A 68,187-nucleotide genomic window follows, 5' to 3' on the forward strand; every position below is an offset into this window, starting at 1 on the left:
CAAGTTAAGTTTGAGTTTGTACTAAAGTTTATTCAGAAAAAATTAAGTTTTAACTATTTAATATCACTTTATGAATTTCGTGTTCTAAACAATATTATATTATAAATAATAAAATAAAATATATAACACACTGATAGGTTTAAATAGATCTTGTAAAGTAATCTAATTTGTTTTTGATAAGTTTTACCTAAAAAAAAAGATTTGCAGCTCTTAAAAAATTTTTATTCCGACAGTTTAAATCTAACATCTCAAATACTAACAAATTAAATACCAACCATTTAAATTACACAATTCTAGTAATTAAAATGTAAACTCTTAGATTTTTTTCATACAGTTCAATTCTGATCTATTAAATTTTGATGATTAAAACAACTACCGACTAGTCTAATACGAACTTTTCTAATTTTTTAGTAAAAGTTCAATAGTTTGATCTTCGACAAATAATACTAAGACATCTGAAGCTTCAAAAACACAAATGCGACAACTTAATACCACGTTTAAAATTTTAATAGCTTTGATTTCTACATATTTGATTATAAACGATTTACAGCACTTTAGTTTATTTAAATATAGATGCCATTATCCGTTTAATATTAATCTTGTTAAAACTATTTTTTTTATAAAAAAGGGTTATTATAAAGGGTTATTTTAATAATAAATTTATTTACAGAAATGACTGGTGTTTTAAACTTTTAAAAGAGTTTATCAAAAATGGTTGCTTTATATGGTGAGATTTTTTATTATGCTGCTTTTTTACGGAATTAAACTTTAAACGGCAGAACAATTATTTCAATAAATTTCGTTCATTCAACAGCTGTTTCTACTTTTTACTGTTTTCATAGAAATTTATAGAAAAGTTAAAAGATAGTAAAAAAAAAACTACATTAAAATAAAATGTTTAACTTGTTTAAAAAGTATAGTAAATTAAAGTGAGACTTTTTATTTTATGTAAGAGTTTAAACAGTTTAATTTATTAAACGATAAAAAACAGTTAAAATATTTGCCTTAGAACCTTTTGCACGAAGAACCTTACGGATATCGAATCGCACACCACGGATTAATATCTGGTCCAGGACGTACAATACCTACGAATTTTGTTGAAGTAATTTCAATTATACTTAAAAGCTGTTTATTAGTTATTGGTTTTGTAAATTATAATATTTATATGGGATCTTAAATTTAATTGTTTTATCGATTACATAAAAGAACTTTGTTTATACAAAAAATATTTTTTATAGTCTTTAAAAGTTGAATGTTTTATTACAGGGATAATTCCGTCATTAAAATGGTCTTGTATTTTAAAAGCGTTTATTAGATATTTCGTTGTAAATATTTTTTTTTCTTAACTAACTACGAAAAGTTTCTTGTGAACATTAATAAATTGCATAACTTTATCAGAAAATAAAAAAAATGTTTATTTTAAATGTTTATTAACTTAATATCTAATAAGCTAAGATGTTTTAACAAGGTATTAAAGTATTTTAATAAATCTTGAATTTGTTTATTTATGCAAATGTGTTTTGAGGTTTGGTTGCAAATGAATTTGAAAAGTACATATTTTCCGATTCGCCTCAATGCCATTGTTTTTATGAAACACCTTAACCAAGAAAGCATTTATTTACTTAACAATAAGCAAAGCTATCCCTAGCTGGAAAAAGTTAAGTGTTCTTAGCCTTTTGTTTTACATGCCAAGTAACATCTTAGCATTGAGTTGTGTTTTATTGTTTTAGTTTTGTTAAGGTTTTCTTTAAGTTAAAAAAAAAGTCTGATGATGGTTTTGAATTTGCTGTTTTTTACAATATATGTTGTGAATTTAACAGCTGTGCACTTCTGTATTTTTTCACTTTTGTAAGAGGTTTTTATAAAAATACAGACGTGTTCAAAATAAAGTGTATAAAAATTTTGAATGTGCTTAAAGACTTAACAAATTTATTTTAGTAAATAAATATTAAAATAGAAGATAATAAATATAAATGATATGATAACTCTAGTATTTATTAGAAGTCCACAGCCTCAAAAAAAAAAACTTAAGTAGTTTATAAGCTTCATTCTAAGGATAAATTAAATTTATGATTTTATTTCTGCTAAATTCGAAATAAGTTTATTTCATTGCTTTATATAATTTTTAGAGTTTCTTTACAAGCTACTAATTGAGTTTTACCATTAAATTTTTTTTTAAAAGGGCCAGTTTAAATTTAAGAAGCAACTTAAATAAGTTATAATGATTAAGCTGATAACCAAAGTTGTGTAGGGCTCTAATGTCAGCTTTAAAATTTATCTGAGTTGAGCATTGCAAGATTGAAACCAGTAGTCATAAAATATACAAAAAAATATTGTTTATCAGGTTTTACTACTTAAAATAACACAGGCTATTTAAAAAAACTTTGAAGAACTGAAGTCAACACAGGCTTGTTTGAAATTTTTCAAAGAACTCAGGTTGTCTCAGCTTAGTTGGACTTTTATAAAAGTATTAGTTACCTTTTAAAATATTAATTATCTGTTTTTACTTGGTCTTAATGTTATAATTTTGATATTTTTATTTATTTGTAGTTTTGATGGTGTAGTAGCTTTAATGATGGCATAAAACTGTTTTTTTTTTGTTAATTGTTTTTATAAAATTTTTATTTTTAAACTTTTTAAAGTTTTGTTTAGACAGATTTTTAATATTGCTAGGAACATTTTCTGCAAGTTTGAGGTCGTTATCTCAAAAAACCTAGAAGAAGATAGATTTTTAGTGAAATAGTCTTTTTTTTGCTGTTTTAGTTTGCGCCCCTACACTATTGTTTGTTATTGTTGCCTCTAACTTTGACCTGCTATATATCAAAAATTATTTTGAACTTTTAAAATCTGTAAAAAGCATCTTGTAGCTTGGTTAAAACTCTATAACAGGGGTCAGCAAACTGCGGCCCACGGGCCACTTTAAAAATTTTATTTAACTAGTTTAATATACTAATATACTCAAAAACACAAATAAAATTTTAGTGTTATATTTAAAGGATATTCTATAGCCTAATTTTTTTTGTTCAAAATAATTGTCTTTAAATATGTTTTTTAAAGCACATAAAAAAACGTTTCTTTTTGACCTGTCAACCCCTGCTCTATAAGATAACATCAAACTGTGAATAAAAGTAATTTAACCACCCCATGCCCTTAAAAGCACTCTGAGTTGAAATTTAAAATATTGAAACCCAGTAGTTGACACATATACAAAGAAAAAACTAAGCTTGATGAAAAGTAGTTTCAGCTTTATGCTTATACTACTTTTATCTGTTTTTTCATAACACAGACTGACTCAGGCTAGTTTAATGTAACTCATGCTTGCTTTTTAAACTTTAAAGAGTGGTAAGGCAACCCTGTACATGGTGATAAATTTTATATAATTCATGGACATATACAATTGATATAGTCTATAAAAACTCTGCTATTATTGGTAATGAAATATTTTATTGCTTCATTTGAGAAAAGTTCAAGGTCAAGCTAGTTGAGTCAGTATAAAACCTATATTATAGACATTTGATTATTTTGAAAGTACTTGGTGGTCTTTGAAAATATTTTTTCGATATTTTGATTTTTTAGATAAAATTATACTTTAATGTATTTAAAAATAGTTACACTATTTTGACCACGGGTGGGATTTTTTTTGTGCCAGATTTGCTAAATTTTTTTTGCAGGCTGGACTTGTTAAAAAAATGTACTAAGGAACCATTTTGTTCAGAAAATTGTACTAAAAGTATAAAAAAAACTGTTTAAAAAATAAATTACTTTTTAAGCACTGCTAGGTATTAAAAATAAAACAAAGACTGTTTTTTAAATTAGTTCTACAAAAAAGCCTAAGTTTTTAAGTTGTATTCCACAATTTTTTTAACTGATAGAATACTTAACATGCAAGAGATTTCTGCTGGGGCCAGTTAGTTGCCCACTCCTAATGTAGACTATATATATGTTGTTGTATAAAGAAGAAAATTCTTAAACATAAGTAATTATTAAGAAAAAATTAATCATTTTTGAGTGGTACGTTTCACTAACAATAAAATATTTATTAATGTTCAAAATACTATTTAACTAATTAAACTTTGTTTGTTATAAAGTTTTATATAGTAAAAAAACTTAAAAAAAACTAACAAATAATTTCCAATGCTTATGTGTTTTTGCAATACATTTCAAATTTGTTATACAAAATAAAAAATTGCATCTTTTTCTGAAACTAAATTATTTTGCTCTAAGAATTGACAAATACTTGTCTTAGATTCAAAATTTAAATTATTAAAGTTAAATAATTAAATGTACTTTTGAATTATTTTGCAATTAATGTAAAATTATTAACATAACGTACATATACATATAAGGTACATAACGTACTTATTAACATAACATAGTTTATACCTTTTTTTAAGACTTTTAGACAAAAATTAACAGTAGATATTTTCAGATTAGAATTTTTAAGCTTGAGTTCCACTGTTTAATTAAAAACTTTTTCTGTTATTAATATGCATAAAAATTGTTGGACACTAACGTGACATTCACTTGTAAAAAAACTGAATAAAGAAAATGGCATTGAGAAGCGTTGTTTGGGTCCTATTCTGGGTTGTCAGCCCCATTGTACTTCTGCTAAGTTAGTTGTCTTTAATTTGCAATTCAATAACTGAGAAAAAATTGACAAGTTTAAACATAAATTTTTAACTGGCACATATTTAAAGACAAAGTTTGTTAATTACTTTTAATTTAAACACATAAAGAGTTAAAAAAGTTACTACAAAACTATGTTATTGTGAATTTAGGAAAGGTATAAATATTGTAAAAAATATTATACTGTTAAACTTAAAAAACATGTAATTAAATTTTGAATCAGATACATATTTTTAAAAATAATTAAAATATCAACAAAAGCTTAAGTAGTTTGAAAGAGTTTTAATCTTTTTGATAAAAAAAATATATTATAATTTTTCTCTTAAGTATGATGTGTATTTTCATTTTTTTTACAAATTTAAACAACAATTCTAATTTTTCAGGTTGCTTATTCAGGTTTTAGTAAAAAGTATTATACTGTTAAGCTTAAAAAATATGTAATTGAATGTGGAATTAGATAACTTTTTTTTCAAAAATTATATTTATTTTTTGTATTAAAATCAAATTGTTATTTTCTCTTGTATGATACTTATCTCATTTACTTAAGAAAACTGTAACAACAATTCTAATTTTTCAGGTTGCTTATTCAGGTTCAATTTGTTCTCTGGAATTTATGCTTTGTTACTTGTAACTTTCCCTTATTCTCCCAAATTGAAAGGCTTTCATATTGGTAAGTTTAATAAAAAAATACTCAAGTAGTGTTAAGTTATGTTTTTAAATTAAAGGTGATTTAGAATTTAGATGTTAAAATATTTTTTTGTGCCTTTTGCATGATTCGTAAAAACTTAGCATATATATTTTATTTAAACTATTGTGAAGCTTTAAACAATCTTAAATTTAAACATCACTAAAGTATGTGTACATTTTTAGTTTTATTTTTTTTTGATTTTGCATTATATTACACTAGTTAACAGTTTGTTTTTTACTAGCATAAATGATGTCTTATATCTACCTAAATTTTAATTAAGAACTGTAATTTAAATGACAGTAATAAGTTTTGAAGAAGAAACACTATTTTTCTATTTCATGCTTAAATATAAGTTTTATATACTACTTGCAAAACAAACTTTTTGTACCTTATTATACAGCAACTAAAATTACACTTAAATTTCAATTATCCTGTGTATACTTTGTATATATATGCTTTCTATTTTATAACAATTAAATTACCCTTTTATTCTCATCTCTTTGTTACTACTAGCTAAACAAAACTTTTGTACACTTAAATTAGAAAAGTAGACTTTGATTATATTATACATATTTTTCAGTATCATGGCTCCGTTATACCAGAACAGTGGTTCTTCTGTCTGGGCTGTTTCTAATCGCGCAAATTGCGTTTCAAATATACCTGGCTTCCAATTTGACTTACGGCAGCTCTCTGGGAGACCCTTGTTAGTGTGAAGAGTTTATTTGGTTTTTTGTTTGAAGTAATGATTTTAAAACACCAATATTGAAAAAATATTATTTTAAACCGGCTTTATAATTGTTATAATCAAAGACGGTTGTTGATAGAATTAAAAACTGTTTTATATTTTAAAGCTGATTGCTGTATTTGTAAAAGTTTTAAATTTTCACAAAAATGTCTACAAATACTCAAATTTTAAAATTAAACATTTTAATAGAAACATTAAAAACTTATGTAAAATGTACTTATTATGTGATAACAAATTTTATTTGTTATAAATCATACTATTTTTAATAAACAAAATAATAAAATTATACTCCTTTCATTTAGTAGTTGGTAAGATCTGTAAGTACATTTGGATTTTTTTAAATCAAACATTTTTTAAAGATGTTGTTTTTTAGTTTTATCTACCTAAAAAAATGCCACAGGTTCTGATTTGGAACTGAAGCTGAGCTACATTGGACTCCATAGGTAAGTTTTATTAACAAACTAATTAAAATAGATAATACCTGCATAATTAGTATGATGCTTTTTGGAATCGGCGTTACTGAAAAAAATATTATTTTATTTTGTTATATTATAGTTTATTATTTTTTTCTAATAAACTAGTAATTTGTATTGAAATGAAACATCATATATATAGTTAAATACTTTTTGTTTATAAAGATACAACAGCATGAAAAAACAATTAATTTAAAACCACGTTTTATAAAAATACTATAATATGAAGTGAGACTGATTATTCTAATGTAATCTTACTTTTTTTTTTAATTTAAAGGTACAACAATATGAAAGGTAGTGATGTAGTGAGACTGATTATTTGGGAGCCAATCATCTTCATAATGTCTTGCATCATTTACAAGATGACCAGCAAAGTTGGAGGTTGTTTGTTTTAAAATTAGTTAAAACATTACTAATGTGCAGTAATGCAGTACAATTATAAGTGGGAGGTAAAAAATATTGTTACTACTTATAAAGTTTTTATAGTTTTTGTTTGTTTGTAAATGCTCAAGTTTTTGTTGTACTATCTTGATATACTTCTATTAAAAGATTATTTCTCTAGTTTTGGAGATAATTAGGATAATATTTCTAAAACAATATCATTATCTAAATAAGCATTCAACTTCAGACCAACTAGTGTTTGGTCATTCGATTTTAACAAATAATTAAAAATTATAAGTACAGAATAACTGAATCTTACTGAATATTGTATTAAAATGTTTAAATTTAAACATAAAAATATTATTTCATTAAAAATCATTTAAATAAGCTTTATTTAAATAAATACAATATTTTGTTCACCAGACCAACTGAACGACGAAGCTCGTCAGTCCAAAGTGATCGAGAGGGAAGAACAATTCGCAGCAGACGAAGAAGCAGTAAAGAGGAAAAGTTTGAGGGAAAGAGTCAAAAATAAATTGATATTGTTCCTTTCAATCGTGATGTTTGCACTTGCAGGTAACAAATATTTTGTTTTATTTTATTTAATATGAATCAAGAATAAATTGATTTTAATTTTATTAATTTTAATGTATGACTTGCAGATGATAAGTATTTTATTTATATATTACGATTGAAGAATAAGTTGATTTTGTTCTTCTTAATTTTTGTCATGAGTCAAGAATAAATTATTATTATTTTTCCTTAATAGTCAATTTTGCATTTGCAGGTAACAAATGTTCTATTTATTTATATTATTTGTTATGATGGAAAAATATTAACCACTCAAAACTAATAAATAAATTTGAATTTTTAAACAGGCATTGTGAATCCAAATGTGATCAATGCAGTATACTTGATTGCTTTTTTCGTTTTCACATTGTCATATGGATTCAATATTTCAATTCTCTCCCCCAAGTTTACTGTTGCAAGGTATGTTTTATCAAAACACTATAAGTTTTGTTTAAAATTGATATGGATTTTAGTTTTACAGTTATTGTTTTTATAATATTTATTCCTATGTTTAAAAAAAAAGTTAATCACTTACTACACTAAATAAAACTTTTATATTTGCTAACTAGAATTAAAATAATAATTGGTTTATTATTGCTAATACTTTCTTTTTGAGTTTTTAAACTTTGAAGTGATAATTTATTTGCAAATAATATTACAAATTTAAATCTTGATAAACAAATTATAAAACTTTATTTTATTTACAAACTTTATAATTTTCAGAGCTGTTATATCTGGTGTAAGTGCAATTAACCTTCTTTACTTTTATATTTGCCAAATCGGATATTTTCAAAAAACTGAAGCTCTCAAACCGGACTCCTTGGCTAGCAGGTTATTTTAAATTAAAGTTGAATTATAAACATGTTTCTTACTACAGTTATCTTTAAATAAGTCATATAAAAAAAAATAACAAAAGTAATATATTGACGCAAGGTGACTTTTGCTTATAATAGCAAAGTTTTTCTCTTATTTAAAAAAAATTGAGAACACTTTATATTTAAAATATCAGATATAAAGTTTTCAAAAACTTATAATTATTTATAACTTATTAAAGTTCACTTCAATACTTTTTTTTTTCTTCAACAGGTTAATTAAAATATGTACTTCTCTAGTTTATATTAATATATAATGGTATTAACAGTTAAATAAATAAAAAATCAGACTAACAGGTATAGATGTACTTTTATAGTTATCAAATATATTGATATTTGACAATATTCGCAATTGACTGTTTACTATTTTGTATACAGACTGATAGTATTAGCAGTTATGTATGAAAATTTTCAACAGACTCACTGGTGTGGAAGTTCTTGCAACTTTCACGTGTCAATCTACCAGTGGTGACAAGTTTCCATTTATTTGGAACAGGTCTGTCGACAGCAAGTTGTATTTGTCGCTGATCTTCACTTTTGTCATGCACTGGTCGCTTGCCGTGGGCGTCAGAATTTTCTTCAGAGACTACTTGGTGGGTTTTTGTACGTTTACAATTGACTTGAGTTAACATTTAAGTGGTTTCATCAATTTATCCAATGACATTTACTTCTTAAGTAAAACTGTAACATTCAGACACTACTTGATTGTAACATTCAGACATTTTACAATAAGTGTTTTTGGTTTTTTTTAAGTGATTAAAAGTGTTTCATTAATTTAATCAATGATACGATATTTACTGTGTAAATATGAATTTTGAATTCAGTACTTGAGTAAAAATTTGACATTCCAAGATCTTTTAGTTTTCTTTTATTATTTTTTAGGGATTTTTTTTACTTTATCCTATATCCAACAGTTAATTGAAATTATATACTGTGTAAGTATGCATTGAGGATTTAATAACAGTCATAACTTTTACTTGAAGTTTAAAACTGTTTAAAAATCAACACTTTGTATTATTGATTTTTTATTCTGTATATATGGTGAAAAATAATAAAAAGATTGTGATAAAAAATAATAGAAATAAGTATATAAGTGTGACCTACATGAGTTTAATGATTAATGATTCTTTAGAACTAAATCTTAATATATAATAATTTTAATGATTTTTTCAGAACTTTCTAACAAAACACGGATTGTCACTGAGTTCTTTTCAAACAAATGAAGAAAATGATGAAAATGTTTGATTTGTTTATTTTTAATAATTTTCTCATACATTCATTTTTAACTTTTAATTAAATATAAATCAAGCTATTTATTTGATTAGTTTAATAAAGTTAATTTTATAATTTAGATGCATTAGTTAAAACATTGAATTTAAAAAATAATATGTTTTATTTTGTGTTGTTATTAAGTTGTTATTAAGTTTGTGTTGTTATTATTAATTATTTTGATCAATTTTACTTTATGACTTTAAATACTTTGTTTTCTTGAATAATAATCAACTGGGAGGTAATAAACCTGGAATCCTGGAAAAATCTGAAAAACCTGAAATTTCAAACAATACTTACATGTTAAGTAGTGAAATTTTGAGATGACACAAAAAACTTATCTTGAAGATAATTTTTTTTGTTATCCTTAAAAACACACGTATAGTAACATCACAAAATCTTTTCAATGTTTGTTATACTATGGCACAGTTTTTTACTATAAACTTCATTTTAAACTAAAATTAGATCCTAAAACGTGTAATGCTAAAAACCTTTCAGAAAATTTTAAAAACTAGTGGCTACCCTGAATCAACATCTAAACTAAAGTTTTGTTTGATTTTAAACAAACTATAAAAAAAAATATAAAATAAAGTTGTTTTATTACTTTGTTAAGAGTTAATTCAAATTTTAAGCATTAATAAGAAAAAAAGCTCAAACCAAAATATATTTTTTATGTACAAAGCTTTTGTCATGAAAACGCAAACAATTTGTTTATTTTTTAAATTTCTAGCATTGTTATTTGTTTACCTACTAAGGTAAAACTTAACAAATATAAATAGTTTGCAAACTTGATTTAGTTTTTTTAAATAAATAATCAAAATTGTGGTAAAAACGTTATATGATTCATGACTTAAAAAAAACAAACAACAAAATTATTTTGTTAGTTTTAAAAGTTGTAAAAATTCAATTTGGTTTTAAGGATAAAACTGAATTAAAGTTCAGAAAAATATTAATGATTTGCTCAATAGTATTTAATCAATTAATGTTTTAATATAATAAGTAAACTGAATAAAATCAAAGCTTGATAGTTTTCACAAGAGTTGTTAATTTTATTTAAAGTATAAACAATAATGTTTATTGTTTTTTTTTTAAAGTTAATTTGAAAACTTCAATTATTTAATTTTTAATGACTGTAATACTTTTTTGAATATTTTAAAGACACTGATTAAAAGCTCAATAACAATAAATAAATCCACAGGAAACTTCGTTTGTAATTAAAGTTACTAAAGTATGTTTTTAGCAAGTTTAAACAGCTTATTAAACTTTTTGATTGCTTGTTAGAACATATTGCTTATTAGAATGCACTTGATTCATTCTTGCATTGTATGTGAATGTTTATCCTTTTCAAATACTTATGTTCTTTTTTACATAACTTTTTTACTACAAAATAGATAAATTAAACAAAGATGGTAGTAATTTTTAACATTAAAACAAGTTTCATATTAATACTTGGAATTCAGTTTTTGTTTGATTACAAATTTGATTAAATTCTTAAAGAATGAATAAACATTACTTTTAAATAACGAATTGTTTAAAAAAATATTTTACTGTTGTTGTAAATTAAGGCACATATTTTTGTTGAACGTCATATTTTGAAATACATTTATGATAACTTTTAAATAATTTTTGAACTATATGTTTAAGTTTTTTACTTTATCTATGGAACATTTTTTAAACTAATGAGCTACTAAACAAATATTTTACCTAATAAAAAACTTCTAAACTAAAAATCTATAAGTAATTCTTTTAACCGAAGATAAATTCATATTGATTTATATTTTTTATTTCATTATTTATATTTGTACTTTTATAACACTTTTGGTAGCTCTTTTCATTTATTTTAAAGTCGTATGAGTTTCTACAGTTTTAAATAACCTTTAAAAATTATTTTTATTATTTAAGTAAACTTAAATGTATTAATGAATTTTTGATATTTTGTGAAGCTTATTACAGTTTAGAAAATGTGTTAAAATTAATAAACAGCATTTTGGCTATATATTTTATATGATTTAACAGTAACATGTTAAAATGTAAGTTGTTTAAGTTTATTAAGTTAGACCACCGTTTTTTTTACTAAGTTTAAGTCTGATGGTGTTAAAAAATCAACCTACGCAAAAAGGAGTTATAATTTTCTAATGCTTATTTGTTTTTGTCTTTCTTAATCTATTGCCTTAAATATTTTGAAATTCATTATTTCAAAAAAGAAAGAAAATAATCATTTGACTATAAGTATATAAATAAGTAGTTTACAGTATAGTGTCACATTTTTAAAAGTTAAAACTTTATTGTCTTTTTTAAAAACTGAACTTCAACTTTTTTTTTTCATTCAAATTATAAATTGTCTATATTTTACAAAAACAATATTTAAAGAATTAAACGTTTAAAAAATAAAAACATACTTAAATTTTTGGTACTTACTATGTTTTATCAAGTTTTTATAAAAGTAGTCTTCTTTTAAATTTTACAAGGTTTTGTTTTCAAAACAATTATTCTTAGAAACATTTCATTCCTTTTATTTTCAAACTAACAAACTTTGTATAGAGTTTTTCTAACAAAAATTAACCTTATTGTAGCTTATTGATGCGACAAGTTTTTGTTACTTTACGTAATATATAACATGGTATGTTGTTATATTTTAGTTTAAGATATTGTATATTTGTTAATTAACTCAAAGTACAACAAAGTAAGCTAAAAGACAAATACTTATTATGAAGCATTGTTTAACATTGTTCTAATAGATTGAATGCAACTAAAAGTGTTTTGTTGCTGTATTTCGATAAATATTAAAATATATTTTTTATCTATTCTATTGAAATATTGACTAAAATTAAAAAAATAAAAGGATGGGAAATGTTTCTTGTGCATGATAGTAAATAATAAAATATTGTTTTAAATAAAAATACCTAACAAACGAAACTCAAAACAAAAGTATTTTATTATTTATAGAGTTTATATTATAAAAAACTTTGGTACACCATATATCCAATAATATTTCATGTATTTTAGTAATTTTAAATTATTTATTATTTTATTTTTCAATCGTCATTGTTTGTTTAATAACATTTATTTATTATTATTTTAGCCACTAATAGATGATAGAACAAGTTTGGAAGACACAGAAGAAATCGACGCTAACAAAGGATGGTCTAGTGAGTTACTTTAAAATAATTCACTTAAATATATTTGTAATTAATAATACTTAAGGTATAGATGCTAATAAAGGATGGTCTAGTAAGTTACTTTAAAATAATTCACTTAAATATATTTGTAATTAATAATACTTAAGATATAGAAAGGTGGTCTAGTAAGTTACTTTAAGATAATTCACTTAAATATATTTGTAATTAATAATACTTAAGGTATAGATGCTAACAAAGGATGGTCTAGTAAGTTACTTTAAAAAATTTCACTTAAATATATTTGTGATTAATAATACTTAAGATATAGAAAGGTGGTCTAGTAAGTTACTTTAAGATAATTCACTTAAATATATTTGTAATTAATAAAACTTGAGATATAGATGCTAACAAAGGATGGTCTAGTAAGTTACTTTAAAATAATTCACTTAAATATATTTGTAATTAATAATACTTAAGAAATCGATGCTAACAAAGGATGGTCTAGTAAGTTACTTTAAAATAATTCACTTAAATATATTTGTAATTAATAATACTTAAGATATAGATGCTAACAAAGGGTGGCCTGGTAAGTTACTTTAAAAACAGATTCAATTTAATGAATAGTTTAGTGAATTTATGAATATTTGTAGTTATAAAATACAGAAGGTATATATGCTAATAAAAGGTGGTCTAGATAGTTAATAATAAAAAATATATATTTAAAGTTGTTAAATACAGAAGATTTATACCTTCATAAAGGGTGGTTTGGTAGGTGGTTAAATTATATGTTTGTAACTTATAAGGATGTTGATATAATCCACAAAGTGTGGTTAGTAATAAAAAGTGTTTGTAGTTATAAAACAGAAAAAATTTGGTTTTTCCTTCAAGGTTTGTTCAATATTTTTATGAATTTATAAGTTCAAAACAGTTATTATGTTAGTTTTGTACCTAAGTTATTTCTTCCCTAAAAATCCATTAAAAACATGTACTGCACCCATTCATAATTTATTATAATGTTTTTATTATAAATGATCACAAGTTATTATAATTTATACTAATGATAATAACTTGTGATCTTAATTTTTTAACTCACAGAAAAACAAAGAAAGTTTTTTTAAATCTTGCTAAAATAAGTATTTTTGTGAATTTGTTTTTTATTTAAACACTTATTATGTTAGTTTTGTATCTAAGTGATTATTTTCCTAAAAATTTGTACTGTAATCTCATGATTTTTCATAATTTTTCATTTAGCTATTAACATTAAATTGTTTTTTTCAACTCACAGAAAAACAAAGAAAGTTTTTTAACATTCTTCCAAAATGGTTAAATGAATTGAAGTCGAGATACATCTACATATTTGGATTAATAACAATGATGGTTTGTTTATCATTATTATTATTTTTACTTTTTATAGATTAATGTTGAGTGAATATTCTAAAATTATTTAAGTAGAGATACTTTAACAAAAAGTATTTAGAATTGAACGAAAATTATACCGTTTAGAAAACTTAAAAAGTTAATATAGTATAAACTCTTTGTTAAGAAAATAAATATTAAAAAATCAAAAAATCTTCTTTTATTTAATTTATATTTTCCAGTTTGAAATAAAAAATCTTATGCTTTCAATTGTAATTAATTATAATTCTATAATATAAGACACAAGTATAAAATTAGTATTTAACTTTAGTTGTGGAGCTTTATATTTCCAGTTTTGAATATTTTTTTTCTTATGTTTTCAATTGTAATTAATTATAAATCTATATTGAAACATGCACTTATAAATTTATAATTTAATTTTAGTTGTGGAGCGTTATATTTCCAAGTTTTGAATATATATTTCTTATGTTTTCAATTGTAATTAATTATAAATCTATATTGTAACATGCACTTGTAAATTTGTAATTTAATTTTAGCTGTGGAGCGTAATATTTCCCAGTTTTGAAGGAATTGTTTTCCTTATTTTTTCAATTGTAATTAATTATAAATCTATATTGTAACATGCCCTTATAAATTTATAATTTAATTTTAGTTGTGGAGCGTCATATTTCCAAGTTTTGAAGGAATTGTTTTCCTTATTTTTTCAATTGTAATTAATTATAAATCTATATTGTAACATGCCCTTATAAATTTATAATTTAATTTTAGTTGTGGAGCGTCATATTTCCAAGTTTTGAAGGAATTGTTTTCCTTATTTTTTCACTTTTTCTCTGGTGGATGGACTCTAAATGGACCCTGAAGTTATCACCTTTATACACCTTCTACGGACTCCTATTCATACTGAGAACTGTAAGATGTGTTAAATTAATTTAGTAAGAAAATAAAACTTTTGTACACCTTTACGGGCTCCTATTCATACTGAGAATTGTAAGATATATTGTTTAATAGGAAAATAATTTTTTTTAAACCTTTATAAACTTCTATTCATACTGAAAACTGTAAGATATATTGTTTAGTAGGAAAATAATTTTTTTAAAACCTTTATAAACTTCTATTCATATTGAGAACTGTGAGATATATTATTTAGTAGGAAAGTAGTATTTTATTTAAACCTTTATACACCTTCTACGGACTCCTATTCATACTGAGAACTGTAAGATGTGTTAAATTAATTTAGTAAGAAAATAAAACTTTTGTACACCTTTACGGGCTCCTATTCATACTGAGAATTGTAAGATATATTGTTTAATAGGAAAATAATTTTTTTTAAACCTTTATAAACTTCTATTCATACTGAAAACTGTAAGATATATTGTTTAGTAGGAAAATAATTTTTTTAAAACCTTTATAAACTTCTATTCATATTGAGAACTGTGAGATATATTATATTATTTAGTAAGAAAATAATATTTTTTAAACCTTCATAAACTCCTATTCATATTAAGAACTGTTAGATATTTTTTATTATTTCACTAGAAACAAATACTCTGTTTAAAACTTTTAACTACGCATATTTTTTAAAAAACTTTTATTTATACTAAGAACTGTATGAAGCGATTCTATAAATTTCTTTTGGACTTCTTTTAGTGGTTATACTTGTGAAATATTCTTGAGTTTAACAAACTGTACTGTTAAACACTATTAGTAATAATTTTGAAAAAAAATTAATACCAATAAGTTTTTGATTTATTAGTACCAACATATCAAAGCTTAATTTAATGTTTTCTGTATACCGTTGTAAATTAATACTTAATATCTAATGTAAAGTTTTTTTTATCAATGTAGTTTATAATCAAAATTTAAAATTTTCACTACATATATGAGATATTACTTCATAACTACTATTTAAATTTTCAGTATATATGGAGATTGAATCTAACAAATTCAGAGTTGCCGCAACAAATAACATTTCCGAATGGTTTCGTTTATAATATAAGCAAGTTGGGTATTGGTGATAATAATAACAGTACAGATCTATCAGCTCTTGGATTACAAGTAATTAGTAATTTATTAAAGTTTACGAGTAGTTTCTTTTTTAATTAGTTCAGTTGGTTTATATAGCTACAACTTGTACTGTAGATGCTTGGATTTTTTTGAGTAAATTTTATATACCTCTAATCATGTGGTTTTAGTTTTAACTAGTTTAAGCATTTTATTAAAACTAACAAAAGTTATTTTTTCTCAGTTATTTATTTATAAATAAATCACACATCCCCATACGCTATATAAAATATAAACTTAAAATAACTAAATTTTTTTAAAGTATTCATATTTTTTTAGTTATTCTTCTACTCAATATTTGTTGGAGTTTTGAGTCAAAAGAAGGAAACTTTGGAAAGAATTATGCGTTAGTTTAGTTTGAATCAGTATTTATTTTTAAAATATGAGTAATTAAAAAAAATTAGTACTATAGTACGTTTTAAATTACGTAATTGGTATTCACTGGTGATTTATCAATATTTGTTTTTTTTTTGTTTACTAAATTTTTAACTAATAATTTTTCGTATTTAACAAGCTGATATATTTTTTGAAAAACAATACTTACTGCGTTTTAAGAATAGATAACGTTTTAAAGCGTTTTTAACACTTTAAAAAGGTTTACACTAATGAGTGTTTTTAGTATGATTGTTTTTAAATTCTATAAATACTAAAACTTAAATAGTTAAAAATTTTAACAGTTGATAAAAAGATCCTAGCTAAGTTCACTGGTGAATATAACAATAACAAATTTAAACAGTACTCTTTCTTTATTAACAAACTAACAAGTGTGTTAACAAGTTATCATTTCATTAATTGTAAGTCATTAATTTCTATGAATACTTAAACTTAAATAGTTGTTAATTTTTAGACCGCCGAAGTAGCCAGTTGAGCACTATAGAGAAAAGCACTGTATTGAACAGAATATATCTATTTCTATGCAGGTATATTTTTTTGTTTTATTTGAAAACTATACTTTATCTATACTTTTAGAATACGTATTTCTGAGTTTTACTTTCTTTGAAAAAAAGTAAATATAAATTAAGAAAAGGTGGAAAAAAAAAGTTTAAATAACTAATAGCTCATTAATATTTCAGCAAAAATTAAAATTTTAAAGCTATATTGATAAAATAAGGATTTTTTTGGAATTACTTAGTTTAAAGCCAAATAGCATTTAAAGAAATACTAACCAACACATAAAAACTAATTAATATATAATACTACAACAATTTTCTACTCACAACGATACAGGTAATATTTTTGATGAATATGCTGTACTTGTTATTTTGATACTTTTACAGGTATTAATAATAATAAAAATGATTAATATTGAACTTGTAAAGTATACTTTGTTATTATGAAATAATTTTAGATACTGGATAATAATAATGATAGCGTACCATTGCGGAATAACTTTTGCTGGCCGACCCAATGCTATTAGAATCGGATACATGTTCTTATTATCAGTTTTTACAATTACATTCGTTGTAAGTATATATGGTTTTATTATCATTTAACAATTAGTTGTATAGTTTGTTAGTTTATATGTATTTGTTACCAGTCTTCACAATTACGTTTGTTATTAGTTTGTATGTTTCTTATTGTTATTATTTACTATTACTTTTTATGTAAATTTAACATTTCTTACTATCTGTATTAACTATTTGCTTTGTTTTAAGTTTATTTGCTCTTATTGTCACTTTTTGCACTTGAGTTAAAGTGTATTTTATTTACCAAATATGACACATTGATTGGTAAAAGTGTTTCCAAGAATTTCTCAAAGTTAAATACTTGTTACAAAGATTTAAAATAAACAGATGTCATACAAGTCATGGAGGATGATACTGAAGTTGTACTTGATAGTGTTGGAACTGTACACCACACTGGAACTATTACTGATATACACTTACCAAATGGAACCCGTTCCGTCGTTGTGGAGAAACTTAACTGGATTTACTTATGAACAGTTAGTTGTGACAATGGTTTGTGAAAATAAAAACTTAATGTGTATTTGGTTTTATTAGTTTATATATGTTTATATAGATATACAAGATACATATAATTTTTGCACATTTTTTCTACAAGCTTAAGATAATTTTAAAATATGTCATAGAAATAAATTAATAAAATATAAAATATTTCTTTATAAAATAAAAGCTTTTAAAAGTTTCAGGTTCAATAAATAACTTTTGGTATCAAATTCTCATACGTTTGTTAAATGTCCCCTTTATTACTTCAATTGAATAATATTACAAACTTTATTGTATAATTTTAATACACTTTACCATGAAAATTCTCGTTTCAGACTGCAAGATTTGGGGTTGGAAATAAACAAAGACAAGTTATTGTTTTACATGTTGATACCAGCTATATTCCTGAATATAGTTAAATTGCAACTTCATTATTTCTACAATCCACTTATGAACGTGAGTTTCCTTGATATAATTAACCAATTATATTGTAAAGGCCTGAAGATCCCTGTTAGGTAAAACGACGTTGCCTTTGTCTAAATAAAATTAATACTAGTATTGTCTCCGAAATAATTTTTGTCGAGACCTTTTGTTTTAAAGGAACACTCTTTACATATACTTGATAACAATTACATTATTTGTATGTTGTAAACTGAACTTTTTATACTTTACTAAATTTAAGAAGGCAATTTAAGAAAAGTAAATCTGTGTTTAACTTGTTGAGTTTGCTTGTAAGCATTTGTATTTCTAGTTTTAATTATTTTTTATCAAGGTATTTTTGTTACAGCAATTTAAACAAGCATGAAATTTAAAACCATTCGGTGCATATACGGTAGATTTTTTTTTACTGATTTTTTTTATAGTGTAGATTTTTTCTATTAATATAACTACGTAAAGTTTAACAACTTTGAAACTACATAAATCTTTATTTCAATCACTTTTTTTTATATTAAATTTTTACTTAAGTTAATGGAGATGCACCAACATCCAGACCGACTATTATTAATATTTGTTTTAATTATGTTAGTTAATGGAAGTCCATTAGCAACCTGCCAACTAACAGGGCTGCCACTTAACCTGGAATCCTGAAAAAACCTGGAATTTGAGAAATTTTGAAAAAAACCTAGAAAAACCTGGAATTTTTTATTAATTTTAACATTTTCAATAGTAAAATTTCGATTTGACACAAAAATCTATCATATAAATAAGATTTTTTTGTCATCATCAAAAATTTTTTTATTTAAAAATACATTTAAAGTAACTTTACAGTATGTTTTCAATGTTTTTATAGTATTCAACACATTTTCTTATATAGAAATTAATTTAAAACTAAAAATAGACCCAAAAATGTGTACTTTTAAAAACCTGGAAGAAATTTGGAAAACCTGGAAAAAATTAGGAAAAAACGAGTGGCAACCCTGCCAACTAATTAATTATTTATATTTAAATTCATTCCTTTATTTTAATACTTTTTTAGTTAATGGAGATACACCAACAACCGGACCAGCCTCCCGAAGATTTCGTGGTTAACATGGAAGAAGAAAAAAATAAAATAAATGAAAACAAAAAACAAGCACGTCTGATAGCGCTACATAGAAGAAACAGAACTGGTTCGTATTATTATTTAGTTTTAATATTAGTTGTTAGATGTTATATTTTATTGCGAGTTTATAAACACTTAATACAGTTTGTAATGAGATAACTACTAAAGCATTAAGTAGAACTTGTTACAATTACCAAGACTTATGGGTTTCAAAGCAAATCCAAACTTTAATTATTTTTTGTAAGTTCATACATATTTATCAAAATTATTTAAATGACAAGTCATTGTCATTAATTACTAAATTGTCACACACTTCTTTAGTACTTTGAAAGAATATTTTTAGTCTTGACAGTTATATTTAGTTGTTTGAAATTTTTGTTCGCAAATCTGAAATTTGATTGATAAATAAAAACAACCAAAAATAATTTAGATTAAAATTTTCAGTTTACATTTCATTATATTATAATTATATTTCATTTTCATACAGAGGAACCGTTTACGACTTGGTTCTTAAGAAATTGCGTGGAATTGTTTCCGAAAATAAAAAGAAATATATTTTTGTACTCAATACGTTTGATGGAATTCCACATGGACAAAATTGTCGCTATTGTAGTTATATGGGCATGCAAAAATAATGTTAGTGTGATTAGATTTCAACGTTTGGATATTTCTGCTTAACTGTTTAAGATTTAATTTTTTTTTTAATCCGTTGTAAAATGTTACTGCTCTTGAAAAAATCACACTTGTTTTTCAATGTATCTGTTTTTATATTATGAAGTGTCTGGAAAATATTGCAATAAAAAAGTTATTATTTCTTACCAGCTTGACGTATTACTTATCTGTATTATGATATGTCTTGGAAAGATTGCACTATTAATGTTATTAAGATAAACTTTATGTTAAATATAGTTTAGCATAAAAAGTTATTATTTGCTACCAGCTTGACATAAAAAGATAAATGTATTAAAGATGATAATAAAACATAAATTGCAATTAGTTAAAAATACCAACTTTTCACAAAGTAATATAAGGTGCATTATCATTAAAAAGAATATAATTATACATACAAAACTCTCTTTAAATTGACAAACTTTATTCAGGTATCATTCACAAATATTTTCCTAGTTTTTTCATGGTGTTTCATCTTACACTAACCACTGAAATTATGAAAATAAGCATAGAAAAATCATAGGTTTACTGAAGACGGATTTTTATCTGAAAACGTTTTGAACTTTTGTGTTATGCATTAATTTTTCAAAACTAACTTTTGATTTTTTCTAATTGTTGATGCAGAAGAAAAATCACAAAATAAAAACTGACTGTGTCCTTGACTGATTTAAGAATTTTTACATAAATCTTGTCTATAAATAAGTATAGAAAACTTTCAATAAAATCAACCATTTTATTTACAGGTATCAGTCACCAATCTAATACTGGTTATTTCAATCTTAACATACCCATCTAAATGATAAAAAATTGTAGTAATATAAACAAAACACTATTTCTTACAGGTATCAGTCACCAACCTAATACTGGTTGTTTCATGGTGCCTAATCCTGCCTTACCCATCGAGATGGCAACAAATGATGATACTAACGGAGGTGTGGGCTTCTTTGGTCATCATTTCGCAAATGTTCTTCCAACTCAACTTCCAGCAGAAAGAAATTTCGAACGCCACGACCGGCACCTGCACCGTTGACAGATGGGTTGGTGATTTAAAAATATTATTAAATAAGATAGTGGTTTTTATCATAAAAAGATTGACATAAGGTAGGTGAACCAACATGGATAGATGAAATAATTTTAAACAAATTAGCAAAAAAAATCTTTATTTTGTTTTTTAACATTTAATTCATATAAATAACTGTTGCTGTACCTTAAAATATTTATGCAAAAAGTTAAGGTAAAACGACCAAAATATAATTTTATAATATAATAATTTTATAATAACTCATTTATTCATCTGAACGTTTTGTTGATAAATATTTATGCGTCTATTTAATTTTTCATCTCGACAAGTAACTTTTCGCATTTTATTTTCACAAATTTATACAAAAACAGTGGAAAAACGGCACGAAACTACCCGAACCAAATCAAACAGTCGATACTCTGAAATACGTTGGAATCGGCAAGATGCCGCCGAACATAACTGACTTCTACTACCACGCTCAAGTTAGTTGAAATGTCATTACTATCACGCCCAAGTTAGTTGAAATGTCATTACTATTGCTGACAAGTTAGTTAAAATGTCATTACTGTTTTGCTCAAGTTAGTTGAAATGTCATAACTATCATGCTTGAGTAAGTTAAAATTTCATTACTATTGTATAAAAGTTAGTTGAAATGTCATCACTATCACGCATATGTCAGTTGAACTATCATTACTATCACGCTTAAGCTAGTTGAAATGTCATTAGTTTTACGCTCAATTTAGTTGAAATGTCATTACTATCACGCACAAGTTAGTTGAAATGTTTTTACTATTGTGCACAAATTAGTTGAACTGTCATTGCTACCACGCTCAAGTCAGTAAAAGTGTCATTACTATAATCCTTAACTAAATTAAAGTGTCATTATTATTTAGCACACGCCTTAATATCAAATACGAGTTAATTAAAATGTCATTACTATCACACTCAAGTTAGTTTCAATGACATCACCATCTTCATACAGTAGTTGGTTGGAATGTCATTTATAACTAGAATAAAAATTTAATTACAGTGAACATTCAACAACTTTTAAAATATTATTGTATGACATTTTATATAGTTGATCCAAAATTAATCCTGACAACTTGATATACTATTTATTCTAATATGTTAAAAAAATGTTATGCATTGTATGTTATGCATATTATTTTAATTTGATTGTATATATTTTCAAAACAAGCTTGTCATGATCTCTAACCAAAATACTTTCAATGCAGGGAATAATATCAGTGTTTCTGGTGATATGCTTCTCGAGGTTGGTACACCTAAGATACAGAGCATTGGTGTTACAGAATGAAATACCAACGCTTTCGTATACAACACTGTTCCCTGGTATCACCCATAAAAACTCTAACAGGTTTGTTTGTATAGGTGGTTATTTGAAAAATTTATATTTTATGTAGGACTTTGGTTTTTTTAATTTTTGTTTTTTTAATGTTTTTAAAGATTTACCGACTTTCAAGTGTTTTCAGAAATATACTTAAAAAATATAATTCTGTTGTTTTTGTGTTCAAAGCATAAAATTTTTTAAAAGCTAAAATTCGTTAACATAATCAGACAATAAAAAAGCAAGCAAAAGTACAACCAAATTGTTGTAACTTTTTATAGGTTTTAATGTATCTTATTTGAAACAGGAATGTGCTAGCAAAACTAATGTACATGTGCAATTATTTCTTCTATCTGTACGGAAAAGAAGTTAGTTTTATTAGCAATTACAAAATAGAGATTCCTTACACATTCAAGTACTGAAATTAAAATAAGCTTTGTGTTCAACAAGGTCTTTTTGTTTTTGAATATATATATATATACATGTTTTAAGTAATTGCTTTTTTTAAAAGTTTTTTTATACAACTTTCACAATCTTAGACTTGTCTTTGAATGTTATAAAAATATGTTGAACTAATTAACAAAATTTGAACTTTTAAACAAGCTTATCTATCAACTAGCTAAATAAACTCTTAAACTTAATGGTAATAGAAGTATTTACTTATTAAAAAACCTGGTATAAATTCAAACAGATATGTTACTGTGCAAGCATGTTTACAATTTGGTACACCCAAGATGTATTGGCGATTTTATACGGAATTATGTTCATTATTTCCTTCTATATATCAAACAGAACAATTCTTAGAAAGTTAGAGTTTATGCACTTAATTGATACTATTTCAATTGATAGTTTCGATTTTTGTAATTATTTTTTACGGATTTATTTGAATTCTTTTTTTCTACATGTCTAACAAAGCCATACTAAAGAGAAATACTTTTTAGAAAATAAATTTTGTTTTTGATTTTTTAATTTAGCAATAAAGTTTGTACTATTTAGGGATTGATTAAATTCTAAAGTATTTTTGCGGAAAACCGCATATTTACTTAATGCTTTAATAAAAACCAACACTGATCAGTTATAGGCTTTGAAGATTAAGTAAACAATTTTTTGTAATTTAGCGCAATAGCTTAAATTTTTCAGATACAAAAAAAAATAGTAAAATGCAATTAGTATAATATTACAGGTTTTGGAGAGTTCATGTAGCAGTTCTAACATTGAGTTTTATTTACAAATATGTTGTAAATCTTGGATTACCACCTTTACTTTGTGGATGTTAGTTTTATTTTTATAATATTTATTGAGTTTTGTTTACAAATACGTTGTAAATCCTGGACTACCGCCATTACTTTGTGGATGTTAGTTTTTATTTTTTAAATTTATTAAGTTTTATTTACAAATACGTTGTAAATCTTGGACTACCGCCATTACTTTGTGGATGTTAGTTATTTTTTGTTATATAGTATGTGTTAAGTGCATAAAAAAGTATAACTAGCGTTTTATTTAAGTTTTTTAATGTTTTTTATTCTTGTAATATTATAGGTACAAAAATATTTACTGAAATTAGTTTGATTTTATTCAATTTACAATATATTATTTGAGGTCAGTTGACAACTGATTTTAAGAAATGTAAAAACGCCAGTTGAGACCTTCTTATTCAAATTCCATAAAATTTTACAGAGATGTTTTTAATTCCACAGTTTATTTAAAATAATATAAGTAAACAAAAACATAAGCCTTTATGTTTATACTTACTAGGTTTCAATACTAATTTTTCAACATAAATTTACAATAGAATAATTATATTTTTTCCTTTGTAATTGTTTAATATTAATAATTTATAATCTTTAACATTGAAAATGGTTAACAGACTTTTCATACCCATGGTCTAACTTGGGAGAAGATTATTATGTTCACCAAAGACTGATGACGTATTTACAACTACCTGATACATTATTTCCACTAAGACCTGTACAAATTGCTGGTATTTATTGTTGTTTATTTATTTTAAAATATTATTTACAATTACCTAATACATTATTTCCATTAAGACCCATACAAATTGCTGGTTTGTATTAAATTATTTATTTATTTACAACTAAAAGTTAATTTACAACAAGCATTATTTTTATTGACACTTGTACAAATTATTTGTAATTACTTTACTATCTAGATTACAAAGTTAAATTAAACTAAACTTAATCGTATTTAGAAAATATCTTTTAGTTAGTAAAATAAGTACATTTATAGTAAAAATTACTTATTGAAATACTAACTGCATAATTTTGTAACTGTACAAAGTTTAACTCAGTTTATGTTTATTTACTAAAATTTTTATATGTCATAGTAAAACTACGTTAACTAAATAATTAAAAAAATAATTTGAATATATAAATTGTTAATAAAATATAGTTCTTTAAAAGTAAACTTTTTAATAACATTTTCTAATAAAAGATCCAATCAAAACTGTTTCGTTCGAGTATAACAACAGCATTTTATAAACGTTTAATTTATTCAATGTTTTCAAAGGAGTACTTTTGTTATTTAGCAAACTTAACTTATTAAAACTTGAGTTCAAACTGAAATGTTTTACTAACTGCTAGATACGCTTGACCTGGAATGAACTAGTTAATAAAACAAACATTGTAGTTAATAATTTTATGAACAAAAATGTGTCCCATGTTTAATTAAACCGCATAACCAATGAACAAATACAAAAGATATTGTTCAAATGGAAAACATATGTTCAAATATAAATATTTGAAAAAACAAGACTAAATTAATTTCGATAAAATTAATTGTATTCAAATTTGTAAATAATGATAAATATTTATTTTACTCTTAGCTAACTATTTAATTTACATCACACAGTTTTTGACAAGTATATGTATTTTCCGTTTTATGTTTTTATATTCTGCGAAGTAAAATTCATAATTATAATAATAATAATAATAAGTGGTAGGACAAAGTATTGTATAACCTATAAACGGCTGTATAATAATATTTAAAATATAAAAGCATATCTTGTTGAGGAAAAATATTTTACTAATCGCTTGTAACGCTTGGTTTGAAATATTTGGAAATAGTTAATAAAACAAACAGTACTGTAGTTAATAATTTTCCATGAACCGAAGTTATCTCATGTTTAATTAAACCGCAAAACCTCAATACAAATACGAAATATTCGAACAAATACTTTAAGTTTGGACAAATACGAAATATTTAAACAAATACAAAATATTTGAACAAATACAAAATATTTGAACAAATGCAATGATAATGTTAACAATAGTGATGTTTGAAAGAACGAGATTAAGTTTGTTGGCGGCAAATTTAATTGAAATAAAAATAGTTTGAAATAATTGTATAGCATGTAAAATTCATTTTTTTATTTATGCAATATTTTAAATAAATAAGAAAAGTATCACACTTTGCTACAACTTAGTCTAGCTAGTTTTTTATGTGTTTGTTATAAGTGCCTGTGTATTACAGAATTATGTAATTAATTATAACCTTGTATATACTTTTAATCATCTTTTTAGTTTAAATCAGTATATTTAAAATTTACCTGTGTATCTTTATTTTTTATATTTATTGTAATAAAAATAAGTTTCACCTAGTTTTATTTACCTGTATCAGTTTTAGATGCTTACAAAACTACTTTGATGCTTTTTTTAACTTCAATGTTATGTTTATTAATCAAAAATAAGCTATTATTCATAACTGAAGACTCTAAAACTAGGTACACACTTGCTAGGTACGAACTACCAGAACTTTTGTTTAAAAAGCGTATACGGTTGGCAGGTTACTGTACTTTACTAAATATATACATCTATTGATTATTTTTATTAACAAAAATACTTGGATTATTAAGAATACATAACAAAAAACTATCAATAACATAGTATTATAAACTTAGTACACAAATATTGTTTTCATGTTTTTCGTTCTAATACTGAAAAACGTTTACTTTACACTTGGTTTTGATTTTTACAGTAATTATCAATCAATTATGTTATTATTTTTACAATACTAAACTTTACTTTAATACAAAAAATTACAAAACTCTTTACTTAATAAAGTAACTTAATTATATAAATAATATAAAAAAGTCTAAACTACAGACTATTTTATATTTTAACCAAGTATCAATAGCGCTCTCCAGCGTTTGAAAACTTAGCTTTCATATAGGATAAAATAGACAGTTTTTTTTGTTAACTAAAAATAAAGTAGTCAATACATTTAATTAGTATTAATATTTTAGTTAAACATTGTTATTTTATTTCTTTGTTATTCAGATTAGTTGTTAATGTTCTCTAAAGTTAATACAAATATTCTTTTTTTACTTTACTCTTGTATTCTTGCATACTATCGTAGAACTAATATGAGTTAGTTAAAAATCATTCAAAATATTTATGTCACTTTACAAAGTTTGTACATATACTTATGTTTTTATACTTTTTACGTTTGTTAAAGTTAAAATACGAACCTAATTGTTTATTTTCATAGAATTCATCAATTATTTTATTTCTTAATATTTTTTCATACACTAATTACAGAATTCATTCAAAGCTTGACATTTATTTTCAAAGAATTCATTCAAATCTTGTTTTTTTTAAACAGAAACCATTCAAATCTTTTTTATTTTTTCACAGAATTCATTCAAATCTTTATATTTAATTTTTACAGAGTTCATTCAAATATTTTTATATTTTCACAGAATTCAATCAAATCTTATTGTTTTTTCTCAGAAATCATTCAAATCTTTATAATTTTTCACAGAATTCATTCAAATCTTTTTATTTTTCCACAGAATTCATTCAAATCTTGTTATTTAGTTTTTCACAGAATTCATTCAAATCTTGTTGTTATGCCAACAACTGCAGATATTCAAACTTGAGGAAGGGAAGGTTGGTAGGGAATTTGGCGGGGACAACTCTCAACTCACAGGGGAATTTCTCGACACAATCACCCCTGCAACCAACCCCACAAAAAACTTTCTCACTTCCAAGTTTGTTCATTTTTTAATATGATTTGACGGTTTTTTTTTTCTTAGTTTCAGATTTTCTTTAATATCTGTAATTTTTTTACTGCTTGTTTTTGTATTTGTGTTATATTTTGTGTCAGCTTTTGTTTAACTTTTTTGTAGTAATTTGCCAAAGTGTTATTGATATAAAAAGAATTCGCTTCCTATTTTTTAAAGATATTCAAATGAAAACTTTTATATTTGCAAGCTTTAAAAGTTCTTAGCCAACTTAACTTCTAATAAATCGCAACCTGATTAATACAACAGAAAGAGATCGAACTTGGACAACGGAAAGGCGTTCTTCTACGCTTATTTCGACTGGATAACAATAGCGGTCGTGTGCATATCAGGAACTTACCAGATATCCCTGTTCTGTATCGGTTACCTGATATGCTTCTTCTACCTGTTGAAGAACAAAACTGCGCTTGTCGTGGGACCCGTCAAGAAGTTGTTGAGAGTCTACAAAATTGTGTTGAGTTAGTCGGTTTAACTTCCTTTTTTTCGGGTAGGTAACCATCTTTATAACCTAAACCAACTTTTCCATAAATATGACGTAATCTAGTTTAGGTAGGGAAAATTTAAATAAAATATCTTACCAAATTAAATTAAATTCTAAGTGCATACATAATGTTTTAATTTTGTTCAATTTTTTACCTAAAATTTCATATATGTTAAAGTTTTAGTGTTTGCTCTTAGAAAATATCAAATATTTTTAAAAAGTTTTATTTTATCTACTCATTATTTTCTTTTACGAAAAATAGTTTGTTTGAAGTTAAGATAGTGTAATTATAGTAGTTTCACTTTGCAACAGAGTACACACAATATTCAGTTATGATCAATACAGTGATTTAAACTGCTCATTACTTTACAACAGAGTACACACAATATAGTATTATGCTCAAGATGGTGATTTAAACTACTAATTACTTTTTTGTTTTCATAACAGAATACACGCAATACTCAATAATGATCAAGACAGTGATTTAAACTGATTATTTTCTACAGAATACACACAATATAGTATTATGATCAAGACGGTGATGCAGTTCGCGGCGTGCGTTTACCCCAACAAATTGGCCGAAAACTCGGATGACACCACCAACCAGGTCGGATGCTGGTTCACTCAACTGTTCCTCATAGTTTGCGAGTTCGATCAGTATTATCAGTATGGACCTGGTTTGTTTAATTTGTGTGTTATTAGTTGTTTCTAAAAACATATTTTTGCATTACGGGACTGGTTTGTTAAATTTGTGTACTGTAATATATTTGTAAATAGGTGTTGCTTCTACAATATGAACAAGACATTAAACAAATTTATTATCGTACAATATGTTTAAAGCTTATTTACCTGGTTTGTAGATCTTATAAATTAAAATTTATGGCTAAGTAGATCCAGAATTTTTTAACTAAAATTTCTAATAGTTGTTTTAATGTTCAAACAATAGTTTAAAATGTTCTTTACTGAATAACTTTTACGTTGCTTATACTTCAGGTTTGTGTTAGTACTATTTTTTCTTTATATTAATAATTGTATTGCTGAGAAGCTAATGACACTACAAAAATAATGATGTCTATACTGTTTAAGAATAACTTATTGTATCTGAAGCAATAGTAACCTTTAGTATTTTTTCCTTTTTTGAAATATCTGCTATCAATTTTGTATGTTTAAACTTTACAAATAATAATTCAAATAGGAATATATATTTTCAGATGAAAAAACTTGCGTGTTCAATAATCCAGCCCAAGCTGGTTTCGGATGGGAAGTTTTATGTTTCTGCGTACTGATGATACAATACAAAATATATTCAAGGTTTGTTAATTTGCAATTATCAAAATGATATGTTTCTGTGTGTTGATGATACGATATAAATATACTCAAGGTTTATTTTATTAATACAATAATTTTATTTCCTTGTGTATTGATGATTCAATATAAAATATATTCGTAGTTTTTTAATTAATAAATTTAAAAGTTTTATGTTTCTACGTTAATTAATAAATTTTAAAGGTATATTTCAGTATATGATGGTTCAATACAAAATATAATCAACGTTTTTATATTTAATAATAATGTTTTATTTTTTGGTCTTCTCATGACTCAACATAAAACATTTAATGAGTTTATAAAACTGTACAAGTTTGAGAACACTAGTACTCACATAAAAAGGCACAACATTTATCCTTTTTTTATCATAACCAAAAAAACTTTCAAAGTTAGTAAAAAAACATTGATAGTTAGTAAATTACTTAAGTTACTAATAAGTTTGGTTAGTTTTTCAATTGTCAATGTAGTTATTAAAAGTAATATAAAAATAAAGGTTGATACTTGATTTACTTTCCAGCTATTATTTCCTGCACGTTCGAGAAGACGCGATAAATTCGCAGAAGATGGGATCCAGAGGTGCCGAGTTATTCCTGAAAATTTTGTCTGAAGCTTCCAAGGAAAGAGACTTGAAAGAATCGCAAATCGTTCAGAGAATCAAGCAAAAGTAATTGGTTCATTTGTTTTTTGAGTTGGCTGTTTTTGCCTCTTTTGCATTTTAATTCTAAATTTACCCATTTAGTTTTCAGTTTTTGTTAAAAATTCGAATTATAAATTTGAAAATAAAAGTTTGAATTGTTAATCTTCTAATTGCAGTTGTAGACTAGTTTCTTCATAAAGTTTTAATCTAGTTATGTTTAATGTTTTTAAATAGCATGTTGCGATTGAAGGAAAATTACATAAACTTACATGGAAAATCAAATTACGAAATGGACCATTACGAAGGTATATTATGAAGTTTTAACGTAAATTAAGTCTTAATTTATTTTGAAAGTTTCTTATCAGTTTTTTTTTGAAACGTTTAAAAGCACTGCTTAGTATTTTTATGCATTTATAAGTTTTAGAAAATATATGTTTTAGCTTTACTATCTAACTGTTATTATTAAATTATATGTTACTAATTAAGAGTTATTGAACTTTAGTATTTTTATTTTATAACATTGTTAATCACTCTCTCAAAAAGCAACTTAAATTGTATTTTAATAAATTTTTGCAGCTATCCGGTCGGGAGATATATTTTATCGCGGAGATATTGACATGTACTTAGATGATGGTTCTTCTGTTAGTGATTTATTTATCTTAAATTATAAATGATACTTCTTGTATCAACTTTTTCCTGTCAGACTCAGAAAATAGTTGTTATCAAAAAAAAAACACTATCTACTTTGTTTTGACTCCAAATCATCATAGAGCTTCTATTTTTTATTACGTGCATTTTAAACAATATAGTAATACTAGTTCAAAGTTCTACCATACCAGGAGTACTTAATACAGGGTGATATTCAGATAAATTAACAAAAATATTTTCTACAATTAAGGCTACTTTAAAAAGATATATTTCATAATTTTCTGTTTTAGGTCAAACTCTAATAGTACCTTCGAATATTCATTTTTAAACTTGAACTAAGTAAATAAAACAGAGTTTTGTAATTAGTAGTATGACCTCTAAAGTAGTATAAAATAGTAGATAAAGGTATACTTTTTAAGCTAAAATTTATTATTATTATTATCATTATTATAGGCTGATGATTGGAGTAATCAGGAATGGGAGACTCCTGATGATAGTGGTAAGTTTATAATAAAAATAAAATTGAATATTTGTATCAAATAAAATGGTAGTGGTGAGTCAAAAAATAAATAGATAAAAATAAAAAAACATAGTTTTGTGATAAAAATACAAATTATAGTGTTGAGTTTAACATATTTCTGTAGAATAAATTTTGATAAAAAATAAAGTAATAGTTAATATTATAAAAATTACAAATGTTATGCGTAAGTTTTTGGAATTTATATTTCTCTGAGTTATTTAGCATATTTAGTCTAGATTTTGATAAACATATTTCAATTCAGATAAAACTTTTTACGAGTCCTCAGCATACGAACAAGTCATTGTATTGCCGAAAAATTTCCAGAGAAAAAGATTTATTTCAGATGATAAAAGTATAGTTTTTATTGTAGATAGTTTAACTAGCAGATAGTGTTTGTTTAGAGGCAGTGTTTTATTTATCGTTACTTTTTTCAGTCTTCTTTGTTTTGTTAACTTTATACAGTCTTGGGTAAAAGTTTTCTAAGAAACAATTTATTTATTAAACTTCTAAAACTTGTTTGAAAATTTTTCAATCAACAGTTTTGAGATAAATAAGAATTTAAAAGTTTAGTTGTTTTTTCTAACTTTTCCTTAATAAATAAAACAGATCAATTAACAACCAGCGCAAAATTAATTCCCATCTCAAAACAAAGCTAGTATTTAATTTATTATTTCTATCTCAAAATAAAAAGCTAGTATTCAGTTTAGTTTTCTAGTTTAAAAAAGCTTCTTTTATTTTATCGAGTTTCAGACATTTTTTGATTTTTTACAAAAATAATAGTTCTATTTAGTTTTATTTAGACCTATTGTTTTTGCAGAAGCATTGCCATTAGACAAGACTGCTACATCAAGATCAAGAAATGCAAGTTCCAATTCTAAAACTAATACTGGTTAGTTAAAGTTAATCAATTTTATTGTTCAACAAAAATTACTTACTTGTAAGAGCTTAGTTTTACAAGTTTCCGGTTCACTCTAACGTAATTATAAGTTTCAATAACCCGTTTTTTATATAAGTAAATGTTTTTATTTGTTTATTTTAATCAAAAGCTATCAAACTAACAGTTTATTGGAAACCAACAAACAAACTCAACTTTCATAAATAAAAATAATGAAATAGTTCTACAAATAAAATCAATGTCGTAATAACTCAATTATATACCTCACACCAACATTAAGTTCCTTTACTGCGAAATAAATTTCACAATATACAAGAATATAAATATTTATAATAAACTTTTCACAATATACAGACAGCAAACAGAACCTTCCCAGTTTTTCAGGAAATAAGTAATTCAAAAATAATTTAGTTAATACTTTTGTTATTTTATCAGACAGCAAACAAAACCTGGTGCTACCATCCCAGTTTTTCAGAAGGTCTGTTTCCAAATCTCTGTCAGGTCCTGAACTTTACAAGAGAAAAACTTCAAACATGCAAGGAACTCCAAACAGCCCAGTCGATGAAGAACCACCAATTAGTTAGTTTTTGTTTATTATTTTAATTTTTTAACTTTTGAAAATTTGAGAAGGTTGTTACTCCTCTTTATTTGTTTTTCTAGCCCTGTTAATAAACTTTTCTATAACTGTGTTTACTATTCATCATTGATGTCGTTGGTTATTAAGTCGTGCGGTGCGATAGGGTGTTTGTTAAATTATAGCGAAAAAATCTCAGATTCGCTGATGGTAGCCAAAAATTTTACTAGATATGTTTACTAGATTGATAAATAAATTTAATTAAATTCCTTATATTAAACCAAGTAACTAATACTTTTGTACATAATTTGAAAATATAAAAGAATCATGTTTTAACAGATGTTCAAATTTAGTAAAACAATCAAAAAAATTAACAGAAAAACAAGTGGAATTCGCGGCTTCTCCGGTGAAATCTGTCGCATCAGACGTTTTTGAGGATGCTAGTGAAAACGTTCCCGATTCAGGTAATTCCCCAGTTGAGAAACCTGATGAAAATCTGCCGGGAGTTTCGGGAACTCGACACATGAGCAACAGTAGCGAAGAGGATAAGGAACACGGAATCAGTTAGTTTGTTTGAAGTATATTGAAGTTAAATAGTTGATATTAAATATTAGTATGAAATATATATTTTAATATTTATCTATCAAATATTAAATATTGACTTGAATATTAGTTTTCATTTTAATTGAAGATAAGGAACACGGAATCAGTTAGTTTGTTTGAAGTATTTGACATTTAATGTTTAATAATTGATATTAAGTATTAATATTTATTTGTTAAATATTAAACATTAATTATTGGTAAGAATACTAGTTTTCATTTTATGTCCAGTAGTTTAAATATTAAAACAAAATCAAGTTTTAACTGTTAAGATCATGTAATCAGTTAATTTAAAGTATTTGATGTAGACACAAATATTTGAACTATATAATAAACAGTTTGATAAATATAATCAAGTTTGTTAAAAAATCAAAATTGTTTAAGTAAAGGGTTATTCTTTTAAACTTATTTTTTTAGCTGCTGAACTTTAGCAATCTATAGTTAGACTAAATATATTTTAAGTATTTCTTCTTAAAAAAATATTTTTATGTTTTGAAATAGTTTAAAAACAGATTATAAAGTTTATTTAAATTAAATACTACGCTACTCTTATTCACTATTGTTAAAAAAAGCTAAAAGGTGTAAAATAAAATAAAAAAAGCTGAAAATAAAGGTTTGAATTTTAACATGTACAAACGTTAGAAACAGGAATTAGAATAAAATTGTAAACTTAATTTTAATAATTTTATATTTAACAATTAAATGTTACTAAGTTATGATTTTGTTTTTAATTTAGTTCAAATATTTAATTTTGTTGTACGTTATTTATACTCAGTATTTATGTCATTAAACTTAAAATATTTACATTTTTTACATTTACAAAACAGCTACATTAAAAGCTTTGTTCTTTTTTTGATGTATTGTATTGTTTTTCAAGTATATTAACACGAAGCAAATTAAAAAATGATTTGCAGAAAGTTTTGTAAGCGCTACAAAGGAAAAAGCAAAATTGTTTTTGGAAACAATAAAAAACTGTTACCGTACAAGTATGTATAAAACAAAGTGTAAGCTTTCATTCATCAGGCTTACAAATTAATAAACTAAAACTTATAAATTGATTACATGATTGATAAACTGAGAATTAACGAAGTCTTGAAAGTGTGGCAATATTAACTTAGCTTTTTCATCGATTTAAATTCAAGAAGTTATAGTTTACAACTTAATATTTTAAGTCTGCATTTTTTTTAGAAACCAAAAGTTTTATATCACGTCTGTTTTGTGGCTACGAGTTTAAAACTATCATTTTCTGTTGTATATAATCGTTTCATTTACTAAACAAATAACTAAAACATTATATTCAAAGTTTTTAAAAGTGCGCTGTTCATAATAACATAATATATGTTTCAATAAGTTCTGTTAACGGCAATAAGAATATGGTTTGTCATTGAACTGAAAGTACAATGTATAAAATAAACTAGATGTAACCCCTAATTTAACAAGCTGTACTAACAAATTATTTTTAAAATATTCTGCTGACAATATACGTTTATATTTATACATAAATATAACAAATTTATGATTGGTAGATATCCAGGAATCAATTAAACATCACTGGAAAGAAAGTAAATTTATTAGACTTTAGTTAGAGTGCTTGCAGTCAATCAAAATAAATTGATTTGTTTTATATTCCTAAAAATTTTAAATAAACTTTATAGATTGGAATTGCAATATATTCTTCAATAACTTTTAGTTTTAATAGTTTTTCATAATTGGTTTGTACTCTGTTTTTGAAGATAAAAGTGACAAATATTGAACATTTAAATAATTTGTTTTAAGACTTAAGTTTGTTATATTTTAAGTTTTATCTAGTAATAAGATTATTAATGACTTATTTGTTTTTACCATAACAACTTTAAGTAGAACTAATATTTTATACTCTAACATAACTACTACATGTGCTTTTTGCTTTTATTAGTGGTTTTTGATTGCTGTGAAAAATTAACAAAATTTATAATTTTTTAACTGATTTTTTTTAAATAATTAATGCTGTTTTTAAAGTTTTCAAGCAAAAATTTGTTTATTTAAAGTTTCGTGAATAAAGAGCTTATTATTTTTATACTACTTATTTTCTTACATAATTTAAATTATTTTTTCTAAGGTTTCATAGTAAAAAAAACTAGTCAAACATTTTACAAACTATCTAAACTTTTTCCGAGAATTTCTCCTACTGTGTCTTAAAACTCACATTTAAGAAAGGAAAAAATAAAATTTATGCAAAAACGTTTTTTTTAATAAGTTATTCAGAACTGTGTGTTATAAACCAATGTTTAACAATTTGTTCACTATTCAAACAGTACGGACATTGTTGGACAAGTTATCAGTAGCCGTAAAGGACTTGGCATCAGCTATTGCACATAACATAAACATGAGCAACTTCAAATACCGAATTGTTTTCGAAACTCTGGAGCTCGAGAGAGCTGAAATCGCAATGAACGATCTGGTCAGTTTGTGACGTAATAATTAAGTTGATAACGAATGTGGTTGTTGGGAGATGTATAATTTCATTAACTTAAACACTTATTTCGAATGAACAGCTTATTTGTACAAAAACTAGATACAACTTTTTGAAGAAATGTACAATATACATCAGTATTAAAAGTTTGTAGTTTAGTTTGGTTTGTAACTAGAGGTTCAGTTAATAAGGTTTAGTGGGTCTATCTTGTTTTTTAAATACAAATCGAACTTATTTTGTAGAGTTATATCTGAGCTGTCAAAAATACTTAAAAAGTTCAAATAAACCTTTGAGGTAAAAACGATCAAAGTCAATTTATTAACCAATCTTCTTCAAATTTTCACAGGAAGTCCATTACTGATATTCGAATTGAATCAATGCAGAACTTTCATTAATTTATATAAATTAAAATTGTTAAACAAACGCTCATTTTTGTTTTTTTTTTGTCAAAAGTTTTAATATTTAAAAAATCCCAACAATCAAAGTCTTTTAAACTATATAGAAATGTTTTGAAAAAAAGTGAGTTGCGATTCATTCGTTTTAATTGGAAACTTTTTGAAAAACGTCTATATTACAAAAATTAATAAAAAAGATCATGTTGTTTAAAAACTAACTTATAGTTTATACATCTAGCTTCAATATTTTTCCTAAACAAATAAGGTCTCTAGTTTAAAACATGAAGGAGAAAATATATTTTTAGTGAATTTTTAAGTTTCAGATAAAATTGACAGTGAAAAATTTACGGTCTATACATTTGTATCTGAATTTTTTTACAAAGTTTTACAAAATAAATAAAATAGAATTTTTAATTCCATTAAAACTGGCTTGTAGTTTACAATAAAAGCTTTCATATAATAGTAAATTTTATTTTTTGGTAAACAACAATGTTGGAGCTCCTTATGTTCTTTAACAGATAATATTTTTACATTTTGTCTTACAATGAAAAGCTAAGCTTACCAATTAAAATATAAACAAATACTTTCATAATTAATTTTTTAATATTATATAGGAAGAAGCAGGGAATTCATTGGACTCATCAAACAGTGGAGTAAACAGTTCAATAATGGGTGGAATGGATAAAGTTGAATTAATTCACGCTTTGTTAGTTTATTTTAATTAAATAAAGATAAAATGAAACATGTTTTGTTAGTTTTATCTAAATAAATAATTTTAAAACTATTACATGAATTATTAGTTTTATTTATTGCATACAATTAAGTAAAAGATTAAGTATAAATATTTCAGTTGTTCACATTAAGATAGTACTAATTAATTTTAAGTTAGCAAATTTATTTATGAGTTTTACATGTAATATGTTTAACTATGTATATTTTAACACAATTATATATTCTAAATTTACATTTTGTAGTTATTTTACTAATTTTGCAGCATTCTAACTAATTACTTTTACAGTGAAACGGCAAATACGGAAGCAAAACAGAAATTCAGATTTGATAAAAATAAACATCCATTCATACAACTCGGAAATGCATTGTGGTAAGTTTATATATAAATATATATTTATAATGATTAATAGCAAAAAACTATTAAATTAGGGTTGTATATCACAAAGTAGGCTCATTTATAATAAATATTATAAAAACATACTCACAAGTACTACAGTTTAACCCTAAGCTACAAAGTAATGATACTTTTACATTATATGTAGTTTAAAAACCCATCGACAATTGTACAGTGTATATTGAAATTTTTGTCACTTTCTAGGTACTACAGTTTAGCGCTAAGTGGTCTTGTGTGCTACATAGCTATGATACTAATTTTGATAAATTATTATTTATTTATTTTAACAGGTACTACAGTTTAGCGCAGAGTGGACTTGTGTGCTGCATAGTAATGATATTGAATTAAGATTTTTTATTATTTATTCAACAGGTACTACAGTTTAGCGCAGAGTGGTCTTGTGTGTTACATAGTTATGATCTTGAATTAAGATTTTTTATTATTTATTCAACAGGTACTACAGTTTAGCGCAGAGTGGACTTGTGTGCTACATAGTAATGATATTGAATTAAGATTTTTTATTATTTATTTAACAGGTACTACAGTTTAGCGCAGAGTGGACTTGTGTGCTACATAGTTATGATCTTGAACCTGATGCTGAATGCTTCACTAATATCAGCTGTGTTACCGCTTTCTGTGTTCTTCTATGCGGCTTTCAGAGTACCCAGACCCAGCACCAGATACTGGAAGTTCTGTGTCATTTATCTCAATGTTAGTTTGTTGATGAAAATAATAATACTTTAATCTTTTATAACGAATTTTTGAAAAGTTTTATTGTCTTCAATTTTTGATACTGTTGTTTTTTTACTTTTTATGCAAGTTGTATCTTTTTGTTTTGTTTTCAAGAAACTTGAAAAAAAAAACAATTTATAAGTTTTTAAAGTCGTTTCTTAAATTGTTAGTTTTTACTAAACAATATCAAGAGACAGTTGCTATTAAAGATTAAATTCAAATAACTTATTGATTTTAAACTATCTTTCATGACAGGTAACCTTATGCATACAATGCTTGTTTCAATTCGATTTGTTCACGTTCAATTATGTAGAAGGCGAAATAAAAGAAAGAGCAAACGAGGCATACTGGCTACCTAGCATGATAGGAATAACCAAGTCGCCAAGTTGGGCGCTAATGAATTTGTTTCAGTTACTACTGATTGAGTTCCATAAGGGTATTGTCAAGGTTAGTTGTATTAAACTTATATAAAATTGTAATGAACTAAGTAAATCCAGGCTTAGGCTCTGTAGATTTTCGCCGGTGTTTTATTTTATCTGATAAGAAGTATTTCAAAAAAGCTACCCTATGATGTAACAAATATTTTACCGTTTAAATAAAAGTTTACCTCTCTACAGAAAGTGGGATTGTGGGAAGAGGATAATTTGTACGACACTCACGACATTGTGAGAGTTTTACTGAAGGGGAATAACCAGAATGATCCGTACGAAGCAGCGCTGATGGAAGCCGACAAGGAAGCTATTCAGAAGGAACAGAAAACTGAAGATGAAGGTAAGTATTTATATATATATATAAATATATATATATGTTTATATCAACATATTTATATTGGTGTAGTGTGGATTAGGGTACCAATTGTTGATGAAGCTGTGTTCTTCTAAGATACACCTAACTTTAAAACAAATTAATGTGATATTTTATTTGCTTTCTTAAAAAATGCATTCTTTTCTTACAATAACTGTGTGTGTACGTTGGCATAAAAATTACTTTCATACTATGTAGTTTAATAATTTTGTATATATTTTACTATGGCAATATCCTTTTATATGCATAGTTGGCATTACTAAGGTTGATGTTGAATTTTTTATTCGTTGGGTCTTATATAAAATTTCAAATCCTGTAAAAACAAAAATTTTTTTTTTTTTCATTTTCTTATTATTTTTGACTTGTCTCACACATTTTGTCACAAAAAGTAAAAATAAAAACTGTATCTTTATAACTCTATACATACTTATAAATTTTATAATAACAGCACCAGAAGAAGTACCAGGTCCAAGCGGAACGATTAGAAGGAGAAAATACGAAAAAATACCGGAAAGTTCTGAAAAAAATTATTTGCTACCCGATTTGCAGGAAGAATCTGGTAACAATAATGATGGTCAGAAAATTTTTTATTTATAGTTATCTATATAAACAAATAATTTTTTTAGTGGTGCTTATACGATTTTTGCTTGTGCTAACCTATCGTTGAAACAAATATTACAACTAAAGTCTTTTGGTAGCTTATGAAGTTTTTTTGATAGCTAAAAAGTTAGTATAAGATTCTGTTACTTTGATATTATAAAAAGTTGTAAAAAAGTTAAACAAAATTTTCACGTCTTCGTAATTTGCTAAAAATAAATAAATACATCAAAGTAATATAATTTAAATTATTTAATCAAGATTTACAGCAACCTTTTAAAAATCCCCTACTTTAACTCAACCAGACATGGAAATAAAAAAAACTATAAAATAAATAAAGTAATTAATTAATTTTTAGTCTAATTTAAAGAATCCCCTATATCTTCAACGCAGCTTGAAACTAATGATTAAATTAAAAAAAATATATATGAACATTTAAACAAATTAACAACCTCATCAACTTAAATTGACACTGATAATTATCAGATGTAAATAAAAAATAAATTAATCAAATTCACAGCATACCGTCAAGAATACCCTATAATTAATGATAAAATATTTAACAATTTAACAGCCGACTTACAAGAATATTCAACCCAACTTGATACTGCCAATAAAATTAAAATTAATAATAAATTAAACAAATTTACAGGATACTTACAAGAATCCCCATTATCTTCCACCCAACTTGACACTGACATATATGATAAAAACATAAAAAAGTAAACTGTATATATAACATTTAAAAAAAATGTAATTAACAAACGCATATTTAACAGGATACTTACGAGAATCACCCATATCATCAACCCAGTTAGGCACTGATAATTATATATAAAAAAAATCAAAATTAAACAACAGGATACTTACAAGAATCTCCCGTATCATCAACCCAACTTGACACTGACAATTAAATTAAACTTAAAATAAACAAATAACAAATATAATTAATAAACACAAATTTACAGGATACTTACAAGAATCCCCATTATCTTCCACCCAACTTGACACTGACAAATATGATAAAAACATAAAAAAGTAAACTGTATATATAACATTTAAAACAAATATAATTAATAAACATATATTTAACAGGCTACTTACAAGAATCTCCATTATCTTCCACCCAACTTGACACGGACAGCGCAACAAACACTCTTATATCGCGTGAGGCGGAAGTTATGAGAAACGATCTTGAAGACGTGAAATCCAGTGATCTGATTGGACGAAACGAGAAGAAGATTATCAAAAGAGCCATCAACGCAGAGATCAGATCCAAAGAGGGAAAGAGGAAAACGTTTGTTATATTTGTTTATTAAACTAGCTAAATTATGTGTTTACACTAAAAAGTAAAAATAATTTAAAATAGCTAGAGTAGTAAATTAATTTAACGGTTTTAAATAGATAAGAAGGAAAAATAAAAAAATATTTATTTTATTAAGGTTTTTTTTTGTATAAACAATAAGAATGTAGTTGAAAAATAGTGTATATAGGAGTTTAAACATTTTTTTTTTAAGCTAAAAACTTTGCAGAAGTGATGTTATATGGATCTTTTAATCTATTATTAAGATAGAAAAGATAAATATTTGTCTGGTTAAGGTTGTTTTTGTTTAAAAAAATAAACAAAAAAGTGAGATAATAGTGTATATTAGAGTTTGAATAACTTTTTTATTATTCTTTAACTAAATATTGCAGAAGTAATGTACATGGATCCTATAATCACGGTAAAAATCACTAGCATGTTTTAGAAAGCACTTAGCACATGTTTTATTATTATTAGTAAATTGTAAAAACACTTTGTATTTTAAATGTTTTTTTCATGAAAACTGTGTACTAATAAAAATTATGATAATAAACAAAGTATTTTGTTGATCATAACACTCTTTTTTTGTCTTTTCTTTTAATTTAAAAAACACTCTTTAAATATCTTATTTTTAATGTTCCTTATAATTTTGCTTTTATATTTTTTGTTCATCGAATAACAACCACTTAACTACAATTAGTTTAAAAACTTTTTGAAATAAATGTTTCTATAATTAGACATACATATTGCATATAATTGTTGCTGAGAATGATTTTTTACCCTCATAGATATGGTAAATTGTTTATGAGTTTTTGTTATTTATTATTACTTTCAAATTTTTTGAACAAACCATACAGTTTGCAAGACTACCTGTTCAGCCCAATAGTGTTCTACTGGGGTATTGTGAGGCAGAGGTACACCACTGTCACTGATTTGTATGTATACATGTTGAGTTGTGACCTCATAAACACCATCATCGTCATATTCGGATATCAAGCTTTCGGGGTGCGTTTTAGTTGATTTATTTTTTCTAAAGCGATAAAACAAATTAGTATTGATAGATACAACATTTTAGAAAAATATTTGAAAGTTTAAATTTTTTAGGAAATTAAATTCATATGAATTTAAGTGGTATACTTTTTTAAACACCTACTTATTTGACTACTTATCATTTTCAGTAAAAGTATGTTGAAGACATTTTCAATTAACTTTAACTTATTTCAACAGAAATATGTGAATGTAAACAGTAATGCAATTCAAGGTCTGTTACAAAACAAAGTTCCATCTGGTTTTCTAGCTATGTTATTCGTACAGGTAATATTTGTTTAGTTAAGTATGATAAATATAATAAAACAAAGTTCTGTTTGATTTTGTTGATAAATAGTTTGTTCAAATTAAGTTTTATTTTTTACAGTATTAAAAGTTTAATTCACCATAAACTTTAAATAAAAAATACTCCTAAAGTTTTTTTCGCAAGTTATTTTCTAAAATAAAACAATTTATTGCTTACACAGTTTGTGATGATAGTTACTGACAGAGCGTTGTACTTGAGAAAGAATCAAACTGGAAAATTAATATTTCATTTGATATTAGTTGTAGGTGTTCACGTATATATATTCCTTATACTACCTGGTGTAAATCAGAGGTTTGATATTTATCATTTTAATGTTATTTTACAATAGCTTAAAAGAGTTACTTAAAAAATTCAATTTTATTTTTATATACAGTTGATCTTTTTTTTTGAAAAATCCTACTATGCTATTTTCTTTATGACAGTCCTTTTTGAAAACTTGTAAGTTGTTGACGAGTCTTTTAAATTGATAAATATAAACTCAAGTTTTTAAAGTTTAGTTTAAAGCAAAGTATATTCACATCTATGTTATTAAGCATAGGATTATAATTAAGTTTTTAAACTATTTAAATACATTTAATAATTTTTACAGTCCATTATATAAGAACCCATGGGCGCAAGCATGGTATTTTTTCAAGGCAGTTTATTTGTTGATATCTGCTAATCAGATAAAAGTTGGATACCCGACTGTTGTGAACACAAATATGATTATGAGATCTACTGGATATATCAGCTATTATATATTCAAAACGTTTGTTTTATTTTTATATAGTTAATACGTTTTTTTTTATACATTATTCAACTGTTGTTAACACAAATATGGTTATGAGATCAACCGGTTACATCAGTTATTATATATTCAAAACGTTTATTTTATTATTTCTATATATTTAGTTGTAATACGATTATAAATTTACTGGCTAAACTAGCTATTTTACATTCAAATTTTTATTTTATTTTTGTTTTACTACTAAAATAGATAACATTTTACAAATATAATTTTACAAATAATAGTATTTTAATTATTATATTTTAACTTATTTTAAATTGTTTATTTTCAAGATTATATTCATCAACTTTCCTTGCAGTTGTTTTATAGTTCGTTGATTAGTTTTTATTTTAAATTCAAGTAACTAGAAAGCTTAACACACATTAGTTTCAAGACTATTATAGGGGCAATAGTTTACCAAACTAACTTAAATCTACAAAACAATTTAATGCAAAACAATTCAAACAGATACCAAGCGATTCCCTTCTTTGCTGAGGTAACAGCTTTGATGAACTGGACTTTTTCAGATACTTCACTTAGAATGTATGAATGGATGACCCTGTGGGCTGTGGAGTGTCATATATTTACACTGAAAAATTTAAGAAGTATTGAAAAGGTTTTTAAAGTTATTTATTTTATATATTTTGCCCTATGTGCTGTAGAATGCCATGTATTCACACTGAAAAATTTGAGAAGTATTGAATAAGTTTGTTTATTTATTCTTTTCATATATATGTTATAAATGAAAATTTGAGATCTAACAAAAGCATTTGTTAAGTTTATAGCCCTACATACCTTTAACAGTCGAGTATTTAAATTCTCATAAATACTGTATATCGCCAAGAACAACTAAAACAATTTACAACGTTTAAACTCTTAGGCTAAGAGTTCAGTAAGTTTTTTTTGGAAGTTATTTTGAAATAATACATTGTTATTATAGTTTTAAACTTGTCATTGTTTTTTGTTTTCTAATTTATTTTTTATTACAGTCATTAGAAAAACACGTGGTAAAGAGTACAGTAAACATTACATTTATTGCATTCATAATTATTATCTAAATTACTTTGTAAAAGTAAATTCTATATATAATTGTTTTATATTTACTATTTAATTTACTCTTTAATAGTGAATAATATACTTAATATATATATAGATATAGATATAATTTTGACATATATATAGATATATATATATTTATAATTACTTTTTAGCCATTAGAAGGAGCCCGTGGTGTTATATACAGTAAATAAAATATTTAATATATTTAAATCTGCTATCTAGTTTGTTAAATATTATATTGCTGTTTACTTTCAAGTCCTTAGAAGAAGCCCGTGGTATCGAGTACAGTAGATAATATAATTGATATATATTTTTGTGTTTAGTTTATATATTTAATATTTGTAATTCAATTTAATTTCTTACAGTAAATAGTATATTTAATATATTTAAATATACTTTCTAGTCCTTAGAAGAAGCCCGTGGTATTGAGTACAGTAAATACTGGAAACTTCTCATGGGGGGAGGTATGGTACTGCTTGTATTCCTGATGTTGTGGTTCCCGCTCCTGATTACTAACGCTGTCACAACTTACACCGGTACACCCAATGACCCGGTTACCGTTGAAGTGCAAGTTCACATCGATACTTATGCTGTTAGTATTTGTTTTATATTTGTATACAAATAAGTATATACAGGATCTATAACAATCATGCATATACTGGTTGTAGTTCATATTGCTACTTGTGCTTTTAGTTTTAATAATTAGTTTATATATTTTTATACAATATACAATACACGTATGTACTAGTTAAAGTTCAAATCGATACTTTTGCTGCTAGTTTTCATATAAGTAAAACTGTTTTCCTTTTTATTAACTGCATTAACTGTTGTGCCAGTTAATAAGATAAGTCTTTAAACTTTTCAAAATTTTCAGCCATTACTGACACTGTCGTCTGACGAACCTGCTATAAAGAAATTTTCAACAAAAAGATTCGAAGCTTTGAAAGAACAGTTCAACAAGTTTGGCAAAGAATACAAAAATGAGGTATGAATATGTTTTAAATTATTTTTTTTAAATAAATGTTTCTAATCAAACAACAATTATTACTTGTACTTCTTTAATGAAAACACAAATAACTATATATCTGTACAAAATATGTTTATTATTCAGGTGTAGTTTAATTTAGCTCTTCGAAGTATCATAATCATCGAAGTTCAGTATTTAAGTATATACTTAACTGTTAAGTATTTAAGTGCAAATTCTTTTTGTTGTTCTTTGCACATTTTATTTATCAACCTTATAATTTTTATATACATAATTTTAAACTTAATCAATAATAATACCCTTCCTCACTGGTAGCAGTTATTTATTTTTTAATTCTATTCTATCATTTTCTCACAGGTTGCACCCAACTTTATCCAGGGATTTATTAATAAATATAGCACTAATTTTATTTTTTGTTGTACTTTTTACTTGTCAATGGTACAGTAGTATAATTTAAAATGTACCCTTAATTTTATCAATTACAACATTCTTTCTCACAGGTAACTATTATTTGTTTTAAAAAATCTCTCATTTTCTCACAGGTAGCACCCAACTTCATCCAGGGATTCACGGCGGCTCAGGTGTCAGACGTTTCAGTTCCTTCGGATTCCAACACAATATGGACGATCAGTCCCTCGCAAGGAATACAACTCATCAACAGGTTGAGAAACAACACTGCCAACAAGATTTACTTCAACTGGAAAATTACCAGGTTAGATTTTTGATAATATTAATAAAGTATATTTCAGCTTGAAAGTTACAAAGTTAGATATTTAGATATACTAATAAATTTTATTTAAATTGGAAAACTAAAGGTTTAATATTTAATACTACAATAAAACTATCTATTTACGTATTGCTTTTTGTTTTGTTTTTTATTAGGTTTGCTGAATTTTTTAACAAAGGAATATTTTTTTCTCTATACAAATTAAGCTATTAATTGAAAAAAAATTCAGGGCAGAATTTCATATTCTTTTCTTAACTTTCATGCATTTCATAGTCTTTAATACATTTAATTTTTCAGTAATAAAAAAGTATATTTCAGAGCAAAAAGTTTTTACGACATTTCTGTATGACATAGTTTTTATTTTTTATACATTTATTTCAAATACTATAATTTTTTAGATCTGGCCAACAGAACCTTATAAACGTTGAAGGATCATCGAGCAAGGATTTGAAAAAAATCCCCGAAATAAGGAAAAAGTTGGCAGATATACTGGAGCACAGCGGGCTGTTTGGAAACGCCACAACCGACATCAGTCCCAGGGACGTGTCCGCAGCGAAACCCATGGACTACAATTTCCTGTCAGTTTTGTTTGTTTATTTTAACACAAATGTATTTGCTGATAAACTAATTTATTAATGACTAAACTAAATTTACTTATGGACTATAATTTCCTGTATGTTTTGTTTGTATTTATTTATTTTTGTGTTGCTTTGTAAACTTGTAGCATATTTTTTTAATTAATGTACTTTATATGATTATTGTTATATAATAATTAATTAAACAGGTCAGTACCAGATTTATTACCGAATTATATTTATTCACAAGCTTATATAGCTGATGCAAGTGTTCCAACTCTACAAATAAGTTTGTTTATTTTATAAAAAAATTTGTACAACTCTACAAATAAGTTTGTTTATTTCTTTTATATATACAAACAAGTTTGTTTGAATTAACAAAAAATATACAAATAATGTTTGTTACAATAATTATTGGTCAACAAATAAATTATTTGTAATATTAAATACTAGATACAAATAAATTATTTGTAATATTAAATAGTAGATACAAATAATTTTAATACTATGACAAATACTAGTATACAAATAATTTTTCTTTATCTAATGTTTATAATATAAAATGTTAAACTGCATTTTTTAAAATTATAATAAATACTGATCTATAATTAAGTCTGTTTATTATATTATACATACGATTAAATTTGTTATAATTGATTAATCTACAGAAAAAGTTGTTAACTATATTAACTATTAACTACAATTAAAATGGTTTGTTTAAGAAACACTAATCTGCAATTAAGATTGTTAACATTTAATTAAATAAGTACAAGTTTACAAATAAGTTTACTAGTACATATACTAGTATACAAACTTGTATTCTTTAAAAAGAGTATAACATCCTTGCAAGAAGTGTTTTTAATTACTCAACAAAATAGTTGAAGTATTGTTACTTTATTAAATGTTTTAAACTTATATTTAGTTTCATAATTAACTATGATGTAGTTTTTATTTTTTAAACAGGTTTATAACATTTATCACTAATGCTTCAATATTAAGAGAGTTATTAGAAAATAATAGAGCATATAACTTTCACAGATACTTCAGACTTGTACAGGCCTCTACACTTCGGATTACTGAACTCGGGATCATATTACTGGTGGAGAATAGTTCCCACTAACAAAACAATTTCGAATACTGAACCTTTCCATTTGGTAGTTTTCAGCGATAAAATTGCTTCTAATGAGTTCCTTGCTTTTTTCTCAAGTTATGGGTATGACTGTTTGTACATTTTATTTTTAGTAGCAAAATAATTTATTTTGACACATATTTTTACAAAAGTATTTTCGTTTTTTTTTTTTTTAATAAACTTGTTAACTATACTATGTCATAAAAATGCTTGATTCTTTTTTGAACTTTTGTTTTCTTATAAAAAAAAAAATGGCATTTCAACAGAATCATCGGACTTTATGTGACTTTTGTTTTGTTGGCTGCAAGATTGTTCCGACTTCTTTTCTTTGATCTCGTTCCAGCTATTATTATCAGGTAGAAAAATATGTTTTTTATTATTTGTAAACTGTTAATGTTTTAAAAAGTTTATTAATTTGGTCTTATAACGTGATATTTTGTACTTCTTTCCGTTTATCATCAAAAATAAACTAGAAATATTAAATTTCATGCATTATAATGACTATTCGTACTATTTTACTTTTATCACTGTTACAACAAAGTTATTTGATTAAATATATACTTTTTTTGAGATAACTTACAATTGTAGATAGAGTTTGGACACTTATCCATCATGATACGAAAATATATAATCTAAATATTTTTATTTAATAATATATTACAGAGAACTTCCAAATGTTGATAGAGTTTGAACACTTATCCATGATAATATAAAATAATTATTTAAAATATTTACAACTAAATATTTATTTCAGAGAACTTCCAAATGTTGATAGAGTTTGGACACTTATCCATGATAATATAAAATAATTATTTAAAATATTTACAACTAAATATATATTTCAGAGAACTTCCAAATGTTGATAGAGTTTGGACACTTATCCATGATAATATAAAATAACTATTCACAATATTTACAACTAAATATTTATTTCAGAAAACTTCCAAATGTTGATAGAGTTTGGACAATTATCCACTATAACATAAAATAATTATTCACAATATTTATATATAATTATACTTTGATTACAGAGAACTTCCAAGTGTTGATAGAGTTTGGACACTTATCCATCATGATACGAAAATATAAAATCTAAATATTTTTATTTAATAATATATTACAGAGAACTTCCAAATGTTGATAGAGTTTGAACACTTATCCATGATAATATAAAATAATTATTTAAAATATTTACAACTAACTATATATTTCAGAGAACTTCCAAATGTTGATAGAGTTTGGACACTTATCCATGATAATATAAAATTATTATTCATAATATTATATTTAATTATACATGTATTACAGAGAACTTCCAAATGTTGATAGAGTTTGGACACTTATCCATGATAATATAAAATAACTATTCACAATATTTACAACTAAATATTTATTTCAGAGAACTTCCAAATGTTGATAGAGTTTGGACAATTATCCATGATAATATAAAATAACTATTCACAATATTTACAACTAAATATTTATTTCAGAGAACTTCCAAATGTTGATAGAGTTTGGACAATTATCCATGATAATATAAAATAACTATTCACAATATTTACAACTAAATATTTATTTCAGAGAACTTCCAAATGTTGATAGAGTTTGGACACTTATCCATGATTATAAAAAATTATTATTCATAATATTTATATTTATTTATATACTACAGAGAACTTCTAAATCTTGATAGAGTTTGGATACTTATCCATGATAAAATAAAATAATTATTTGCAATATTTATACTTAAATATATATTACAGAGAACTTCCAAATGTAGATAGAGTTTGGACACTTATCCATGATATACATCTTGTTAGAGAATTGAAAGCTTACGAATTAGAAGAAGATTTGTTTGCTAAATTAATATACTTATTCAGGTAAATAATTTATATTAGATAATTAGTTTATTTGTTTAGGTAATGAGCTATTTATTCTGGTTACTTATTTAAATGTTTAGGTAGTTATTAGATTTTATGTGTTATTTTTAATTTAACAAATTTAAGTTAGTTAAAAGGTAGTCAAAAAATATTTCAAAATAAATGTTTTGTACTTGGGTTTAAATTTTTAATTCATTTAGAATATAAATAATATGACAGTGTGTTATAAAGAATACTCTAAGTTATTAAGTATTTACTTTATGTAAATTTATAAGTATGAAATTGTTTGCATCAGTTTATATTGTTATAAAAAGAAATACAAATGTTAATATTAAAACACTTCATAATATTTTCTTTTATAGAAAAATTTAACTTTTAAAAGTTAAGTGAAATCATTATTTATTATTCATTATTAAATGTCAAAGATCTGTTGTAAATTATTTATTTATTTAGATCTCCTCAAACAATGATCAACTGGACTCGATTGAAAGGATTCAAGATAAAAACTAAATGAGAATTTATTTTAAATATTTTTTTTTAAATGAAGGTTTAAACTCAGGATGAGGGGATTCGAAATAAAATCATATTATACTATGTAGCTGTAATAAATAGTTGTTTATTTTGACATTTGCTGTAGAACCAAACGCCAATTGAAATTTCAGCCGAAAGTTTTTAGTGTCTTACAACTAAGCAATACAAATCAAAATACTTTTATTTTATCTGTAATATTTTTTTAGATCAATTGTAAATAAGAACTGCTTTTTGCTTCATTATTTTTTCTTACCAAAAACTACGAATGCAATTTTTTATTTAGACTGATAAAGTATTTCATGCGTAGAAAATTTTACTGCAATTTTTTGTCCTTTATTTTTATTGCACTTTTAAATTTCTTTAATGAATTTATTGTTTAATTTATTTTTACACGGGTTTTGATATTTTATTAATCGATAAAATATACTGTCGATTAAGACGTTTTCTGTATTTTTAAAATTGATGATTATAATAGTTGTTGTTAGATAAAATTCTAATAAAAATTAATGAATGTTTGAACTTATGAAAAGTTTAAAATTATAAATATGTTTTTCATTTCGTATTGTACTATAAAATGTTTATTATCTACTGATAAACTATAGATATTATGTTTAAAAACATTTTAGTGGAGTTACTTTTTTATTTAAATACTTTTTAACTTAATTTAAAACATAAAACTATAGATTACTGATTAAAGATGTACAGTACAGATTACGTATGCATGATGTAGTGTTTAAAACAAGGTTTCCCATAGGGGACGACTCTTTTTTAGAAAATTTTACAAAACAATAACTAGTAATGAAGCAAAAAATAATTAACTGATAAAATGGGGAAATTGTGTTTTAAATTTCTGCCAAAGGATGTGATTATAGAAACCCTGGTTTTAATTCAACAGTTGTTTTTTAGAAATGTATTTTTTTTTAAGAGTTAATAAGTATTTTTTAAATGCTTTTACAATGTTTAATATAACTATAGTTATATATATAATGAACACTACTTAGAATATAACTTTATTAATTAAAAAAAAAGATGATGGAATATAGTTTATTGAACGATAAAAAAATTCGCTCAAAACATTCTGTCTTAGGACTTGGTGCTTTTGGTCTTATGACCTGGTGATTCCTTTCGGTTATCGAGTCGCACACCACGGATACCTTTTAACGTCTTGTCCAGGTTATTAAATAATCACTAAAAATTATTATTTAAGAGTAATTTTTTTATTTTATTTAAACATTTCTTAAAAAATATAGCAACTGCTCTTGTAGACCTATTTAATAAGTAAATATTCATTAAAGTTGATAATCAAAATTAAGTAAGAATTATCAATAGTTATTAGAAATTAAATAGTCGTGCACCTTTTAATTACCATGCTAAACTTATAAAACACTAATAAAAGATTACTTCAAATTAAGATTTGTAGTATATTCTATGTTTTTATTTGTTTAGAACCCTTGAAAGTCCGGAAGTTAAAAACTGTTAGGTTTTAAATTAGTAATCTAACTAGTAGTAAACAAGTAATAACAAATTTGATTTTATATTACTTATCTTAAAATATTAGAAAAAATTGTTAATAATTCAACATGATACTTTTAATTGTCAGACTAGTTAAAAAACATTTAAGGACATATACTTTTTCAAAATTGATTCCGAAGCAAAAACAATTTGTTTCATTAAACTTTGAATTAAAACTTAATATTGTTTGCAATCTGATCAACTTTTTTTTTTTTCGGCAGCAGTTACAAAGTATAAAAATTTTTGTATTTTTTTCAGAAAAAACTTTTTAACAGCACAATATAAAATAAATAGCTTCATTAAAAATCAAAAAAAATTATTAAAGAATGAAAAACTTTAAATTTTTAATAGACAAGCGTTTCGTTGTTTTGTGTTTATCATACTACTTATTAAAGCTTCAATAAATATATGGTTAAAAAATCTGAAACTTTTGCATTCCGACCAGTTCACCGTTGCTCAGATATCTCTTTGTGACGTCATACGATTACAAATGTGACGTCACAAAGCCTGAAGAAAGTTACGTGATCAGATCATCGTGAAGTCACAGCACAATATGAAAAGCTGTAAACAGTTTATATGTTGTGTTTATGCACATGTAGGTTTATATATCCTAGGAGGTCCTTTAGTTTTCCTTTTAATTCAACCTTTGCAGATGTATATGAAAAAATAAAAGCGCAAAAACTCTCGAAAACAGTTAAAAAAAACTTGTTTGTAGTTTAATTCAGTAAAACAAACAAAATTGAAGTTTTAAAATTCTCTTGATACATTTTTTAAAGTTTTGCAAAGAATATTTCAAATGCTTTTTTGGTTTTAGTAATTTAAACTCACTGTGATGTTTAGACACTTTAAAGGTTTGAATTCAAATCAATTAAAATGGCTCCAGTATATTGTCTTAGAATAAAAAAAGTTTTGAAAAAACTCCAATAATTTTTTTTTTGATCTCTAAAGTAAAGTTTTTAAAAAAATTTAAATAGATTAGAGTATATAGTTACTGTACTGAATTTATGTCATAAATTTACTATGTTATTTTTGATGTTTGTTTTTATGCGTGTTTTTTCCTTTTTATATCTTTAAAACTGGTACTAGAATAATTATCAAAAATAAAAAAGGGTTAGAAATATTAATACAAAGCTTTAATTTATCAAAACTAACTTTAAGTTTAGAAAAGCCTCATTTAATATTCCATAACAATTAACTAAATTTATAATCATTATACTTTCATTATTTCGTAAAAACATCGATAAACAATAAAAAAAAGCAAAACTAAAAGTACAAAGATATATATCATAAGAAATGCAGCTTGTATTATTAAAAAGTAGATATTTAATCTTACATTAAACGAGTGAAAAATTACAAAAAAAAAGTTGTAAAACGAACGAAAAAAGAGCTACTAATGAAAATATGACTGTTTAAATTAGTTTGACTAGAGGTTACACTAAGTTTTACAGTATTATTTTTTAGTATTTTTTTTAGTAATTTTTTTATTAATTTTCCACTCTCTCGATTAGAAAAAAAAAACTTGTGATTATTTTATAGCAGATAACTTTAATGAAAAAAGTATTTTCTTCTTTAAAAAGTTGTTTTGGTTTAGACTTTAGTGGCTGTGTTAAAAGTTTTCATAGTTAAACCAGTTGTAAAAGTACTATTTGCTTGCATATAGAACATTACAATAAACTACTTTTAGTTTAGATTTTTTTTTGCGAATTTAGAATGCAAAAAAAATAATATGATTTTTTTTTTGTGAACAAAATGTAAACATATAGTGGTGTACTGTTACTAATAGCTTTGTATTGCTAGTTTATAACTTTTTATTTGAATTACTGAAATAAAAATAAAAGTATGGTTATTAAAGAAAAACATTTTAACCATAAAGAACTATTTTAAATCAAACTTTGAAACTAACTTAGCTACAAAAATATATTCTAAATATAAATTAATTTTGTACTGGTTATTCTAAAACGAATTGTGAGACGTTTTTTTAACTTTGAAAACTCCAGAGGTAAATTCGATAGGTTATAAGTATATTTGATAATATCTAAAGTAAAAAGCAAAATAACATACATTGTTTGTAGCTTTTTATGTAAAATTAACTTTCATACTTAAGTTTTTTGTAGCTGGTATTTTTACTTTTGAGCAAAGAACTGTTTGTTTAACTAGATAAATCTATAATTAGCTCATAATCTACATCATTTGTATTGCTAAACTGTAGAGGAAAAAAAATAAAAAAAATATTCTTACGTCTTGTGATCAAAAACTACCACTGTAAAAAGTAACAAATTTGAACATAAACATTTAAATATGTAAGAAAATAATAGTTTGAAAAGTTTATATTATAAACTTTTAACTTATTTTTCAATGTTATCAACTTAGCTGTTAATAATGAAAACTTCAATATAAATAAAACTGTGTTGTGTAAATGCTAATCATTTGAATTTGACAAATATAGATATATACTTCTCAAATAATCAACAGCTTAAAATCAGGTTATGTAAAATGCTTATATTGTTATAAAGTTTTTTATCTAAGTAAAATCATGATTTATTCAAAGTTTTTACTTTAATTAAAAGTTAACAGAGTATTCTACTTGCAATGCAACTCGAACTGTTTAGTAGCGTTTTTTAATTGAAGGCTTTACAAACATTTAAGACAAAAAAACACATTAATATTTAAAAAACAGTAGAAATCTATGTTCAAACCTAAATAAATTAAAACTTTTGTGACTGTTTCTGGAGTTTTAATTTGAAAGTATAAGCACAGGAAAATATAAAGTTTGAATGTTAGAATTATGTTGCATTTAAACTCATATAAAAGTTTATTAAATAGTTGAAATCAGAGTAAAATTTTAAACCGCAAACTTTTTCTCAATGTTTGTTAGTATTTTTTTGCTTATGTTGAAGTCAAACTAACGTTTTTTTATTTTTTAATTTATTAAGTACGTATTCTGAATATTAATACTAGGTTTAAATCTATTAACGCTTAAGTAGTTTCAGTAACTAAAAATATAGTTTTTATCACTAAAACGAAAACAGTAAGTAACACTCATTTTATATAGAGCAGTGCTTCTGAACCTTTTTCTAGTGGCGGAACCCTTTTCCAAAGTTCAACTTTTCCGCGGAACCCCTAACTTTAACTTTACATAAAATGTAAATAATTTTTACATAAATTTTTAAATTTCGAAAGGCTTCGCGGAACCCCTGAGAGGCGTCGCAGAACCCTAGGGTTCCGCGCAACCCCATTTAGAAGCACTGATATAGAGCACTCTAAAATTATATTTTATTGTTTATTTTCTAATGTAGCATAAAAAGCTACAATTTTTTTAGAATGAAATAGTATAAACACAAAGATAACTCGTGGTAACCAAAAGAATTAAAAAATAAAAACTTTTTTACTCCTGAATTTATAATAATTAAAACTGTAGCTTTTCGAAATTGATTGTACAATATCACACTGCTTTCAATTTAGAATGATATAAAGTATAGTTTCACTGAGCTTCACCTTTAAAAGCTGATAACTGTACTGTTTGTGCGTGGCTAAGTGATATTTAATTAGTCTTAAAATTTTTATGTTGGAATTTTTTATCTACAAAAGAAACTTGAATGTTCAGAAAACTTTAATGCATAAAGCACAACTTTTCGTTTTTATTGGCAATGATTAATTTTTTTTTCTTATTTTTTTAATTTACAAAATAATCTAAGCAAGCTTAAAATAAATTTTAAAACTTTTATCTAGTTTTTGTTAATCTAGTGCAAGGGTCGGCAGGCAGTTGGTGGTCGCGGGCCAAACTTCAAGTTTCCAAAGTCTTCGCGGGCCGCAGTTTTAGTTTTAGTGACATTTAAATAATCTTATAGTTTTAGTTTTAGTCACACTAGAGAAAATTTTTACTTTTATTCACTTTATTATTTAAAATGACTTTTAGCTATACATAGAATGCCTATTTAAATTAATATTAATAATGATTCACATTGACTAATATACATTAATAAATATGTACTATTATTGTTTATAAAGTATGTACTTTCATAAGCACTTAATAAGTTAAACTTAATACTTTTTTATTTTTACTTACAACCTAACTCTCTATAAAAACCTAACTTGAAAGACAATTTATGGGTACTTTTATACATTTGTTATATCATCAACACTTTTTCATATTTCTAAGAATATTTACTTCGAAAAAAGTTTTTGCGAGTTAAATAATTTACACTCGTTAAGAAATTTAGTAATTAGTTAACACAATAAAATTAATACCTGTTTGTATTCAAGAAAGCTAAAACAAATGATTTAACATAATTTATTCTCAAATACTTTAATAATTAAATATTTTATTAGTAATTAGACTTTTACATGGTTTCCAATTAAAAAGCAAAAATGTCTGAGATGCATCAAACCAGCTTAAATTTATTAAAATTTTAAAAATCTAATAAATAGTTGTTAATCAAGCTTAAATACCTAGTTAAAATATCATTATTATCAAAATGTACACAGAGTGTAAAAAACAAGAAAAAATGCAATTAGTAAACTACACAACAGTCATAAAAATATTCTGAGAATTGGAAGATTTCTTTAAAGTGTTTGAAATAAAAGCTTCACACACACCTGATTTTTCAAGCTTTTAAAATGGCCTGTTTGTGTAGCAACCAAGTTAAGGGCATAGGGAGGGGGGTAAACACCCTTTTTTGGTTTTTTATCTTATTTTATATAGTTTTTATTAAGCTACAAGATGCTTTTTACAGATTTTAAAAATTCAAAATAGTTTTTGAGATATAGCCGGTCAAAGTCGGAGGCAACAATAGGAACCTTATGGGAGGCGCAAACTAAAACGGCAAAAATAGACTATTTCACTAAAAATCTATCTTCTCCTACGTTTTTTGAAATAATTACCTCAATTTTTTAGGAAATGTTCCTTGATATATTTAGAAAATTCTGTCAGAATAAATTTAAGAAAAATTAAAAAATTAAAATTTTATATAAAAAATAAACAAAAAAACATTTTTTTTTAGTTTTATTGTTATAAAATTTCACTACATAAAGAAATAACAAAGGTTAGTAACAGTAAATAAATTACATGCCAAAAATATATAAGTCAGCTGGAATGGACAATTAAGTTTCTTAAACAAGTTTAACAAAAGTATAAAATTTTATTGAGTCATTAGCAAAATAGAAATTTTTTTTTTATTAATCATGTAAGCAATTCTTTATTTGCAATAAGAATATTGCATTTAAAAATATTAATTGTAAATTATACACGAGCTACTAGAATAAAAAAATCGTTAGTTAGGAGTTATTGCGAGAAACAATAAACAAACCACCAAAGTCATTTTCGACTAAGCACATTATTATCTTCAGTAACTACAGAATAATCAGAAACAATTGTTAAGGCAAGTAATAAAGTAGCAAAATTTATTACTTAAAATGAGATATCGTTTATAATTGAAAACATTTATAAAGAATTGGTGTTGGCGGTAATGAAAAACTTTTGTTTATTTCTTCAATGACAACATGAAGTCGTGTTTAGGAAATGCATTAAGATTATAAAGTCGCATAAATCCAATTAGGACTTTAATCAAACTGTTAACATGAGAGCACTGATAGAAAAACTATTGCTCATCTGAGAATTTTTATTAAAGATTTTTTACTAACTTTGACATTTTAGTAAAATTTCTTGGCTTAGTTCCAACGCGAAGCACAACAATCGGTGAAATTTTTCAAGTAAAGGTGCAATGTACCAATACGGAGTTTTTGGAAGTACAATTCCTTTTTTTTTTGGTATAAAGTTTAATTAAAGTTTAAAAAAAATGTCTTATAACATTTATCAATATTAAAAAATACTGTTAAGCTACTACAATATACTTTTTAATAAAAAAACATTTATTTGGTAATTTTTTTTGAGTCAAATCGAAATTTCATTACTTTTAATGTAAAAACTGTTTGAAATTCCAGGTTTTTTCAAAAATTCTCAAATTGAAGTTTTTTTCTAGAATTTTTAGCCGTAAATTCACAAATTCAAAGCTTTTCCGGGATTCAACTTTTTTGGCAACACTGATTGTTTATTCTTTAATGTACACAATAATATAAATAATATTTTGAATTATATCAGCTGCAAAATTTAAAATTTAACATATATTAAAACTCAAACTAACACTGTGGATTAAGCAAAACATACATCATAAGTTTAATTTGCCACTCTTTCAAGCAAAAAAGCCAGCCTGAGTCAACAAAAACATTCCAGATATTTTTGTATACAAAAAGCAATTCTAGCCAAAAACTTAAAAAATGGCTCAGTTTGCCTGAGATTTGAAGTCTTCAAATAGTAATGTGTGGCAATGTTTAGTTGTTTATTTGCTTGAATTTGAACTATTTTGATTAACAATGTACAAACTTTATAAATTTACAATCCCTATATCTAGTTTATATTAAATAGGTAGCTCCAAAAAACAGCAATTGTGTGTATTGATATGCAAAGCATAAAAATTAACTTAGCTTGAAAAAAACAATGTTTGAAAAATGGAATGTATACCTTACAAAAATTATATTAACTTATGTCATATATATTGTTTTAAATGTGTCTGTACAAATTTAGATATGACATGTATAAATAAAAATGTTAGAAAAATATGCATAAACTAAACTTAAATTAACTAAAGTATTAAACAAAAAGTGGTTTTTAGTATGAGCATTTTTTGAAGTTGGTGTGCAGAGAAAACTTATAAAAAACTAAAATGTGTCAAAACAAAAATCAAATGAACCTTATTTCTTATTACTATGTTATTTTAAATGTTATAATATAACATTAATATAACATTTACAAACAAAAAAATTATAAAAGAAACTGAGGTATAAAAAATATTGAAAAAGAATTTCTAAGCTATAAAATCATAACACTTTAGTTAATTACTGTGCATTACTTTTGTACAAATAAAAATATTTGCATTTAGTTTATTTAATAAATAGGTATTATATAACCAACTTATAAATTCTAAGCACTCTTGACACTCTTTTTTTAGATAATTACTTACTGCTGTAAAAAAGAAGTAGTAATGAAACTTAGAAACATATCCTGTTAGAACCCTAATCTGTCTTTTTCACATTTTTAAACTAAAGCAGTAATTTCTTGAAATTATTTTAAAATGTTATATAGAGACTTAAAATCGAACTAATCGAATTAAGTCGAATTACCGAAAAAATTTATCTAGAAATATAATTTTGCTCAGCGGGCCACATTTACATGCTCGCGGGCCACAAAAATTTCTTTCGCGGGCCGCATTCCATTCAAAAAAATAACATGCTCGCGGGCCGCAGATTTACCCTTCGCGGGCCGCAATTGGCCCGCGGGCCGCAGTTTGCCGACCCCTGATCTAGTGTAAATTAATAATTTTTTACATTATAAAAAAATATTGAAGTACAAATGTATAACATTACTATTTATTGTACGACAAAAAAAAAGCGGTTAAAGTATTCGGTCTTAAGACTTGGTGCACGAAAAAACCTTTCGGTTATCGAATAGCATAACAATTAGATACCTTTTAACGTCTTGTCCAGGACTATTAAATGTTATTAAAATACATTAAATAGTATAAATATTTTAATAATTACAAAAACATATTTAAACTTAGTATGAATAAAATAAAACTTAAACAATTTCTTACTTAAAGTGTAAATGGTTACCATTAAATGTAAAAAAAACTAGTTGTTAGTTTCATAAAGTAAAATTGTTAAACATGTGTCTGTTTTAAAAATAGCGTATAATTTCAAAAGTTAAGTCTGTACTTTATAACAAAATACAAAAACCTCATAAGTAAACCATTAACTATTTAAAACGTTTACATATTTTATATATAAAAATTAAGGTCAACATTTTCAAAGCTTAGATTTTTTTATCATACGGAAATTATCAGAAAAATTGATTTGAAATTAGTAAATGTATAAAAATATTAAAACTGAAAAAATAAAATGTTTTCAGTTGCAGACTTTTGTACGCAACTAACAATGGTACTTGAATCGAAAAAGGCGCTAGTTGCATCTTTTGTGTTCGATTGCGCCTTACTTGTTGGCTTGATATGCGTGGCTATACTTTTGGCGACCAATTCATCGTCCTTTACTGCGCAATTTGGAAAGGCAGTAAGTTAAGACTTTGAGTTTATAAATGCGTTTTGGTAAAACTTTTGAAATTTCAGGTCACAGAGAAAATTAGTGAACAGAACAAAACGCTAGAGGAGCAAAGAGATGTGTTTGCTAAACAAGAAGCAAGGATAGCAGGCCAATCAAACAAGACAGACGACCTTCTGCTGAAGCTGATAGGTAGATGACGTTCGTACTATCTTGTAAAAATGACTGTCATAAAGCTAGTAAGCTTTAAAGGTCAGTCTGGTTTGCGTAAATTGCTGAGTCAGCAAAAAAAAAAGAGTTTTTCATGTTGTTTTTAACTTTAGTTATTAAAACTTTATTTTCTATTAATTTCTTATGTTTGATTAAGCTGGGTTAGGCATAAAGGCCAAACACAGTTAAGTAAAGCATTTTATAAATTGCTGACACACCAAACATGCAAATCAGACTGACTTTTTTGTAAAGTTTCCGTGTAATAATAAGAAAAAAATGCATTTAGCTCGTGGAAAACTTGCGAAGAGCTGCCAAGACATCAAGTACTTGGTTCCGAACGCACAGACCGGAACCTACGCGGTTGAAATTGGCGGGAAAATTTGCAGGTACGCTGTGAGATGGACGGCGACTCTAGCGGATGAACCGTAAGTTTTAATTTTTGCACTTGCGATCTTTTAAACGGGTATTACTAAAAGCGCAGACTTGAAATAGTGAGTGGAAGTTGAGATACTTTACAGTATGAACTAAAAACATCAAATACTAGTTTTACTTTAAGACCACTGTCAATTTGTGATGTTTTCAGTAGAAGGTGCTGCAGGCTAGTAAATTACAAAAGAAATTCCCTAGTTTAAAACTAATATATCAAGCAATCCATAGTGTCAAAATTTCGTACTCCTTAAACTTTTTGAAATAGTTACCAAAAAAACATAATCACTTAGTTTTTTAAGATTTACGAACAAAATTACAGATCTTCACAAAAATAAAGTAAGTAGCACAGTTGCTTTAACTTTTAGTTTTTTTTTGCCCTTATTTTTCATATATTTGTGTTGTATAATAGCAAGTTAACTTTTTTTCATCTTTTATATAAACTTAGTTTTGAAATAAAAATATATAACTTAAGTAGACAAATAAAAGCAATTAAACATTACATTGTTATATTTAGAAAGCTATTAATTTATTAATAAAAATAAAAAAAATTCAAGGCGTAAACAAATAGTTGTTATGGTATCAAATTGTTCAAACTGTCATTGGCCTTACAGTTGTCAAAAATACTTGAATGAATTTTTATGACTAAATAGCGAGTAGCTTTGAGATAAAGGCCGAATTGCATATTTCGTTTATTGGGTTTTGCATCAAAGTTATTGCAAATACTTGAAGTTTTTTATCGTGGACTCTGTAGTCGTTTTCAAAATTTTCGTAACTATTAAATGGTAGGTTGCGTAAAAAAATTCGATTGTATTAGTTTGTTTTTTAGTTGTGACGTCACAATTACTGCATGAAAATATCGTGAGTTTTGTAGTCAGTCGTCTTAATACCAAATGCAAATTTTCATTGAACAAGTAAGTAATTATGTATTGAAAACTTTGATTGTAATACTATGTTGTTTTAGTTGTGACGTCATAATTATTGCGTAAATTGTAATGTATGAAAAATTAAAAATTTTATCAAAGATGCTGTCGTCGTCAAAAAGACAAATACAATTTTTTATGACTGTTAAGCAAGTAGTAATGAGTAAACTTATTTGAATTTATATATAGCGCATCTACAATTGTTTTTTTTATTGAATATTTTTGTTTTTGTCCAATTTCATCTTAACTTTTGGGCCATCGTAATAAATATTACATCAGTTAAAAGCTTAACTTAAAACAAAGGTTATTTTAGTTTGTTTTAGGGTGGTGCAGCAGCTAAAGAAAACTAATAATTGTAAAACTTATTTTTTTTAACTTTTTTTTAAATATTTTTTGGTTGTTGAGTTACAGCGTTCAGTATTCAAAGACAACTCTCAGACGATGTAAAATATCGCAGGTCGTCTTCCACAAGACAAACTGGAATTTACCAGAGTTTAGTCATGACTGTATTGAGAATTTGTGGTTTCCGGTAACTTGGGACGAATGGGAATCGAGTTTCAGCGACTCGCTGGGAGGTTTTTGGCTGGGTGAGTTTGTTGAAGCACTTGGCAAACAATTGCAAAATATATATATATATATATATGAAATAAGTTAATATGTATAGAAAATTTTGACTGGGTGAGTTTGTGTTCAGCTAGCAAGTAAAAGTGCCACACGTGGCAAACAACTGCTCCGCTCTTATTTCTATTGAACTTTTCAGGCCTTGGAAATTTGAACGAGCTCACGAACAGCTTGGTGAACGAATTGAAGGTGGTTTATATATATACTAATATATATATATATATATATATTATTATTTATATATATATATATATTTACTCATGTTAACGAAACAGTTCGCCCATTACAAGTTGGTTTGTTTGTCTTTTATAAACTGTGTTGATAAAAACAAGTCTGACTCGAACAAACACTTCAGTTTTAAACAGTAGTTGAAACTTGAAAAAAATATGCAGAATACCCTACGTATCGTTTTTTTAATATAAATTATATTCAGGGACTTCCATACATCCGACTCGAGTGAAAATTACAAACTTTTTTATGAAGAAGGGTCTTACTTTGGAAACGGAGGTTAATGTTTGTAAAATATTCTTATTACTATGATAATTGGTTAATTAAAATAATTTCTTAATTAATAAAACGCTATAACAGTTTTTGAAAGTTGCAAAATGCCTTTAAAACTTGTTGTAAGTATTAAAATAGTCATAATTAAACAAAACTTACTGTTTTAAGAATATTTATATCAAAAGTATAAAAAAAAATTAAAAGTTGAAGACAAAAAGAGTATAAAATCAAACAAACTGTTTTAAAACTTTAATAAAAATTTGTGTTACAACTAATTTATAAATAGCTACACTGTAAGCTGGAGCAAAAACTAACAAACGTTCAAAATAAACCTAAGAAACAACTTTGTAAATTAATTTTTAAATGCAACAATGCAATCCTTCAAAACAATTTCGTCTGACAGAGGATGTTTTGAAAGATTTGAACGAGATGGAGTTACGACAACGACCACGACAGAAATTTTGGCAACTGTGCTGAAATGTTTGAAGCAAATTGGTGGGGAAGTTGCAACAAGTGGCTTTCCTATTGGCAGACCTAAGTTGACTTGGGTGTCTTTTGAGTACCCTGTGTAAGCAATAACGCTCATGGTGGGACCGGTCAGTTATATTTGAAGACCCTTCACTTCGAATAACTGCGATGTCCAGAACTTTATCACTAAATGAAAACATGTCTTTTATAACATTTTGGTTGCTTTTAAATAGTACATCTATATTTTTCTTTTCATTGTATAGTTTAAAGTATTGTGTTCTAGCAACATCTACTTGGTAGTTTTACTAATGTTACTAATGCATTCGACAAGCTTTTAAACAATTTGTAGGCTTGTTGTTTCTGATTTTAGTTTCTAGTAAAATTTTAAATAGTTAGTAAGTTGATTTACTTACCTGAAAATAAAATAAAACTTTGTTTACGCAACAATGAAAACACATACTGAAAAAGTGTAAGATATATGATATCTTTTTTTTATAACTAAATTTTTTTTTTTGCTGTAATTTTTGTTTTTGCAAGTAACAATGCTGTAAAATGATTTTTTTTAGTTCAGTAACATTAAACTGACTTTCTTTCACTTTGATTAAAAAAAACGATATTAGTTAAACAAAAGTTTAGTATGAAACGACAACTTGTATTAACAACTGTTTCAGAGCAATTGTGTTCATTCAAGTTATCAGAGTTTTTAAAAAGATATTTTAAATTCAAAGTTGCAATAAACTGGACCACACGAACATTAAATACAATTAAATAAAATACTGGCGGATTACTGTCGTAATTTTCAAAAAAAAAGATGTTTTAGAACTGGTTTGTTGTTTCAAGCAAAGATGTTATCACAAAGTTTTTATATGAAGGCTTTCAACTAAGTTTTAATTTAGTATTTTCTTTAAATACGTTTTAAAAAACAGTTTTACCGTTTACTTTTATTATGGTTCCAAGTAACTAAACAAGTTTATTAAAATAAACTTTAAAGTTTTTGAAGTTATGGTCCTGCCCGATTCAGATCAGTTTTTTTTCAATTTACGATCCAGCCGGGTCCTTTCTCTAATCACTATTTGGCCGGATCCAACTAGGTTAAAAAATTCGAAACATTTATTTAAAAACTACACTTCGAAGTTACTTTTTGAAGTCTTTGAGTTTAATATTTTGTTTAGAAAATAGTTTTCAAGTAAAACACTGTGTACAAAATAATGAATTGGTGCAATATTCAAAAAGTAAACAAAAGCTTAATTTGCAACTTATTTTTTCGATAAAAGCTACGTCAAGAATTTTTTGCTAGGTGGGTCATACTTTGCCAAGTCATAACCTACTTATCTTTTTTTCCAAACAAAACAGTCCATAAATGTTGAAATGTAGTTAGTGTATACTAATTATTTACTAAATTATGCATTTCTAAGTCTCCTTAAGGAATTATAGTATTTTTTAATTAGTTTTTTCTGATCACGAGCATCAATAAAATCTTGTATTTAAGTTTTTGTTCATGATCAATTTTAAAACTGTGCCACTTTTAACGTAGAATTTAGTTGTTTAGATTATTAGTAAAAAAGTTTGTTTTACCACACCACAATTAGGAAATCTATAAATCAGACAAATGATAGGTTTAAACTTTTTTGTAATTCATTTAGTCTTAAACTTAATGAAAAATATCGATAACTATAAACTATGAACAAATAATGATCATGATTAGATTTATGCTTTTATTGAAGTTACAAGTCAGGGATTGGTAAACTGCGGTCACCTCTACAAACCACTGTTGTGTTTAGTTAAAGCTTGATTATAGTTTATTCGTTTAAAAATGTTCTCTATATTCTAGATTTTCTTAAAATTTGGTCGTTCCAGAAATGCAGCTTTGTAAGCGTCATTATTGTTAAGGTTCTCCAGGTTGGTTTTATAATTAAAATAATATTGTTTGCATAATGCGCATTCATCTTAGATATGTTCTTGGTCAAATTTTGATTTATTCAAATTAGCTCTATGGGCTGTCCATCTATTACTAAAACTATGTTTTTGTTTGTCCTACGTAATTACTGTCACAATATGATCGTACTGCTGCGTGGATACCAAAACTCTTACAGTTCAGATTTGGTCCCAGTTTTACTGTTTTACCTAGAATGGTTAATTTTTTTTTTCTAGCACCATATTTTCATGCTGACTATGACTTTTACATTTTTTTCAAAAAATGGTCTTTGTTTGTTGTTTTTTGGCAATTTTTTCAGAAGTTGTCTTAAGTTTGCTGGTTTGAAAACGAAACTCTTCATATTAAAAAAAGTTTCGATTTATCTTTGGTGAATTTTAAAAACTTCTTGAACTGACAAAACCAGTATAAATATCTTTTTTTTTTCTTTAATTTGTAATGTTCTCATTTTCTTTTTGCTTATGAATTTTCTCAAATTGATCTTCTGATAACTTTTGGTTTAAATTTGATGGAATACATCGAGTTTTTTTTTTTAATTTCATAAAAATTTTCTTTTCTTTCATTTAATCTTTCTATCCTTTTCTCTTCTACTGTAATTACACTTATAAAAGTGTTCAATGGATGAAATGACTTGCCATTTAAAACTAGAATTTATTGCTGTAGCTTTGGTAAAATTTATAGAATTAAAGAAAAATATTTTCTTTAGTGAATATATGTTTAATATTTAGGAAAAGTAATGTATTTATTCTATTTTCTGTTGATGTTAAACTTACATTGTGTTCTTTAAAGTTTTTTTGAGGTTTTCAATGATTTCTTTTGACACTGTATTATTCATTGATATCACTATTGTCTTATCAATAAAACGTCTTACCATGAGTGCTTTATTAAGTTTTATCGCTTTCATCATTATAAAGTGCAATGAGATGTTTGCTATGACAACAGAATTGTTATCGCCGGTTATTATTGCTTTCCTTTGTCTAAATTATTCTTCGTAGAAGACTATAAAATTATTAGGTAGAGCTATTTCTGAAAAACTGACCAAATATATAATCGTTGGTGTCTCAAAACCTGAGCACAGTTCCAAACTTCAACAAAAGCTGTGGTCACTAGATCTATTGACAAAGATGGGTACAGGTTTACGACATCAACCGTGCCCAAAATGCAATCCTAATCAACAAATCAGTTTTTCCAAGTTTCTCAATCTTCTAAATAACTATTAGAATTTTTATAAAAAACAATATCTGTTGGTCTTATCAGTTAAAGAAGATATTAAAATTCACAAAAGAAGAATCGAAACTTTTTTTGTTACGTAGAATTTCGTTTACAAAACCAGCAAACTTAAGACAACTTCTGAACAAATTTCTAAACAACAACAAACAAAAATATTTTTTTTTGCAAAAAATGTGCATTTGTGGAAATCGTGGTCAGCATAAAAATATGGTGTTAGAAAAAAAATTTAACTATTCAAGATAAAACAGTACAACTGACTCCAAATCTGAATTGTAAGAGTTTTGGTATACACGCAGCAGTATGCACAAATTGTGACAGTAATTACGAAGGAGAAACAAAAAACAGTTTAGTGATAGATGGACAGCCTATAGAGCTAATTTGAATAAGTCAAAATCAAAATTTACCCAGAAGATATCTCAGATGAATGTGCACTATGCAGACCATATTATTTTAATGATAAGCACAACCTAGAGAACCTTAACAATGATGACGCATACAAAGCTGCATTTCTGGAACAACAAAGTTTTAGAAAATCTAAAATATAGAGAACATTTTCTAATGAATAAACTAAAATCAAGCATTAATTTTGCTAAAAAACCATGCAGTGGTTTGTAGAGGGGTACAATAGTAAAAGTACACTTTAGTTGAATGATGAGTTTTTTTATAATTTTTCTTATATATGAATTTTATTGTATGTACATTTGTACTTTTGTTACTTTTTATAAGCTTAAAATTTTGATTTTCTTGAAAGTAAAATTTAGATTTATTTTAAAAAGTAAATGAAATTTTTGTTTGTTTAGTAGAGTAAAAATAACACTTTTTATTTGTGTAGATGGGTAAAGTTTAATTTATTTATTTTATGGATTTTAATAGTTTTTCCTATGATGTTAAACTTTGCGTTTATTTTTGTTTTTCACAGCAGTTTACTACATTACTAATGTCAAATAAATGATGAAAGCTTTGTGTAAATAGTTTGGTTCGTATTTCATTTGACAGTCTATTATTGAGCTATATAGTTTTTCCGGTATTATTTTGAAGGTAGACTTTTCCGGTCAACATATTTTAAACAATTTACTAGGAATTTAATTGTTATGGTTTTACTAACTTTTAACTTAACAAGATGTATAAAATAACACCAAACTAGTAACTGTGAGCTTTCAAAAACAAAATTTTTGCCTGAAAGCATTTAAAAAAATTCATAGCTAAATACTTATGGCTAAAACAAGTTAACAAAGACTTTAAAAAAAGTTATTTTTCCTATACAAATGATTTAACAAGATTAAATCCAGTTTTTATGATTATCTGATTAGGTAAATCAAGCAAAATTACTTTAGTTAGTTCTATATAGTACACTTTGTTTCTACTAAAAAGTTTGGTTTTCAAATTTAAAAGTTTTACGGCTAAGAAAAATATATATGCATAACATTACAATACGTTTTCGAACCTAAAACTGTTTACAAAGTTTTATTAAAAGTAGTGATACTACTAAATTGAAAAATCTAACTAAAATAATTACAAAAAACTTTTTCTTTTTGTAATAAAACATAAAGTCGACTAATTTTTAAATTTCGGTCATTGTTTTAGCAATAAGTATTTAGCTATGAACATTTTTTATAAATACTTTTGGTCAGAAATCTTGCTTTTGAAAGCTCACAGTTAGTAGTTTGGTGTTATGAGTTTTCATACGAGTTTGGAAAATCCTGATTCAGTCGACATACTTTAAAAACATTTAATTAAATCTAATTTTTAATATAAATTGTAAGGCTACAAAAAGCATTGTTTGGTTTGTACATCGGTTAAAAATTGACAAAAAGCTTTAACTTACAAACTTTTCAACTAGTTTAAATTTGTTCAAGTATCAAAAGTTCACACTGGTATAATATAATGCTCATAAGTTTTCTAAAATCGTGCATACTCTCTAACACGTTCATTAAATAAGTTGTATTCGATTTATTTTTACATAAAATAAATAAAATTGTAATTGTATAGTATAGTATTCAATGATAATGTATTAATTAAAAAATACTTTAAATTTTTCTCAGCGCTTACTGCATTCAGTTTTTATTCGGTTTTCGATTAAATACTTTTCTCTTACCCAAATCTCCCCAATGAAAAATCTTGCGAACACCAAACATTAAAAATAAATTATAGCAGAGAAGCTAAAAACTTTAACTAAAGTTGATAATTTTAGTAAACTTTGTTTAATATTTTTTTTATTGAATCTAGAAGAAATAAATGATTTAGTATTCCTTTCCAGCGTGGTCCCAGATGTATTTTAATAAACTTTAAATTGTACAAACTTTGAAATAAACTGTATAACTACGATTTAGATTTTATTCTCAAAAAAAAAATGTTTACTTAGAATTAATCAATTGTACCTGTTTTTGTATTTAAAGAAATGCAAAGTAATAATTA

At 25.0% G+C, this 68,187-nt stretch overlaps 1 protein-coding gene across 3 annotated transcripts; it reads left to right on the plus strand.

The window, feature by feature from the left end:
* Positions 1-1,028: 1,028 nt before the first annotated feature.
* On the plus strand, positions 1,029-50,232 carry LOC145837195 (piezo-type mechanosensitive ion channel component 1-like). Of its 3 annotated transcripts, XM_082944964.1 has the most exons (64): positions 1,029-1,102; positions 4,430-4,612; positions 5,204-5,296; positions 5,895-6,017; positions 6,460-6,502; positions 6,810-6,913; positions 7,337-7,489; positions 7,792-7,903; positions 8,207-8,314; positions 8,774-8,948; positions 9,529-9,594; positions 10,823-10,852; positions 12,707-12,773; positions 14,029-14,120; positions 14,889-15,029; positions 16,038-16,175; positions 16,461-16,527; positions 17,029-17,101; positions 17,530-17,644; positions 17,975-18,123; positions 18,463-18,583; positions 19,605-19,737; positions 20,158-20,306; positions 21,182-21,376; positions 21,732-21,842; positions 22,596-22,735; positions 23,013-23,073; positions 23,397-23,512; positions 23,889-23,977; positions 24,573-24,686; positions 27,551-27,713; positions 27,996-28,204; positions 28,734-28,904; positions 29,439-29,538; positions 30,071-30,217; positions 30,425-30,495; positions 30,767-30,831; positions 31,292-31,337; positions 32,176-32,247; positions 32,689-32,832; positions 33,205-33,390; positions 34,954-34,989; positions 35,722-35,867; positions 36,889-36,980; positions 37,293-37,376; positions 37,937-38,111; positions 38,388-38,579; positions 38,750-38,903; positions 39,385-39,510; positions 40,629-40,830; positions 41,694-41,841; positions 42,064-42,150; positions 42,351-42,481; positions 42,780-42,938; positions 43,425-43,572; positions 44,419-44,607; positions 44,890-45,000; positions 45,543-45,712; positions 46,126-46,305; positions 46,512-46,591; positions 47,341-47,515; positions 47,698-47,787; positions 49,195-49,311; positions 49,765-50,232. In XM_082944964.1, the coding sequence occupies exons 2-64, from the start codon at positions 4,549-4,551 to the stop codon at positions 49,823-49,825; spliced, it is 7,569 nt and encodes a 2,522-aa protein (XP_082801090.1). In that variant the 5' UTR covers positions 1,029-1,102; positions 4,430-4,548; the 3' UTR covers positions 49,826-50,232. The 3 variants fall into 3 exon arrangements, with proteins under 3 accessions (XP_082801090.1, XP_082801093.1, XP_082801092.1); XM_082944967.1 differs by lacking the exon at positions 34,954-34,989; XM_082944966.1 differs by lacking the exon at positions 10,823-10,852.
* The last annotated feature ends 17,955 nt before the right edge of the window (positions 50,233-68,187 follow it).

The sequence above is a fragment of the Thalia democratica genome, chromosome 5 (assembly GCF_965202585.1).
Source record: "Thalia democratica chromosome 5, ktThaDemo2.hap1.1, whole genome shotgun sequence".
NCBI classification, from domain to species: domain Eukaryota; kingdom Metazoa; phylum Chordata; class Thaliacea; order Salpida; family Salpidae; genus Thalia; species Thalia democratica.

What these genes read in the sequence shown, in the direction of transcription:
- LOC145837195 (XM_082944964.1), top strand. Translation starts at nt 4,549, where the DNA reads ATGGCATTGAGAAGCGTTGTTTGGGTCCTATTCTGGGTTGTCAGCCCC. An exon ending in CGTGATGTTTGCACTTGCAG is followed by an intron (nt 7,490 to 7,791) that starts GTAACAAATATT and finishes ATTTTTAAACAG; the next exon opens with GCATTGTGAATCCAAATGTG. An exon ending in ACAGAAAACTGAAGATGAAG is followed by an intron (nt 38,904 to 39,384) that starts GTAAGTATTTAT and finishes TTATAATAACAG; the next exon opens with CACCAGAAGAAGTACCAGGT.